The 72089-nt window shown below is 44.0% G+C and overlaps 2 protein-coding genes and 1 pseudogene across 4 annotated transcripts; 2 read left to right on the forward strand and 1 right to left on the reverse strand.

The window, feature by feature from the left end:
* Positions 1–817, forward strand: part of LOC136540465 (low affinity sulfate transporter 3-like) — a 4844-nt pseudogene extending 4027 nt beyond the window's left edge.
* Positions 818–26653: 25836 nt separating this feature from the next.
* LOC136535583 (uncharacterized) lies at positions 26654–34342 on the forward strand. Of its 3 annotated transcripts, XM_066527884.1 has the most exons (12): positions 26654–26722; positions 28776–28907; positions 29008–29096; positions 29348–29391; positions 29748–29797; positions 29886–29951; positions 30220–30260; positions 30406–30542; positions 33062–33152; positions 33273–33344; positions 33743–33849; positions 33924–34342. In XM_066527884.1, exons 1-12 carry the CDS (start codon positions 26669–26671, stop codon positions 34061–34063), a joined length of 1023 nt encoding a protein of 340 aa, XP_066383981.1. In that variant the 5' UTR covers positions 26654–26668; the 3' UTR covers positions 34064–34342. The 3 variants fall into 3 exon arrangements, with proteins under 3 accessions (XP_066383981.1, XP_066383980.1, XP_066383979.1); XM_066527883.1 differs by lacking the exon at positions 26654–26722 and having other exon boundaries at positions 28565–28907; positions 29016–29096; positions 33930–34342; XM_066527882.1 differs by lacking the exon at positions 26654–26722 and having other exon boundaries at positions 28593–28907; positions 29016–29096.
* A 160-nt stretch (positions 34343–34502) lies between these two features.
* LOC136535582 (aminotransferase ALD1 homolog) lies at positions 34503–38428 on the reverse strand. The gene is made up of 8 exons (XM_066527881.1): positions 38259–38428; positions 38060–38124; positions 37851–37918; positions 37653–37769; positions 36163–36225; positions 35883–35987; positions 35714–35764; positions 34503–35629 (listed from the first exon to the last, which is right to left on the reverse strand). Exons 1-8 carry the CDS (start codon positions 38279–38281, stop codon positions 34802–34804), a joined length of 1320 nt encoding a protein of 439 aa, XP_066383978.1. The 5' UTR covers positions 38282–38428; the 3' UTR covers positions 34503–34801.
* Positions 38429–72089: the final 33661 nt, after the last annotated feature.

Here is a 72089-nt window from a genome sequence, read left to right on the forward strand (position 1 = left end):
CAATTTTATAAAGGAGATGCTTGCTTTACTTTTTTCAGTTAATTCAATTTTACATTAGGTGGAATATACACCAATGTAGCTGTGAAACCCATGTTCAGTGCTAATCTGATACAAAAATATGTATGCCCATCTTCCTGTTTTTGCAGGTGTGGTAAACATCGACACTTCAGGTCTCACGGCACTGGAAGAAATACACAAGGAGTTGATGTCTCTTGGAATACAGGTGAAGTGCTGAATTGATCAGGGTACCTTTACGTTTGGGTAAAAAAAAAGACATATAATGCCAAATTGCCCGGTTATAATGCTGAAACAACTACCTGTAGATGGCTATAGCCAGTCCAGGATGGAAGGCGGTTCAGAAGATGAAAGTGTCGCGGGTGGTCGACAGAGTAGGAGAAGATTGGATCTTCATGACAGTAGGTGAAGCAGTGGAGGCCTGTCTAGCTGCTCATAAGGGCATAGCTCTCGAATGTTGAGCATGCGTTAATTAGTACTTATTATTAGTACCACTAAGGATATTCCCATAAGCGATGCAGCTTTGCATCCTAGTATGAAGGTGTTACCGCAAATTCTGACGAACAGAAACGCATGCTTGCACTTGATGGAGGCGAAGTACCTGTGATATGACTGATTGACTGAAGTGGTCGTGGCGGGAAACAATCCTCTATGGGAAGGACAATCCTTGAGCTTCACATGTTTGGTGCTATCTTCATGATGTGTACTTGTACTTAGTAATTAAACAAGTTTTTCTTTTACTGTTTCTTCCTAAACAAAGATGAAACCTTGACCTAATAAGAACTAAAGGAGATTAAAAAGATACAGTTGCGCGTTTTTGAAACCTAAGAAACAGAGAAGAAGAAAAGAGAGGACTGAGGAGGAGCGGGGCGTACAGGCATGCGGCCGGTCCGACGGCGGCGGCCTCAACGTCGGAGGAGGGCGCAAACTGAACCAATCGGCCGTTGCCCTCGGCTGTGCCGCCCGTGCGGGCCTTTTAGGTCATGAACGGCCCAACAATATATAATAGGCCAGCCTGGTGGGCTTTACCATTTTTGCCAGGCCGCTCAACCATTCACACAGGCCCACTTCTTGGCCGCACCCCTAGTCTCGTCGACGATGAGTGCCGTGCCGCGTGACCATTCGTGGTCTTCCCGTTTTCGGTCCCGGTCCCGGTCCCGGTCCCGGCCTAGAGCAGCCAGACACACGGCCGTCTAAGTGCTATGCGCGCCGCCCTTGCATGCCGGCACAGCCGCGAAGATGATGGCTTGTAGGGAGCGATGCGTCGGACGAGAAGGAGGAGCCAAGAGAAGGGGATGGATGGACGGTGAGGAAGGCAACGATGGAGCAAAATGCAACTCCCGAGAATAGGGGAGCGAGAGCCCGTGTCGGCCTTTGCTTTAGGTTCGTCCTCGATTTCCTGAGAAACTAGTACGAGCCGCGCGCCCCTACGCGCGAGTGCAGGCAACCACTGTTTGGTCTATGCAGGCAGGCGTTGTAGGTCACAGGCACTGGTGATGTTTATGGTCAGGATGCATCGATGCATATATATTTGCATGTTATATAGATACGGCGAGGGCAAGCAAAAGTTGCTAGGTCTGCAAAGATAGAATTCATACGGTAGAAGCAGTGGTGATGTACAGAGGTAGCGAATGACCACGACAGTGGATATGGACATATAGGATCCACATACTACCCATGGCTTCCTCCTCCATCAATGACCAATAGTTCATAGTTCATCAAGGTTTAGTTTTTCCTCATAAACCATATATTTCCAGCAGCATAATCCATAAACGACTTAATGAATTTATTTCCTTCTTCACCCAAGCAACAGATAATAATTTCTTGAATTTTTTTCGCGTGATGAGTTAAATGAGAACCCTTGTTTTTGCTAGTTTGGCGCAGCCATTTACCTCAAAGCGCATGAGGCTTGAGGTTTTACTCAAAAAGCAAAAAAACATACGCCCAGTACTTTAAATCCGAGCAAAATTTTGGGAAGCATCATGCATAAACAGTTCAACGAAGTTACCCTCTCTACTGGATCAGAGACAACAGATACAATTTAACCAGAATTCCAGAACAACTCCAAATCATATCTTACCATGAACCTTGACTGTGGCCATTAGTCGAAGAGAGTGCTGTGTTCAGGTGTCTGCCCTTCAAAACATTTTAAAGATAGCACTATTTCATCCCTGGATGGGAAGATGAGTTTTGCCAAGTGCATTAATTAAATAAGTCAAGAAATGAATTTTTAAGCAGAGTGAGCGAGGGGCTTGCCTGCAAGAGGGTGCCCAATGCATGGAAGGTGTATGCGTCTTTGGCGAGGTCGTCCTGGATGAACTTCAACCTACATCAATGAAGAAAAGGAAATACCAAATATCAAAATGCTCAAGGCAGCAAAAGAAAATGTGACAGTATACATAACCGCAACTGGAAAACAGATAATGCTATGCACATCAGTGAACATGTAAGAGCAGGAGTTAAAACATATATCTTGTTTACAGGCAATGCAGTCTACCTGGACCAGCGTGTGATTTCGGTGTGCAAGTCTGTCAAGAACGCACACTTTGCTCATTGCTGGCTTTCCTAAAAATCGATGGCAAAAGATAACATAATAAATAAAGAGAACCAATGATTAAAACGTACTCAATATGAATTATTTGCAAAAGGAAGGCTTGTGTGATGAGTGGAAGGATAGAGGAAGATGTAGTAATAGAATTATCCTTTGAGTAGAATTTAATCTGAGAGAGCACATGAATGAGCCCTGCAAAAAATTATCTTAGTGATATTGAAAGCTCTAGTTTGGTTTTGGCTAATTGATGAAACCTATTTGGACTAATCCTTGCATCGAAGTGTGTGACTAGATAGGATAGTCCAACCCAAGTAAAGGAGCTAGGTGACACTCATAGACGGAGATGGCCACATGAAATAAAATCTATGGTGGTGGTGTGGACATGTGATGATGATCAAGCTCTAGGACTTGGAACATAAGAAAGAGAAAAACAAAAAGGGCTCAAGGCAAAGGTGAAACATGATAGTAGCTTTTTGGTTTGGTGATTGAGACACTTAGCGAGTGTGATCATATTTAGGATAGATGGTCGTACTATTAAGAGGGGAGCTCTTATTGGACAACTCGATCATCTAGTGCCACTAGGTGTTGAAATACTTGCATTGTATTTTAGGCCTAGTGCACAATCGGTGACAAAGGTGAAGAAAAGGAGGCGAAACTCGGCTTGGGGTGCTACCACAGGGGCACCGCCACCCCTTGTCTAGTGCACCGCCACCCCTAGTGGCGGTGACCGACTGGGAGGCCAAGAACAGCGAGTTGCCCTGGGGGCACCGCCACTATGTGTCCGGTGGCACCAGCCACGTCTAGGGCGGTGCCCACCTAGACATGGCCGAGACTCAGGAGAAGTGAAGCGGGCACCTGGAGCGTCCGGTGTGCACCGCTCGGTCATGGCTGTGAGGAGGGCGGTGCCACCGCCATTTTCTTTCAGAAACTAGGTGAAATGGGGTTGGTCATCTCTGAAAGGTCCTAATGGCTAGAGAGGGGGTGAATAGCCTATTAAAAATTTCTACAACAATATTAAGACGATTGATTAGTCAATAAGATGGCGAAGCGAATTTTGCGCTAGCACTATACTTGGGGTTGAAAGCCACCTACCCAATTCTATTTTGTATAGTCTATATCCACACAATGGCTATGTTGCTACACTAAGTTAGTGTGCTCTCAAAGGCTAACTAAAGAGCCACACTAACCAAACTAACAAGCTCTCACGACTAGTTACACTAAAGAGCTTTACAACTAGTTTGCGGTAATGTAAAGAGATAGAGCAAGATGGATATACCGCTGAGTCGAGGAATGAACCAATCAATTATAAGGATGAATACCAATCACCTCGGAATCAAATGATGACACAATGATTTTTTACCGAGGTTCACTTGCTTGCCGGCAAGCTAGTCCTCGTTGTGGCAATTCACTCACTTGGAGGTTCATGCGCTAATTGGCATCACACGCCAAACCCTCAATAGGGTGCCGCGCAACCAACACAAGATGAGGATCACACAAGCCACGAACAATTTACTAGAGTACCTTTTGGCTCTCCATCGGGGAAAGGTCAAGAACCCCTCACAATCACCACGATCAGAGCCGGAGACAATCACCAACCTCCGCTCGATGATCCTCGCTGCTCCAAGCCATCTAGGTGGCGGCAACCACCAAGAGTAACAAGTGAATCACATAGCAAAACACAAACACCAAGTGCCTCTAGATGCAAACACTCAAGCAATACACTTGAATTCACTCCTAATCTCACAAAGATGATGAATCAATGATGAAGATGAGTGGGAGGGCTTTGGCTAAGCTCACAAGGTTGCTATATCAATGCAACTGGCCAAGAGTGTGAGCTTGAGCCGGCCATGGGGCTTAAATAGAGAGCCCCCATGAATAGAGCCGTTGGCTCCTCTAGTCCTCTGAAAAATTGGGGCGCACCGGTCGGTTTGAACGGACGTAGGACCCTAGCATCCGGTCCTTAGATTTTAGACACATGTCCCCTGACTTTAAATACTGATCGCCCTGATCTCAATGGTCATCAGCGCATTTAAGTTGTTATCGGACAGCGCTACTTGAAGTGACCAGACGCTCCAACACTGGAGTCTGGTCATTTCCAGTAAGGTTCCACTCGTGACCAGACGCGTCTGGTCGCGCCTGACCTAGACTCGCCTAGCGTTCGATCACTCACCTTCTTCACTATGTGCCACCACATCATCATCATCGAACGCTGAATAGTGTTCAGCCAGAGTCCGGTCACCTACATCCGGTCTCAGGCCAAGAGTACCATCCTTCTTTTATAATTGACCGAACGCTGCTCCCCCGAGTTCGGTCACCACATGACCAGCATCCGATACACTCTGTGAAACCCTGTCTTTTCTATACAGGGCGCCGGTGGCGCCAGTGAAGTTTCAAACCCTTGCTCCCAAGTGCTAAACACAATGTGTATCACCTTTGTGCATGTGTGTTAGCATATTTTCACAAATGTTTTAAGGGTGTTAGCACTCCACTAGATCCTAAATGCATATATAATGAGTTAGAGCATCTAGTGGCACTTTGATAACCGCATTTCAATACTAGTTTCACCCCTCTTAATAGTATGGCTATCAATCCTAAATGTGATCACACTCTCTAAGTATCTCGATCACTAAACTAAAAAGCTCCTAACAATTTTCACCTTTGCCTTGAGCTTTTTGTTTTTCTCTTTCTTCTTTTCCAAGTCCAAGCACTTGATCATCACCATGGCATCACCATTCGTCATGTCATGATCTTCATTTGCTTCACCACTTGGAGTAGTGCTACCTATCTCATAATTATATTGATAAACTAGGTTAGCACTTAGGGTTTTATCAATTCACCAAAACCAAACTAGAGCTTTCAACCGCCTCGGGCACCGCCGCCCTGAGGGTGGTGCACCACCATAAAAATCCAGAGAGGGGGTATTCAGGCAGATGGCTGGGTGGTCACTGCCACCCTAGGGGCAGTGCCACCGCCACCCTATCTGGTGCCCCAACCATTAGAACCTGACCATTGGGAGGGGCACCACTATGTCTGGTGCCAGGCACCGCCTGTGTCCAGTGCCCTTGCAAAAAGCTGCTCCAAAGGGGTAATGTCTCTATTTGCTTGTGGGCTTATAAATAGAGCTAGTGGTCGGCCTTGGCCACTCTTGGCACTTCTAACAGTTGCATACACCCTTTGAGAGTTGAGCACACCACTCCACTCACTTGCACACTTGATTTCATCATCTTGAGTGAGATTAGAGAGCATCTAGTGCATTGTTTAGTGTTCTAGCATCTTGTGGCACTAGTTGGGCGATTTGGGCTGGTGGAGTTCTTGTTACTCTTGGTATTTGCCTGACATCTAGATGGCCCGATGATTGGTGGATCGTTGAGCAGGCTACTGGTGGTTGTTGTAGTCTCTGCTCATCGACATTGTGAGGGGTTCTTATGCCTTCCCCGATAGAGCGCCAAAGGTAACTCTAGTGGATTTGCACGTGGTCACCATGATTTGAGGCTTAACAACCTTCGGTGTTAAAATGGCTCAAATCAACAACACCAAGAAGCCACCCCAATTTGATGGCATAAATTATCCATATTGGAAGTCAAAGATGACCACTCATATCAAGTCAATGTCAATCAATAGAAGAGTGTAGAAGGTGGTGGAGACCAAAATTAAGATAGCCGATCCAGAGAATCCCACCGCGACCGAAGAAGTGCTTCTCTAAAACAATGACATTGCTCCTAGTGCTATTCATGATGCTATTGATGAGAGAACATTTAAGCAAATCAAGAACATTGAGATGGCTCATGAAGCTTGAAAGAAGTTAAAAGAATCATTTGAGGGCACCAAGGCAATAAAGGGTGCAAAGGCATACATTCTCAAGGAGAAATTTGCTAGCTTCAAGATGAAGGAAGATGAGAGTGGGTCGAAGATGTTTCATTGGATAGAAGTGCTTGTTAATGATCTCAAAGCACTTGGTGAGAAGGTGGAGGACAAGGACTTCTTTATAAGTTCTTGAGATGCTTACCCACAAGATTTGGCATGTTGGTCACCTTTCTAGTGAGGACTGGTTTGGACACAATGACACCAAACCAAATCTTAGGGAGATATCATGACCGATGATGCTTATAGAGATGATGATGAGAAGGAAGAAAAGAATAAAGAGAAGAAGGATGAGAAGAAGAAGAGTGTGGCATTCAAAGCTAGTTCATCATCCAAGGGTAAGGCCAAGCAAGATACATTAAGTGAAGATGATGGTTCATGGGATGATGATGAGAAGATGGCTCTCTTTGTCAAGAGATTTGGTAAGTTCATGGTGAAGAAGGGCTACCGTGCTAGAAGGAAGAAGTCTTCATCCAAGAACCAGGAAGACTCAAGAAGGATCATCTTGTTTTTTTCAATGCCCATACAATAGGAACAATGAAGATGATGACAAGAAGGGCAAGAAGAAGAAAAAGAAGGAAAAGAAAGAAAAGAAGGACAAGATGACCTTCAAGAAGAAGAAGGGTGGTTCATATGTGGTCACTTGGGATAGTGATGCTTTCTCAAGTGATGATGATGAAAGTGATGATAACAAGACCACCAAAAAGAAGGCTCTTGCAAGCATTTCCATAAATGAGAAACCTTCTCTATTCGACACTCCATCATGCTTCATGGCTAAGGCCACTAAGGTACAAACTTATGATGATGGATGTGATGAGGAACATAATAATGAGGGTAAAAGTGAAAGTGACAATGATGATGAACCTACTAAGAATGAACTAATTGACATGCTAGAAGATGCTAAAGAATAATTTGACATTAAGAGAAGGGAATGCAAAGACTTATGAAAGGAGCTAAAAGCCCTGAAGCAAGCCTTTGATGAGCTCAATGCATCTCATGAGAGGCTAGAGGAAGCCCATGAGAAGCTTGGCAAGGCTCACACGAATATTGAAAAAGCTCATTCCTCTCTACTTAATGGGCAAAATGAGAAGGAGCATGTGTCACATGTGACAAAGGCTTAACTTGTGATATAATTGATGAATCATTCTATAAGCATATCATTGTTGCTCCCACTAACCCATTCTTGTAGCATATCCACTTCTAGCTCATCTAGTAGTGATGGTTTCACTTGTGATGCCTCACTAATGGTTGAAAATGAGACACTCAAGAAGGAGGTAAAAGAGCTCAATCACACCATGGCTAAGGCCTACGGTGGTGAGGATCGCTTGCTTATTTGCTTGGGTAGCCAAAGAGCTTCTCTCTACAAAGAGGAATTGGGCTATACCCTCAAGAAAAGCAAGGCGGCCTTTGCTCCTAAAAAGACTAGTTTTGTGAAGAATAATGGCCGATTTTGCACTAGTTGCAAGCAAGTTGGTCATGTAGAGCAAAAGTGCATGAAAAATAAGTCTCAAGCCAATGTATCCTTAATTAAGCTTGATTCTTTCTGAAAGCATCTAGGCCCCTAGTTGGATTTTGGTGATTAATGACAATACATAATTACTGTGACTAACGTGTGTTTTATAGAGACAATTAAGTTAGGTCACGGTAATGGAGATCGATTGGGCTATCATGGTGGTCATGCCCCTATGATGGAAATCGTTTCGATTTTCAAAGGATGGATGACAAGGTTAAGGATGGACTAGTTCTAAGTGTTGATTGGAGTTGAAGAGACACTTAGAGTAGTTTAGGACTTTGTTTTTCCTTTGACCATACTATTAAGGGGGGTATGGATGGGTAGCTTGACCTAGGTGAGTCTAGTGAGTTAGGTGTGGTGCACACTTGCTAAATCTAGCACTAGGTAGCTCCTAAAAAGCCCTTAGATCCATTGGAGCAAACTTCATTCACATATGATCGAGAGTTGAAAGTGAATGGAGGGTCAAATACTGACCGGACGCTGGCGTAGAGCCCGGTCAGTTCATTTGATCAAGGTGAAATAGTCTGGTGCGACCGGACGCTGAGAGGTGAAGTGACCGGACACTGAGTCCTAGCGTTTGGTCGACTCCAATAAGGTTCTAAAGAGGGAAAATCATGACTGGACACGTCTGGTCAGTGTTGACCGGACGTTGTCCAGCGTCCGATCATAACTTAAACACTAGAGTTTAGGGAGAACTGACCAGAGCATTCGGTCACCCCGCAGAGACACATAACGGTTTGTTTTTTAGCCATGGTTATAAATACTTCCTCCATTCATGTGTGGGGTAACTTTTGCTCATTCCAACAGCTGAGAAACACCTTTGAGAGTGCCAAGAAGAGCAAGGTCCTAGTGAGGTGATTGAGATTTGAGAATCCCAAAGAGAGCCCTCATTAGTGAAAGCAAGAGTAGCAAAGTGTGCGTCCACCCTTCTCATTAGGCTTGTCTTGGTCAAGTGAGAGTTTCATGCTTGTTACTCTTGGTGATCGCATCACCTAGATGGCTTGGTGGTGATTGGGAGCTTGGTGATCATTCGAGGGAGCTTGTGGATGACCCAACTCAAGTTGTAAGCGATTGTGGGTGATTCACCGTGACAGAGTGTCAAAGAATCAAACTGTAGAGAGCACTTGATCCTTCCGTGGATCAAGGGGGAGCTACACCCTTGCACGGGTGCTCCAACAAGGACTAGTGGGGAGTGACGACTCTCCGATACCTCAGCAAAATATCGCTGCGTTCCTCTTTCTCTCTTTACTTTATGCATTTACTTTGAGCAATTCAATTCTTGTCATTTACATTCATAGAATTGCCATGCTAGAGCAGGATTGGAACATAGGTTGCTAAACTTTTGTGCGGTAGATCAATAGAAACACTTTCTAGGCATAAGGGGTTAATTGGGCTAACCATAGGATTTAATTATTGCAAAGAAATTTTGAATTAGCCCAATTCACCCCCCCCCTCTTGGGCATCTTGATCCTTTCATTTGGTATCAGAGCCTCATGCTCACGTATTTAGGCTTAACCGTCTAGAGAAAGATGTCTCACGGGGATAGACGTCCTCCTATCTTTGAGGGGGATGATTTTCTATATTAGAAAATCCGCATGGAGGCGTATCTAGAAGCCCTAGATGTTGAAATACTTAGTCGCCTCACAAGGCTTCCCAAAACCTTAGGATGCTACACACCTACAAGGCGATGAGGTGAATTACAAAAAATGGAATGCAAAGGCTTGAAACACCATCTTTAGAGGCCTTTGCAAAGATGTGTTCAACTAGGTGAGGAACCACAAAGACATCCATGCACTATGGTCGGACGTTTGTGCGCTCCATGAGGGAACAAAGAATGAACGTGAGAAATGCTATCATCTTATCATGAAAAAGTTAAATTCTTTTGAGATGCTTTCTAAAGAATGTGCTAATGAAATGTACTCACGCTTAAATGTTCTTATAGAGGAAGTCAATGGGCTTGGACTCACTCAAATGCAACCATCCGATGTTGTAAGAAAGATCTTGAGTGTCCTCTCCCATTGACAAATATGGGCATATTGTGATCGTGCTTCATCAAGGTGATCTTTCCACCGCTACACTGACACAAATCTTAGGAAAGATCAATGCTCATGAGATGTACATGCACATCACACCTCAAGATGGCTCATCCTCTAACAAGAAGAAAGACAAGGACTTAGCATTCAAAGCTAGCCAAGAGAAGGGCAAAGCAAGGCTTGAGTATGAGAGCTCAAGTGATGATGAAGTTGATGATGCTAGTCTTGCTCTCATGGTGAAAAGAACCACCAAGATGCTAAATAAGCTCAACAAGAGTGGCATCAAGTTTGATGGCAAGAAGAAGAAGTTCTTCACAATCTCTAGAAGGAAGCCAATCTCGGAGATGGATTGCTACAATTGTGGAGAAACTTGGTCATCTAGAACATCAATGTACAAAGCCCAAGAAAGACAAGTACAAGAACAAGTACAAGGGCAAGAAAGATGACTCAAGCAATGAAGAAGAAGATGAGAAGAAGAAAAACAAGCCATATAAGAAGAGAGATGGCAAGAAGAAGGACTTCCACAAGAAGAAGAAAAGTGGAAAGGTGTACATCATCGGTGATTAGCTCACTGGACATTGATTCATCAAGTTGCTCATCTGATGATGATAGTGATAATGAGAAGGTGGCCGCTATTGTGATTGACTCCTCATCATCTTCACCAACACCACTGCTATCATTCTCTACACACCTATGCCTTATGGCCAAGGGTGAATGAAAGGTATCAAATAATGATGATAGTAGTAGTGATGATCATGCTAACAATGATGATTGTGATAGTGATAGTGATGATGATGAATTTGAATCACCTTCATATGATGAACTTGTCAAATTGCTAAACAAATATACTAGAATCATTAGAAAGACTAGAGCTAAGAATGACAAGCTAGAAGCTAAGAATGATTCTCTTTTAGCTAAATATGATGTAGCCGAAAAGGCTAGTGTTGAGCTTAGAGAAGCAAATGATGCTATATCATCCAAACTCAAGGAGCTCAAATCTTCTAAGAAAGAGCTTAAAGATAAACATGATAAACTTGAGAGGATACACAATGAGCTCATCACTAACCACAACAAGCTAAAAGAAGAATATACTACTCTTAAGATTAATCATGATAATCTTGTCATTGCTCAAGAATTTCTATCCAATGAGCCACATGATGCTACTAATAATATTATTAAGATTAATATAGCTACATCATGTGATGATTTGATCTTTGAGAGCATTGAGCAAAGTTCTAGTAGCAAGGGCAAGCAAGTGGTTGAGGCCGATGATTGTGATGAGTTTGTCAAGCTCAAGAATGACAATGAAAAGCTTAAGAAAGATCTTGAAGAGATCAAAAGCCACAACACTATTGTGCTAGAAACTCTTGATCATGATAGTGATTTGACTCTTGAGAATGAGAAGCTCAAAAAAGAGAACAAGAAGCTCAAGGAAGAGAAAAATAATGATGCTCTCAAGGAAGAGAACAAGAAGCTCAAGTTAGAGAAAGAGCATCTCAAGATTAGATTGAGCAAGTTCACAAGAGGCAAGCATCTTCAAAGTGAGCTACTAATGAACATTGTCATGAAGATGGATAGAAGTGGCATTAGGTACATGGCAAACAAAGAGAAGAAGGCTCAAGCTCAACAACAACAAAAGTCAAAGCCAAAGCCAAAGAGATGTTTTGTGTGTGGATAAGAAGGCCACTTTGCCTATGAGTGCCAAACTCTACCACCACAACCCTTGCCCAAGCATGCTAGACATTTTGCTTTCAATGCTCATTACATGCTTAGAAAGGATTCTAGTGGGAAGATAAAAGTCATGTTCTTAGGACCTCCCAATAAGAATAGGCCTAAGAAAATTTGGGTAGCAAAGTCACTTGTTGAGAAGGTGAAGGGCCCTCAACAAGTTTGGGTTCCTAAAGCTTGATCTCTTGTGTGTAGGTGAACTATAAGACCGGTGAAAGTCATTGGGTTATTGATAGTAGGTTGCACACAACATATGACCGGTGATCCTCATATGTTTACCTCACTAGATGAAGAAGTAGATAGACAAGAAAGAATCACATTTGGAGATAACTCAAAGGACATGGTGAAAGGATTGGGCAAAGTGGCAATATTAAATGATCATTCTATCTCAAATGTGCTATATGTTGCTTTATTGAGCTTCAACTTGCTATCCGTTGGACAATTGTGTGATCTTGGCTTCCAATGCTTATTTATCGAGAAGGAAGTTATTGTATCTAAGAAGGAATGATCAAGTGATATTCAAAGGATTTTGATACAACAACTTATATCTAGTGGACTTCACCTCCGAAAGAAGCTAACTTAAAGACATGTCCTATTCACCAAAATAATACTTGGGTGGCTATAACATAGAAGACTTGCTCATGTTGGGATGAGCTCACTCAAGAAGCTAATGAAGAATAATTTGGTGAGAGGGTTGAAGGATATGAAGTTTGAGAAGGACAAGCTTTGTAGTGCATGTCAAGCCGGCAAGCAAGTTGCAAATACTCATCCAACAAAAGTTTTTATGTCAACCACAAGAGTGCTAGAACTTCTTCATATGGACTTATTTGAACCAACAACATACAAAAGTTTGAGAGGAAATCTTTATTGTCTTGTGATTGCTGATGACTATTCAAGATACACATGGGTATTCTTCCTTCATGACAAATCCAAAGTTGCATCATGCTTCAAGAAGTTCGCCAAGAGAGCATAAAATGAATTTGAAGTTAAGCTCAAGAAGATTAGAAGTGACAACGGCAAAGAATTTGACAACACAAACATAGAAGCCTATTGTGATGAAGTTGGGATCAAGCATGAGGTCTCTGCAACTTATACTCCTCAACAAAATGGTATAGTTGAGAGAAAGAATCAAATATTGATCACTCTTGTAAGAACAATGCTTGATGAGTACAACACTCCTAAAGCTCTATGGGTGGAAGCTATCAACACCGCTTGCTATGCATCTAACCGCCTATTCCTTCAAAAGTTCCTTAGCAAGACACCTTATGAGTTGCTCAATGGGAAGAAGCCAGACGCCTCCTTCTTTAGGGTGTTTGGTTGCAAATGCTACATCTACAAGAAGCGGCAACACCTAGGGAAGTTTCAAAAACATTATGATATTGGTTTTCTTGTTGGTTACTCATCAAAGTCCAAAGCATATAGAGTATTTAATCATGCCATCGGCTTAGTTGAAGAAACATATGATGTAGAATTTGATAAATCTAATGGCTCCCAAGGAGCATATGAGAATCTTGATGATGTAGGTGATAAACCATTGAGGGAGGCTATGAAGAACATTCCAGTTGGAGACATCAAGCCTAAAGATGATGAAGATGATGTACAAGTGATTGATCCACCTTTTTCATCAAATGTGCCATAAGATGATGAAAAAGATAGGAGAGTAGAAAATGAAGACACTCATGTCTCTCATGAGCAAATGGTGACACAAGCATAAGATGTTGATGCTCCACAACCTCCTCCTCAAGTGGTCAATAGAAGAAACACACCTCTACTACAAGATCATCCACAAGATCTCATCATAGGGAGTCCATCAAAGGGTGTAATGACTCGCTCACAAAAACTTGCTGTATTTATAGCACATCACTCTTTTGTCTCTTGCTTTGAGCCTACTAAGGTAGAAGAAGCTCTTCAAGATCTAGATTGGATCAATGCCATACATGAAAAGTTGAACAACTTCACCCGCAATGAAGTTTGGACTCTTAAAGAGCGGCCAAAAGGTGTAAGAATTATTGGAACAAAGTGGGTGTTCCATAACAAGCAAGATGATCAAGGCATTGTTGTGAAGGAACAAGGTAAGACTAGTTGCAAAGGAGTTCTCTCAAGTTGAAGGTTTGGATTTTGGAGAGACCTTTGCACTGGTTGCAAGACTAGAAGCCATTCGTATCCTCCTTGCATATGCATCACATCATAACATGAAACTATATCAAATAGATATGAAAAGTGCATTTTTAAATGGCTTTATTAATGAACTAGTCTATGTTGATCAACCTCTCGGGTTTTAAGACCCTAGATATCCTAATCATGTTTATAGGTTGTTCAAGGTGTTATATGGGCTTAAGCAAACCCCAAGAGCTTGGTATAAGCGCCTTCGGGACTTCCTCATTGAGAAGGGCTTTACCATTAGGAAGGTCGACACCACACTATTCACCAAGAAGCTTGATGGACATATCTTTATTTGTCAAGTGTATGATGATGATATCATCTTTGGATCATCAAATGAAGATTCTTGCAAAGAATTTAGGTGAATTGATAGTCGAAGGAGTTTCGAGATGTCAATGAATTGGAGAGCTTACATTCTTTCTTGGTTTTCAAATCAAGCAAATGAGAGAAGGGATTTTCATCTCTCAAGAGAAATATACAAATGATCTTCTCAAAAGATTCAAGATGGATGAATGTAAGCCAATCAAGACCCAATGCCAACTAATGGACATCTCGACCTAGATGAGGGAGGTAACATGGTTGATCAAACTCTCTATCGCTCTATGATTGGTAGCTTGTTATATTTAACCGTATCTAGGCCCGACATCATGTTTAGTGTGTGTATGTGTGCTAGATTTCAAGCTAATCCTAAGGAAACTCATTTGATTGCCGTTAAAAGAATCCTTAGCTATCTTAAGCACACACCAAGCATTGGCCTTTGGTATCCCAAAGGAGCTATATTTGAATTAGTTGGCTATTCTGATTCGGACTATGCCGGTTGTAAAGTTGATAGAAAAAGTACATCCGAAGGGTGCCATTTGCTTGGTAGATCACTTGTGTCTTATCCTCCAAGAAACAAAATAGTGTGGCTTTGTCCACCGCCGAAGCGGAATACATTGACGCAGGTGCTTGTTGTGCACAAATTCTTTATATGAAACAAACTTTGCTAGACTATGGTATAGTTCTAGAAAAAAGTATCTCTTTTGTGCGACAATGAAAGTGCGGTAAAACTTGCTAATAATCCGATTCAACACTCTCACACCAAGCACATAGATATCTGCCATCATTTTCTTAGAGATCATGCTACAAAAAATGATATTTCATTAGAAGGTGTAAGGACCGAGGATCAATTGATGGATATCTTCACTAAACCGCTAGATGAGGCGACTTTTTGTCGATTATAGAATGAGCTCAATGTTCTTGATTTTAGTAACTTCACTAAAATTAGGCTTGTGTTGTCCCTTGCATTGCATTGTAATATACAACATGTTTAATCTTTGGTAATGCATATAGGGCTTGTCTAACATGGTTAAGATAACCTCCGTAAAGCGAGTGAAGAAGCTTAACCTTGGATCAAACTTGACAAGCAACTAGATTTACCTTCAAGTATTTCATTGCATATGCATGAATGTTGCTTTGTCATTTATCTTCAATTGCACTCTTATTGCCTATTTTCCTAAAAAGAATTATAGCCTAAGGCAAAATATTTTTTAAAAAAAATTGGAGGGTTTGAGAGAGATCACTCACATCAGTCCTAATTGGTGTTTATTTGGATCTTATTGAAGTTAGGACTTGATTAGGAACAGACGGCATGAAGGAACTTTGAAGATTTGCTGGAAAAAAGAGTGACCGAATGCTGGACCGGACTCTGAACTCCAGCATCTAGTCAGTTCATAGGAGATGAACCTGTTGTGATGATGTTCCTACATTTGGTCGATCGAAGACGAAGGAGACAGGTTACACCAGACTCTGGCTGCATCCGATCGGTATTCACCGGATGCGTCCGATCATGATTCTATGGGTTTTTGACCTCTCTAGAATCATCTGGACTCTAGGTGATAGCGTCTAGTCGTTGCCACCAGAGCGTCCGATCAGTAGAAATCATGTGGGCTCAAGACTTCTTCTCTGTTTCCTTTTCTGTCTCATTGGGGGACCCCTTATAACCACTGCCGTAACCTATCTCGGATCTCCACCCATGTCATCCACGCTCTAGCATCGCCACTCCTAGCTAGCGACCACCACGACTCCTCGTGCACGTGCGCCGCTAGCCCCACGCCGCCGTGCCAGAGCTGCTCCGCCCACCTGTGCCTCTGCTACACCCGCCCGTGCCTCTGCTCCGCGCACCCATGCCTTCATGCCATCGCACAGCCACCCTAGCGCCACCGCACCACTATCACCGGGTGCTCCCATGCCCTAGCACCGCCCATAGCCCTCACTAGCACCGCGCTATCACCAAGTGTTTATTGGATACACAGTGATTAGTCCACAGGTACATGTGTGTGAGCAACATATGCCATGAAGGTGAAAATGGCTTGGAGATGTTGCAAAGCTCACACATGTGATGATGAAGGAGCTTAAATGCACATGAGACATGACATTGAGTCATGTGATCAAGGTGGAGAAGATCAAGACAAGACTTGGCTTGATGGACCGGTTGCAAGCGTGAAGGGCAAGTCGAAGGCTTTGGAGTGATGGACCGCGTGGCGGTGAAGCTTGAGCAAGACTTGGCGCCGATGGACGATGGCAACGGTGAAGAGCAAGTAGAGTCAAGATCGATGAACCAATATGATCATGTGATGATATGAAGTGGATCATATCATTGTTGATCGTGTTGGTGCATGTGTTGCATCGACGTTAAAGGAGATGGAATGGAATGCGCAAGGCAAAGGTATAACCTAGGGCATTTCATTTCACCGGTCATAGGTGTGTAGAGAAGTTTATGACCGGGTTTAGGATAGATGGCCGTACTATCAAGAGGGGCAAACTTGTTTGCATATCGGTCATCTAGTGCCACTCGAGTGATCTAACTTTGCATTGTCGCTAGGATCGAGTGGCGTGGCAAGTTGAGTGGCTAACATCCTTTGGGAAATGATTGTGAAAATGCTAACACACATACACATGGTGGTGTACACTTGGTGGTGTTGGCACATTTACAAAGGAGGTGGTGTTTGTAGGGGTGAGATGGGTTTGGGTCCCTCTCTCCCTCCCGCCGAGCTTGTGAGGCGGGATTCAGCGCTTTCGGGAAAATGGAATGTCTATTTTCTATTGCGCCGGATACAAATTCTTGGTGGTTAGCACATTGGTGCAAGGGTGAAGAAGTTAGAAGTGAAAACGAGTTGGTCGCGAAGATGCCGGCGTCGGTCAACTGACCGGACGCTGGATCTGAATGCACCGGACGCTGGCAGGCTGCGTCCGGTCGCGCTGACGTACGGTGATGCAGTTGCTGGAGAGTGACCGGACGCTGGCTGCGTCCGATCGCGTTCGACCGGACGCGTCCGGTCATGCTCGGGAGCTTACTGGAAACGACCGGACACTGGGGGTTCAGCGTCCGGTCAGTTGAGTGCTGCTGCGTCCGGTCAGGTCAAGTGACCGTTGGAACCGGGACACGTGGTCGTCTGTGGGCGACCGGACGCTGAGGTCCAGCGTCCGGTCAACACGACCGGAGCGTCCGGTCGTCCCGACCGTTGCCCAGTGAAGGGGTAACGGCTAGTTTAGCCCTTGGGGCTATAAATAGAAGTGGCCCTCGGCCATGGCTGGTGTGGAGCACCTTGGGGGACTTTGTGTCCATGCTTGAGAGTGCTTAGGAGCCCTCCATCTCACACATACTTGATAGTGATCATTCGATTGTGTGAGTGAGCGATTCTAGTGCGATTGCATCGTGAGGTTGCATCGAGTGGCACTAGGTGATCGAGTTGCAAGCCGGTGGTGCTTGTTACTCTTGGAGGTTGCCACCTCCTAGACGGCTTGGTGGTGGTCTCCGTCGAAGCGCGCAAGAAGCTTGTGCGGCGCTCCGGAGAAGTGCTTGTGAGGGGCATTGTGCTCGCCCCGCGGGAGTCGTGAAGAGCAACTCTAGTAAAGCGTGTCATTGAGCTACCCTCACTCAAGGGGTAGGTTCTTGCGGCGCCCGACGTGCGGGCTTAGCGGGTGATGCTAATTAGCCGCCGAACCACCAAGTGAGCGGTCGACACAACGGGGACTAGCGTGTTGGCAAACACGTGAACCTCGGGAGAAAAATCATCGTGTCAACCTTGTTCTTCCCGTTGGTTTGCATCCCCATTACACAAGCGTGCAATTACTTTTATACATATTAAGCTTGTGTAGTTGCTCTTGTAATTAGATAGCTTGTGTAGCTTGCTAATTACCTTCTTGCTTGTGTAGCATAGAAGTAGCTCCCTTGCGTGGCTAATTTGGTTTTAGTAACCTTGTTAGTCACATTGCTTAGTTTGTGTAACTAAGTATTTGCGCTCTCTAATTAGGCATTGGTTGCCTTGTTATTGAGCATTGCTAGTGAGTTTGTTAGCTTGTGCTTTGCTTCCATGCTCCCCGCTTAAGTATATGGCAACCGCTCCTAACGTTTAGAGAGCCAGCTAGCCGGCACCTGTTAGCAAGGTGCCGCTGGCACGTGTTTTATCCGTATTCGTTCCACGCGAAAGAGGCTTTCACCCCACTGTCGCCATCTCGCCCTCACCGCCACTATCGTGCTCCACGCCGGAGACCCTACTGCACCGCCGTTGTCATGCTCCACGCCAGAGACCCTACTACCATCCTTGCGCTCGTGCCCTCATTGCATTACTCGACTACCGAACTTTGCCGCAACCCTAACCCTAGACGTCCAGTTGCCGACCCGGTGGTTCCCCGATTTGTTACTCTTCTCGTCAGTTCACCTGTTCGTAAGGTAGCAAGCCCTTGTTTCCAAATTCATATCTATTGCTTGCTTTCTTAGGGTTTCATATCTCTAGATATATTGTATTTATTTGTATATCCTATCTATTCTATCGTGTAGTGAGTTGGTGTCGTTGTGGTCCCATTAGCAGTTGTCAGTTAACTCGAGGTCAAACTCGTGAGTACGGATTGAGGCCAAGCCTCGAAAGTGATAGTTGGCAGTTGATCTTTGTCAGCGGCAGTTATTGTTTTCAGATCCATCAGATGGCTCGTGTCAAGAATGTCGAAGGAGGTCCCGATGATGAGGATCCGAGGCCCCTGCCTCACCAGCCTACAGATACAAAAGGCAAGGTGACGAAGAAGCTAGCAACGAGTAAGCGCAAGTACCCTAATGCAGATACAATGAGAGCAGCCATAGTTGTAGAGGCCGCAGAGCGCATAGAGAGAGGAGGTGCTTGGAGTGGTGTTGTTATTGCAGATCAGCTTTCTCTATCTACGAGGGCTGCACTTGAGCAGGTTGAGTGCCATCATGGTGGTCCAGCTGGGACTGTCATGGTTGGAGGACGACGTGTGGCTATTGATGAGAGTAAGTCTCAGGAGGAGTCACAACAGCAGTCACAGCCAACGAAGCAGACTCAGGAGGGAGAGCATGCCAAAGAGACAGAGTAGGCACCTCAGCCATAGCTTTGCCGCTCTAGTCATACCTGTGCTTTAGTCACACCGAGATCAGAGACACAGTGGAGGGGTTCTCATCCACCGCCTAGACTATAGGGTTAGCCTCCAGTACATCATCTAGATTTGAGGGCTGACACGGCCAAGTAGGTGCAGCAGCTCAGATTTGTGGAATTTGAGCAGTGGTTCTCACCGAGGAGGGATGACCGAGCTTTAGAGGGCTTCTACACACCACTGCAAAAAGATTTTTATAATGCATATCTTAACAGTGGGGTTGTATTCAGATCTCAGAGAGTATGCAACATTGAGTCCATTGTAGCAGCAGCTGGAGAGCATATTTGCCCTTACTTAGCTTACCTGCCAGGGCTAATAGATTTACTTATATGGGCATGCTTATATGTTCTATCTTGGGTTCATCAGTTCTATGCTACACTCTAGATTGACCCGCATCACAGATTCATTCACTTTACTTTTAGAGGCAGAGATTACAGACTGATGAGCTCTAGGGTCAGAGAGATACTTAGGCTTCAAGAGCAGCTCATCCGACTTTATGAGGTTTGTTATGGACAGATAGCGCCTCCTAGACGCCCTCACGATGGTCTTGTGCCTCCTACAGATCTAGTCTGCCATTGCTTCACAGAGCCTTTTGGTGAGGGGTCGAGTAGGACACCCAGTGATCTCACTCCTACTGCTAGAGTGTTTGATGCTACTATGAGGAGGACACTACTTTTGAGGATGGGGTATCGTGAGGGCTTGACTCACATACAGCTATGGCTACTGAACTCTCTGATACAGCAGACTATGTTTGACATTTGGGATCTTCTTCTATCAGAGATGGAGGATACTATTATAGAGGGGTTCAGGGGTCATAGGCAGCTGCCATATGCTCACTGGATTACATTCTTGATCCACCGGGCAGTTACTATGAGGCCACCTGAGATGCTAGCAGAGTATAGTGGTGCTACTATAGAGTTCCCTGCATACAACATGACTCAGATGATTCGTCATAGTGCAGTGAGGACTCCTAGCTAGCCACGCCATCGTCCAGAGGTGCCCGAGATTGCAGCCTAGTAGGATGAGACTATCAGGGGCATAGCAGCTATTGAGGAGGAGTAGTTAGATGCTCAGTAGGAGAGGATGGTCAAGAGCGACCCCAGTGATAGCTTAGATGAGGACTATCACGATATCCCTCAGATGCCTCCATGATGACATGACAATGAGGCTGGTAGCTTTAGTTCAGCTCCACCTGCATCACAGACAAACCCCGCTCTACTTGCCATACTTGAGCGGATGAGGTAGGATCAGGACTCGCCAGGCTCAGGAGACCGCTGCTACTTTCGCATAGTTCTAGACTAGGCATGATGAGTTCCAGCGACAGCAGCAGGCGATCCAGCAGTAGTAGCAGGCTATACAGCAGCAGTAGCAGGCCATGCATCAGCAGCAGCTTCTCATGCAGTAGTGGTTATTTGGGTTTATGCAGCATGTTGTGACAACTATTGGGGCTCCACCACCACAGCTTTCGCCCCAGCTTGGTTAGCCTACCACCACTTCTATGACTCTAGTTTTACAGCCTAGTGGGCTTTAGAGTCAGGGACCGCCAGTGCCACAGTTTCCTTCACCTACAGAGCAGGTGTCCTAGTGGTTTGCTTCGCTAGTGCTAGCCCCGCAGTTCACTCCTCTTCATACGGGCTTTACTTCTCCTCAAAGTTTGTCAGTGCTCACCCTAGTTTCCAAGAGCCTTGGTGCTTTATTTAGTGAGTTGACATAGTAGCCTACTCCACCAAAGCTACATGTCCTAGGTCCTTCCATAGTTGCACCTATTACTGGGACTACAGAGACGCTCCCTTCGTCTATTGCATCATCAGAGAAGGCAACGCTAGTTATAGATCTGACCTAGACTGCTTCAGCATCGCTTCTAGCTACAGAGGGTCAGACTACTCAGAGCTCTAGATCAGATGATAATGGCACATAGCTCCAGCTCGCTCCTCGTACCTCAGTGCCCAACTCATCCACTATAGCCCCACCGACCGACCCTTAGGTTTTGGTGTTTGACGTCAAAGGGGAGAGGGATCGAGTATGTTAGACTTAGAGGGAGCTTAGTATTCTATTTGGTTTTTATATATGATACACTATTATGCATTCGTGTGTTTACTTTTACACATCAAACTATATTTATGTGATAGTGATATCTACGTGATCGTGATATTTGATATGTGTGCTCTCTACTTTGAATCTTGTATATGTCATATCACTTGTGTTATGCTCATTTGCTTTGCTTCTATGTTTAACTTCGATGCAAATGAGCTTTATTACTTGTACTCATGCTTATTTCATACCTTTGGGGTACATTATATTGGCTTGGGTCATATAAGCTTGCCTAACTCTTTTGTTCTTATTGACAAAAGCTTATGTGATCCAAGCATGTTAAAAACCTCAACTCTTTCATATACTCGAGGTGGTATTGTCATTAATCACCAAAAATGGGGAGATTGAAAGCATCTAGGCCCCTAGATGGGTTTCGGTGATTAATACCAATACGTGATTATTGTGACTAACGTGTGTTTTATAGAGGCAATTAAGTTAGGTCACGGTAATGGAGATCAATTAGGCTATCATGGTGGTCATGCCCCTATGATGGAAATCGTTTCGGTTTTCAAAGGATGGATGACAAGGTTAAGGATGGACTAGTTCTAGGTGTCAATTGGAGTTGAGGAGACACTTAGAGTAGTTTAGGACTTTGTTTTTCCTTTGGCCATACTATTAAGGGGGGTAGGGACGGGTAGCTTGACCTAGGTGAGTCTAGTGAGTTAGGTGTGGTGCACACTTGCTAAATCTAGCACTAGGTAGCTCCTAAAAATCCCTTAGATCTATTGGAGCAAACTTCATTCACATATGATCGAGAGTTGAAAGTGAATGGAGGGTCAAATACTGATCGAACACTGGCTCTGGGGTGACCGAACGCTAGCGCAGAGTCCGATCAGTTCATTTAATCAAGGTGAAATAGTCTGGTGTGACCGAACGCTGAGAGGATGAAGTGACCGGACACTGAGTCCTAGCATTCGGTCGACTCTAGTAAGGTTCCAGAGAGGGAAAATCATGATCGGACACGTCTGATCAATTTTGACCGAATGCTAGACAGCGTCTGGTCACAACTTAAACACTGGAGTTCAGGAGAGAACTGATCGGAGCGTTCCGGTCAACATAACCAGAGCGTCCTAGTCACCCAGCAGCTAGTGTTTACTAAGGGTACTAATGGTGTGAAGGCTAAGTTCATTAGTGCACCATGGATGGCTCAAAGAAGAAAGCCATTTGGGTGCCAAAGAGCTTAGTAACTAAGCTTCAAGGACCCAAGCAAGTTTGGGTACCTAAAAAGAATTGATCTTCTTTTGTAGGTCAATTACAAAGCCGAAGGAAGATATTGGGTTCTTGATAATGGATGCGCTCAACACATGACCGATGATGCAAGAATGTTCAACTCAATCAATACCAATGGCAATGATAGTATCACATTTGGTGACAATGGCAAAAGCAAGGTCAAAGGGCTCGGTAAGATTGCAATATCTAATGATATGAGCATTTCAAATGTGTTGCTAGTTAAGAGCTTGAACTTCAATTTGCTATCCATGGCTCAATTATGTGATCTTGGATTCAAATGTATATTTGGAGTAGATGATGTAGAGATCATAAGTGTAGATGGCTCTAACTTGATCTTCAAAGGCTTTAGATATGAGAATCTATACTTGGTTGATTTCAATGCTAGTGAAGCTTAATTATCTACATACTTGTTCACTAAGTCTAGTATAGGTTGGTTATGGCATGGAAGGCTTGGTCATGTTGGAATGAAACAATTGAATAGATTTGTTAAGCATGACTTGGTTAGAGGCTTGAAAGATATTGTGTTTGAGAAGGATAAGCTTTGTAGCTCTTGTCAAGCCGACAAACAAGATGGAAACACTCATCCTAAGAAAAGCATAATGAGCACTAGCAAGGCATTTGAGTTATTACAAATGAATTTATTTGGGCCAACACAATACACTAGCATCAGTGAAAACAAATATGACTTTGTGATAGTGGATGACTATACAAGATACACCGGGTATTCTTTCTAGTGGACAAGAGTGATGTGTTTGTAATATTCAAATCATTTGTCAAGGGAATACATAATGAGTTTAAAACAACCATCAAGAGAGTTAGAAGTGATAATGGTAGTGAGTTCAAGAACACAAGAATTTATGAGTTATGTGATGATTTTAGAATTAGACATCAATTCTTGACCAAGTACACTCAACAATCAAATGGCCTTGTTGAGAGGAAAAATAGAACCTTGATTAACATGGCAAGATTAATGTTGAGTGAGTACAATGTGAGTCAATCCTTTTGGACCAAAGCTATCAACATGACTTGCTATTGTAGCAACCTGCCTCTATTGTCATCCCTTGAAAGAGAAGACACCATATGAGCTCTTGAATGGTAGAAAACCAAACATTATATATTTTTGGGTCTTTGGTTGCAAATGCTATATCTTGAAGAAAGACACTAGATTATGCAAGTTTGAGAAGAAGTGTAATGAAGGATTCCTACTTGGATACTCTACTACAAGCAAAGCATATAGAGTTTGGAATTTGGCAAGTGGTACTCTTGAAGAGGTGCATGATGTTGAATTTGATGAAACCAATGGTTCCCAAGATGAAAATGAGAACTTAGAAGATGTTAGAGGCATTCAACTTTCAAATGCCATGAAGAACATGAATGTTGGTGAATTGAGGCCTAGACAAGCGAATGATGATGAAGATGATCAAGTGCAAGTGCTCTCTAACTCAAATGTGCAAGATGACACTAATCAAGCAAGTACAAGTGGCTCTTGTGACAATATGCAAGATCAAGTGGCTAGTACATTATCTCAATCAAATGACCAAGCAAGTGCAAGCAATGTTCCAATACTCCAACCAACTAATATTGTAAGAGATCATCCATTGGATACTATAATTGGAGATATTTCTAGAGGTGTACAAACAAGGTCAAGATTAGCATCATTTTATGAGCACTTCTCATTTATGTCATCTATTGAACTAAAAAAGATAGATGAAGCATTGAAGGATGTTGATTAGGTGAATGCTATGCATGAAGAATTGAACTACTTCATAAGAAATCAAGTATGAGAATTAGTAAAAAGACCAAAGGGACACAGTGTGATTGGAACCAAATGGATCTATAAAAACAAGCAAGATCAAGATGGGATAGCAGTAAGGAATAAAACAAGATTAGTAGCACAAGGATATACATAAGTTGAAGGTCTTGACTTTGGAAGAAATATATGCCTCTATTGCTAGATTGGAAGCAATTAGAATCTTGCTAGCCTATGCTTGTGCCCACAACATTCAAGCTCTATCAAATATATGTTAAGAGTGCATTTCTCAATGGCTACATCAATGAAGAAGTTTATGTTGAGCAACCTCCCGGTTTTGAAGATGACAAGAAGCCCTGACCATATGTATAAGTTGAAGAAGGCATTGTATGGATTGAAACAATCACCTAGAGCATGGTATGAGAGGTTGATGGACTTTCTCCTCTCTAAAGGATTCATGATGGACAAGGTGGACACCACTCTTTTCACCAAGAAGATTAGAAAGGACTTGTTTGTATTGCAAATCTATGTTGATGACATCATATTTGAATTAACCAATCAAGATTTTTATGAAGAGTTTGGCAAGATGATGGCTAATGAGTTTGAGATGTCCATGATTAGAGAGTTGAGCTACTTCCTTAGGACTTCAAATCAAGCAATTGAAGAATGGTGCATTTATGAGTCAAGGCAAGTATATCAAAGACAGTGCTCTAGAAGTTTGGCATGGATGAGAGCAAAGCCATAAGTACACCAATGGGAACAAATGGCAATTTGGATACTGATATAAGTGGCAACATGGTGGATCAAAAGTTATATCAGTCTATGATTGGAAGCCTACTCTATATGACCACATCAAGACTGGATGTCATATTTAGTGTTTGCATGTGTGCAAGATTTTAAGCCTCACCAAGAGAAAGTCATTAGAAGGCTACAAAGAGAATATTGAGGTACTTGAAGCATACACAAAATGTTGGTTTAAGGTATCCTAAAGGAGCAAAGTTTGAGCTAGTTGGTTACTCTAACTCGGATTATGCGGGATACAAGGTTGAAAGAAAGAGCACCTCGGTCACATCAATTATTGGGAAGATTACTTTGTTTTATGGTCATCAAAGAAGTAAAATAGTGTTGCATTATCAACCGTTAAAGCCGAATACATATCCGCCAATAGTTGTTGTGCATAAATACTTTGGATGAAGCCCACCTTGAATGACTTTAGAATCAAGTTCAAGAAAGTGCCATTACTTTGTGACAATGAGAGTTCAATCAAGCTCACCTATAATCTGGTTCAACATGCAAGAACAAAGCATATTGATGTACGTCATCATTTGATTAGATATCACCAATAAAAAGGGGACATTTGCATTGAGAGTGTAGACACCGAAGATCAACTTGCCGATATATTCACCAAGCCATTGGATGAAAAAAGGTTTTGCAAGCTAAGGAATGAGTTGAACATATTGGATTTCTCAAATATGTGTTGATGCACCCCCACTTATATGGCATGCCTCTTCTTTCGAGCAATCCAAGATAAAAGTTGATTGGCATGCATACATCCTTTGCTAAGAACTTGTCTAGTGCATCTAGTCATTCCTCATGCCTTTTAGGCTCATTTATGAAAATCAAATGAATTTGATGCTTGTATGGTACCACTATTGCTTCGATGATTAACTTAATCTATTGGTAGCATATGACATGTTTATGGGCTTGTGAACCTAGTGTTTGATCTAGAAAATGAGGTACAAGTGTTTAACTCAACATGGTACAAGATAACCCTTATTTGGAGGTGTGAAGAAGCTTGCCCTTGGATCAAACCGAGTTAAATATCTTTGGCAAGTGTTTTAGATTGGATTAATTTTGGGAAAATGATCCTTACCCCATTGATTGACATTGATAATATTAACCTATCTAAAATTGAACCTTTATGGTCATTGATGACAAAGGGGGATAAATTGCACAAAGATAATGTTAAATGACAAAGGGGGAGAACTTTGACTATAGGGGGAGAGATATGAGAAAGTAAGGGGACCAATTAAAATTTTGAACACACAAGTAGAGGGGAGCAAGCTCATAAATTTGATTGTTGTATTTGTATGTGCATTTCATATGTTTGCTTGCATGGCACAAGCTTTAAATTTAAAAATTCCATGCTTGTGTGGTAGATGCTAGTTGTAGGTTTGATTGATGAAATGAAAAAACTAGCATGCATAGGTTGAGTAACTAGACTTGTGTTTATATTGTGAAAACTAGACCCTTGCTTCTAATATTGATCTCACTGGGGTATTCTAGTTTTTGTGTATGTCTAGTTACTAATGGTGCTAAGGATGATATATTTGGTGCACTCTGATTGGTATCACGCTTCAAAGGTCTATCTCTTATACTTAGCATCATTTGGTAGACATTACTCTCTCACAACTCAAATCCATGCATATGTGCAAGCTTTTAATTCAAACTCTTAGCATATATGTAGGGGAAGCAAATGCTACCAATGGGGTTCATGAAACTTGTCTAAATCCTTTACACATGGTAAAAATGCTTAGGCAAGCAACATGGATTCAAATTTAAATTTATTTTCTATTTTTGTGGAGGCAAGTCCAACACCGGTTGAGATGGTTTGGACATGTCCAACAGAGACCTCCAGAGGCACCGGTGCATAGTGAAATCCTAAGTCAGGATAGTAACGTGAAGAGAGGCAGAGGAAAACCGAAGTTGACTTGGGTAGAGGCAATAAAAGAAGACTTGAAATGATGAAATATACCCAAAGACTTAGCCTTAGATAGGAGTGCTTAGAAAATAGCTATTCATGTGCCTAAACCTTGATTGCTTCTGCTAGGTTTCAACTCTAGCCTACCCCAACTTATTTGGGATTTAAAGGCTTTGTTGTTGTTGTTGTGGAGGTTGTCATCAATTACCAAAAAGAAGGAGATTGAAAGCCCTATTTTGATTTTGGCTAATTGATGAAACCTATTTAAACTAATCCTTACATCTAAGTGTGTGACTAGATAGGATGGTCCAACCCAAGTAAAATAGCTAGGTGGCACTCATGGATAGAGATGGCCACATGAAATGAAGTCCATGGTGGTGGTGTAGACATGTGATGATGATCAAGCTCCGGGACTTAGAAAAGAAGAAAGAGAAAAACAAAAAGGGCTCAAGACAAAGGTGAAACTTGATAGGAGCTTTTTGGTTTCGTGATTGAGACACTTAGCGAGTGTGATCACATTTAGGATAGATGGTCATCCTATTAAGATGGAAGCTCTTATCGGACGACTCGATCATCTAGTGCCACTAGGTGTTGAAATACTTGCATTGCATTTTAGGCCTAGTACACAATCGATGAGAAGTGATTAACCTTTGAAAATTAATTGTGAAAATGCTAACACACTTGCACGTGATGATGAAACACTTGGAGTGTTAGCACATTTGCAAAGGTGGTGAGAAAGGTGAAGAAAAGGAGGCGAAACTCTGCTTGGGATGCTGCCATAGGGGCACCGCTACCCCTTGGCCAGTGCACCGCCAACCCTATGGCGGCGACTGGCTGGGAGGCCGAGAACAGTGAGTTGTCCTATGGGCACCGCCACTGTGTGCCCGTTGGCACCGTCACCCCTAGGATGGTGCCCACCTAGACATGGCCGAGACTCAGGAGAAGTGAAGCGGACACCGATGCGTCCGGTGTGCACCGCCGCCCTAAGGGCGGTGCACCGCTCGATCACTACCGTGAGGAGGGCGGTACCACCGCCATTTTCTTCTAGAGACTGATGAAATGGGGTTGGTCACCGTCTCGGGCACCGCCGCCCTAAGGGCGGTGCACCGCCATAAAAATCCAGAGAGGAGTATTCGGGCAGATGGCCAGGTGGTCACCGCCACCCTGTCTGGTGCCCCCAATGACTAGTTTTTAGCGGTTGGAACGTGATCGTTGGGAGGGGCACCGCTATGTCCGATGCTAGGCATCACCGTGTCCGGTGCCCTCGCAGAAAGCTGCTCTAAAGGAGTAACGACTCTATTTGCTTGTGGACTTATAAATAGAGCTAGTGACCGGCCTTGCCACTCTTGACAGTTTCTAACAGCTGAATACACTATTTGAGAGTTAAGCACACCACTCTCCTCACTTCCACACTTGATTTCATCATCTTGAGTGATATTGGAGAGCATCTAGTGTATTGCTTAGTGTTTTAGCATCTTGTGGCATTAGTTGGACGATTTAGGCTGGTGGAGTTCCTGTTACGTGATGGTGATTCGCACGGAGAGGATAAATATAAATCAGGGAATAATAAAAAGTAAAAAATAAAAAAAATGAAAGAAAGTAGAGAAAAAAAAACTGCAAAAGAAATGCATGAAACAGTAGATGCCCGTGCGGGTGGGCTCCCTGGGCCGAACAATTCCGCTGACTGGGCTACCGCCTACCGCCGTCCGCCGCAGGCAGCCACCTTCGACCCGCGTGCTTCTCTCTCTCTCTCTCTCTCTCTTTCTCCCTGGGCTACCGCCGCCGCCGCCCTACGCCAGGTGCCGAGGTCTTCGTCGATCTCTTCGCCGGCGACGAGCACACACAAGGTATTCCCACCCCTTCCCTTCCCTTCCTGATGTGAGAAACCGAGCACCCAACATAACTTAAGCTATTTCGCTATTTGATTGATGCCTACTTACTTCGAAGCCGTCCAGGATGGGATACAACCGCCACAGGCGCGGCCGGGGACCCTCCTCCTCATCGTCTTCGCGCCATACCAAGCAAGAAGCCTCGTGGTAATTAGCCCTGTTTCAACTCTAAATTATATTTACCTCGGTGTTTAGGCTTTGATTGGAAATTTTTATATAGAGGCCGAGTCGGTTTTTGTTAATTTTTTCATTTTCTGTTGCGGTATTACAGTTGGCACCCTGTTGAGCTTGCTTTACCTTCCAGACAGAGGATATTGTGTGCTTCAATTTAAATTGCTATTTTGGATTATAAAAATAGCCAACAGATGGTTGTTAAAATCACCCTTTTTATTTTTCAGTTTCAGTGATGACGGCCCTGGCACATCACTTCCAAGGCAAGAAGGTACACATTTTCTTGTATTTATGGATGTTCTGTGAATTAAATGTGTACGGTTAAGTTACTGTATAATTTTGTGATAAGTTTTCATGAAAAATATACTGATTGTCTCAACTGTCAATTATGATTTTTGCATTTTTGTCTGGGACGTGAGCTAAAATGATAAACTGGACTAGGCTAGTTGATTACAACTACAGGGAGCGAGCATACCAACTATCCTTTCTTAATTATATTGTATCAGTTATTGGCAAATCCATTTAAGGGTTCAGTGTTCGTCAGCTTCATGAAATCAGTTTACATCATTCCTCAGGTTTCAAGACTCAGTGTGTATTAACAATAAAATAATTTTGTTTTTAACCCAGAGGACACAGAAGACGAATTTAAAGGTTCAAGAATTCAGCTTGCAATGTGGGTAGGTGCAATGTTTTACATATAATCATTAAATGATATCATTCTTATTCCACACCGTGTGTAAGCTCTTCTGTTTGTTTGCTGTATAGGACTTCGGCCAGTGTGATGTCAAAAGATGCACTGGTCGTAAGCTTTCAAGATTTGGGCTTTTGAAGGTAAGGCACCTCTTGCTTCACAATATCTAAACATTTTTATGTTCTTGAGACCAATCTACATGCTAATGCTAAAACTGAAAAAATACATGAATAATTCAAATGTGGCACAGTCATGGACATAAGGACTGTAGACATCTGAATATGATGTTTTGAAGCTTATTTTCTTCAAACCTTTAGTATATTTTTTTTCTCTTATAAGCAGAATTTTGTCAAACATTAGCACTAAGAACCACAAACTGTTCTTGACAAATTGTTATTTGTCTAACAGGAGTTGAGAGTGACCAATCGTTTTGGTGGTGTTGTTCTCAGGTAAAATAAGCTATGGGGCTAAACATTTTCATAGTTAGTTTAACTTGTATATGAGTTTGTAAAAGACAATAGTTAATCGCTCAAGTAAAACTGATCTTTGAGATGTTAGTTCTACTACTTCATTGTTTAATTTTCTTTCTTTCAGCCCTGTTGGAACACAATGTGTATCCAAGGAAGATCATCCTATTGTGCAAAGAAAAGGATTGGCTGTGGTTGACTGTTCCTGGGCACGTTTAAGTGATGTCCCTTTTGTGAAACTACGTTGTGGCGCTCCTCGTCTCTGTAAGATCATCATATCTTAATAATTTGAGTGAAATGCACTAGGGATCCTTAAACATTTCCTGAACTGTGGACCCAGATTCTCACTTGGAGTGAACCACTTAAAAACTTGACCCAGATCCTCAGAGTTTAGGGACCTAGTTGAGAATTCAGGATAAATTTAAGGATGCCCAGTGCATTTCACTGTAATTTTAATAAGTGATTCATATGTTCATTATTCATTTTGATTTTTGTATGTAGTCTTTGGGATTACTCTGTCCTACCTGTTCTGCATGAATTCTAGCAGCATATTAGGTTGTTTTTTGGTTGCCCGCATTAGACTGTATCAAGGCTTTTTGAATGCAGGACACCCATGTTTGGATGTCTGCATAATCCCTTATGCAGGTTTCACAGTCCTTGGAGCACACTTTAGCCTGCATTGCGCAATTTGGTCATTTTGGGTGTAGTAGCTAATGCAGGCTTGGGCAGTGCAGCTGTTGGGATCACCTCTCTTCGCCACACCTACACGGCAGCAACACCACCGTCCCCATCAGTGTGAGCACATCTCTTATGCTTGCTCCAGTCATAGCACAGCCCCACCTCGTCTGCCGGCTCCCCTGCATCACCCTCGCCGCCTAGTGAGCGCCCCTCGAGGTATCATCGGCCTGTCCCACCCGGTGCTGGTGGCGAGATGCAAACATGCCACACCCTGCACACGAGATCAGCTGGATTTGCAGGCCAGCTAGACATTGTCAGTGAGGAGCTCAGCCACACATCCCTGCCCCTCTCCGCCATTAAGATGCTGGTGAAGCATGGCCACGAAGCAGCAATGCGCAGCGGCTCCTCGGTGCGTGTAGCCATATTCCTGTGCAGCCTGATGGAGCAGCTCAACGATGGGTTTCCAGCCAAGCAGCTCGGCATCGATGATGAACTGCTCTGTCTCCTCCCCATCCGCGCCCACCTTGGCATTGGTGATGCTCGCTTGGGGTCATGGGTGAGTCCAAGTCTGACGAGCATGAAAACGTAGCCGCGCCAGAGTCCAGTGATTCAAGGCTGCTCCCGTCATCTTCCGGTATGCCGCCTTCCCCGGCATTCCCTGCGTCGGCCTCCTCATGCAGCCTGTTCACCTGCATCTCCACCTCGTCTATGCCCCCAGAGGCAATGTCAACTTCTTGGCTTAGATTTTGGGTGGGAGGAGTTCAATTTAGAATGGATGATGTATTGATGTCGATTCGATGGGGACAAACTTCGATCGAGTGGAGCAAAGGTTGATTTGAGAGGCTGTGAGCCTGCAGTGGCGGCCGCCCATCATTGGCCTTCCTGTCTAGCAGAATGGTGCACCAGCAGCTTAAGGAAGGAGAAGGATAGGAGGAGGGGAGGTGATAAGATTTTAATCTTACCGCAGCACAATGAGAGGCAGGTTACCATATGCAATCAACTAAATACGGTCTTGTGAAATGCAACCTGGCTATGCAGAGCAACCAAACACCAGCTAATTGCATAGGATTGTCCTGGCTTGGGTTTGGCCTTCATAAGCCCTTATGCAGGCTTTGGTTTATCCAAGCAACCAATCACACCCCTTAGCTACTATTGTAGAATGATTTTGTATATAATGCAAAACTTATTTGTTTGAGTCCCCGCTTAAAAGGGATCATAAAAAGGTTTAGGCCCTGCTATTCCAATTCAGACTGTGCTTTTGGCTTGTTTTGTTATAAAGAGAATTTTTCATGTTTTCCTTCTTGTACCAAATATGTACGCTCACTATGTGCCCTATTGCCCTACAAGGGAGAACCTATATAATGAAGTAGGTCCTCTTTTATGGCTTTTTTCTCGAAAAACGCAGGAGAGCTGCGCATCATTATATTAAGAAGTGAAAAAAGGGAAAGAATCAAAGAACCCATACAACACACCCCAGGCTAGCCAAAAGGCATGCCCACACACTCACACCAACTCACGCCAACTCACACAAAACTCCCCCAAACTCTCTGATCCTTAGCATATAAGCGCACTAGGATCTTAACTTTCTGAGTGGGGGGCAGTCAGGAGAGAAATTCCTCAAGCCCCAGCCAACGACCATAGTTTTCGCTCCTCTCCAGCAACGATCAGAGTTCTTGCAATATCAGGGGCTGCTCCATAAAAAAAACTCGACCAGGGGGGTTAAGACTGCCCCCGCAGCATTACAAATAAGAAGAAGGACCTTCTCACCAGGCCGAGAAAACCCCCGAACCCCCGCCCCCACCCTTACACGGTGGCTTTCCGTCGCCCAAGTGAGAATTGGGCCGGTGCCCCCCCCCCCCCCCCCCCCCCAGTGCTTTGGTTATGGGGACGGACGAGGGGATTTTTTTAACCTCAGCTTGAAATTCGCTCCCACAGGGAGTCGAACCCAGGACCTGAGGAGTGCCGCTGGGCCACCTAACCGTTTGAGCTAGGCGCCCTTTGGCCAGGGGCTGCTCCATCAAAAACACACCTCTTTTATGGCTTCATATATGTAAACTGGAATTGGATTTGTTAAAGATATTTGTGCTTTATTTAAATAATTGCAGTACCATGGTTGGTAGCGGCAAATCCTGTGAACTATGGTCGCCCATGTGAACTTTCTTGTGTGGAAGCTTTATCAGCAGCCCTCATAATATGGTAAATTTTTTAAGCATTGCTTAACAATATTGTTTGGAATATGTAGCTCATATAATCCTGTAGCTTGATTTATAATTAGATGCTTTCAGGCATCAGCTAATGTTGTGTACATATTTGCAGTGGGGAGGAAGATACAGCACATTTGCTGCTTGGGAAATTCAAGTGGGGTCACGCATTCTTGTCTCTAAACAGGTCAGTTCAGTGGAAATTTTTGTGTAGTCATATCTAGACTGACGGTGAATCTTACTGAAGCGGTTATACACCAATGAACTAAATTATCGTGATGAAATTCAAGGATGGTGTGAGGGCAAACCACTCTGCCCTATTTGCCCGATTATACCATAGTACCATACTATTACCATTGTTCAACAAATGTTACAAGAAAGTTTGTATGTACTCATTATCCAGCAATGCTATGGATAGAGACATTCAGTTATCCATGAATATAATATTCTAGTTTATTACTCATGTTTATCCTTAGCAGTAAATGCAGTTAAATGTCGAGCCTGTATCCATCCTACTTGATATGCCCTGTTCACATTATGTATTTAGGTCAGGTTTTCATACCTTTCCATTGTAACAATATGCAGAGATCTCCTGAAAGCATACTCCCAATGTGAAAATGGATCTGAGATTATCAATGTGCAGAACTCATGGTTATCAAGTAACTCAAGTGTTCCAAAGCCACCTGTAAACGGTAATGTGGTTTCACAAGTTATCCGTCTGTAGAGTATAAAACTTATTAGTGAGGTATTGATGCTAGATTGACAGGGACAGAGGAAGCACGGCAAAGCACGGAGGAGGGATCTGAAGGTGATTCAGACGATGACTTGCCCCCTCTCGAGAAGAATCTGAACCACCTGAACCTCGACGAAGACGAAGAAAGCGAGGAAGAGAGTGAAAGCGAGTAAACTTATGGGCTGAAAGTGCTGCCATGGTAACTTTACGGCAGTTTTACTAGTGAATTTGAGCTGCCTGCTGCGGAGCAACTGCTGTAGGGGTCCTTTACTGTCTAATCAGAATAAACTTCAGTGGTATTTTCGTCCTGATGTTGTTGTATGCATCGTTCGAAAAGAATCCTTGTATTGTTGTATGCATCGTTCGAAAAGAATCCTTCTACACCTGTAATAGTGTGTACCTATTGTACAGGCTTTGAAGATAAATGATGAGTTGAACACCATTTGGGATCATTTTTTTTTTCTCTGGGAGAACACATATCACTAGCTGGCTGGGTCATGAATTGGGCGGGTGTGTTCCTGTACTTGTTGGGTTTTTTTTTTTCATGGATCGGTCAATGCAATGTATGGTTTTTTATTTTTGGAGAAACACCAATCATCAAAAAATACAAATAGAGAAATGGATGAGCCGATACTGTAGAAGGGGAAGTCTTGATGATAATCATCGAAATTAAACAATGAACATGCATACATAGGTATATATATGTGTGCCATGTCTGGTACGCGTGCTTTGTTGTGGACTGATCAGTGCCCAGCACAACTAGCAAGCGTCTCAGAGCATGGCACTGTTATTAGCCATGTAACCCGTGTACGTTATCAGTACCAGGTCCGTACGTATATCATCAGCAGTGCAGGTGCAGGATCTGTGGAGCTTTAGAGCGGAACAGTGCTGCGGCGTACGCCGGTGCTCGATCAGGCCAGGAACTTCTTGAGCCTAGCTGCGGCCTCCAGCACCTTGTCCCTGCTGTTGAACGCGCTGACACGGATGAAGCCCTCGCCGCCGGGGCCGAAGCCGCTGCCCGGCACGGTGACGACGTGCGTCTTTTCGAGGATCTCGGCGAACACGTCCCAGGAGCGGCGGCCCGGGAAGCGCACCCAGACGTAGGGCGAGTCGGTGCCGCCGTATACCTCCTTGCCGAGGGACGCGAAGGTGTCCACCAGCACCCGCGCGTTGTCCTTGTAGACGCCTACGACGCGGCGCACGGCGTCCCGGCCTTCCTCCGTGGAAAAGCAGGCGAGGCCGCCGGCCTGCGCGACGCTGGAGGCGCCGTTGAAGCAGGTGCAGACGATGCGGTCGAAGTCGCGCGCGACGGTGGAGCCGTCGGCGTACCGCAGCTCGTCGGGCACCACCGCCCAGCCGAGGCGGACGCCCGTGAAGCCGACGAACTTGGAGAAGGAGGAGATCTCGATGGCCACCTCCCGTGCGCCGGGCACCTCGTAGATGGACCGCGGCTTGCCCTGCCCCTCCGACACGTACCACGCGTACGCCGTGTCGAACACGATGATGGAGCCGTTGCGGCGCGCGAAGTCCACCAGCTCGCGCAGCTGCGCCGCCGACGCCGCGTGCCCCGTCGGGTTGTTGGGCGAGCAGAAGAAGATGACGTCGGTGCGCGGCGCGCGGGAGAGGTCCGGGAAGAAGTGGTTCTCCGGCGCGCACCGCATGTAGGAGATGCCGGCGTACTTGCCGGCCTCGTCCGCGCTGCCGGTCTGCCCCACGATCACGCCGTTGTCCACGTAACCCTGCACACGTAAGCGCGCGCATGCATGTGAGCTAGCCGATCGAGCAACTGCTGCAGAACCGGACCTGAGCGAGACGGCACGTACCGGGAAGGTGGGATCTTGGACGGCTATGGTCACGTTGGGCCCGAACAGCGTCTGCGTGCAGAGGGCCGGGAGGAAGATGAGATTCTTAGCAAGCAAACTAGAATTGAACACGCGTGTGTGGACTACTCCTAGATAGATGGCCGTGTATGTGTAGCATGATGTTACGTACCTGGAGGCGAGCAATGTCACACTGCGCTCCGTCCGAGATGAACACCTCGGACTCTTTAATCCCCATGGCTGGGTACACTTTCTCAGCTATGACCTTCCGCAGATTCTGCACATGTTCGCGAAGCAAAGCAGGTTCAGTGAATTGAAAGTGAGTGTGTTAATAATCTAGCTCCTTTTTTTTCCATAGTAATGAATCAATAAGGTGCATGATATCCCTAGCTTCAGATTAACTACAGTTTAGAGTTCAGTGTAGAGGCCGGTTTCGGCAGGATCTGCATTACCATTTGGCCCTGCTCCGGTCCATAACCCTGGTATCCTTCTGGAGTGGATAACGCAAGTACATACTGCAAAAACAGGACAAGTAATTTGGTAATGTATCTAAACAAATCCACAAATAAAATTACTCTTCTAGTATAACATAATCTTGGCCAAAACAAAAAGGAAATTGATTGGGCTGGGCGTGGCTGCAGACGTGCATGAACCCGCACCAAATTCAGCAAGCAGGCTTTCTGCAGATTTGTTCAAGGGTCGCTCTCATCGAATCTTTTTTTGTCCTCTGCAGTCAATATACGGCATGTCGATTCCTCAAAAAAAAGTATACGACTTGTCATGATCTGAAGACATCCCGTTGACCGAACACCGAAGAATGCTACGGAGTATATTTGTAAATGCTCTCTTGGAGTCTTGGGTCGGTGTATTTTTTTTTTTAAGGATCGGCCAGCTGTAACTGTACGTAAGTTTTTTTAGAAACAAACGTGGTGGCTCTACGTGTGGAAAATGGCGAGAATAAGGAGGGTCATGATGTGGCAGCAGTGACGTACGCTAATATAAGAGTGACAGACGAGAGGAAAACCTTGACAGACGAGAAGGAACTTTCTCGGTAGAAAAAGTGAAGCATGTAAAACAAAATGACATTATTCCTACTGTAGATTCAGAACCTGACGGGACGGGTGCATGCATTTAGCTATTTTCCCGACTGATGGTGGGGCAGAGGCCGGGACTGATATTGGCACTTACCGAATACTACAACGTGTTCTTCTCCGTCTAGACGAAACTTTTTTTATGTAAGCGAAACGTGTGAGAATCTGGTAGTACGACGTGGTATATAACGTGAACAAATAATTCGGTGTTGATATATACTTCTCCATCCCAAAAAGACTGTTGTTCTAGAATTATCAGCCATGGCTATATTGTCACTCCCAAATTAGTTTCCTTGGCAAAATTAGAAAGCTCACCTGACTGTCACCACATCTGAACCGTTAATATCCAGCAAATTTTTATCGGTATATATAGTGTAGGTGTGGTCCTTGCAGGGTCCAATGTAATTAAAGTTTGAATCGTCACGGCTAGACCCTCCAGTGTCTTGCTCAATATATTTTATAGCATTCATCTTTGAGATAACATCTCATTAATATATAATGTTATGGTAAGATCTTATTTATCAAATTAACTTTTTTTTTGCTAGCTGATCAGAATACTGATCGACCAGCCACGCATGCATTTTCCAGTATACTTCGGTGATCGTTCCGTACCCCTGCATGGAAGGTTCTGCCTTACGTGCATGTAAACCACTTCTGTTGTTTATATATATGATGAAAAATACCAGAAGTACATATTTTGCTTTAAAAAAAACGTATTGACACTATTTTTGCTTAAACACCGCCTCATGTAGCTTTACATTGACTCAAACTTTCTCATGCATGCATGCTGTTCATGTTCAACAGAAAAGGAGGCAAGAAGAGTGATGAGAAGTTCACAGAAGAAAGAATACCTCGGCCATAGCTGATGTTATGACGCTTGGAATGGGTTCAGTTGTGTCGCCGATGCCCAAGCTGATGACCTTGGCATCAGGGTACTTCTTCAGCTGAGCTTCATGCTTCATGCTAATCTGATATTTAAGGAGGATCAAACACGTTAGGAAGGAAGGACATGGTGAGTTACGCTTGTCAAAGGTCAAGTCGATCGGCACCTCCGGGAACAGGTAGCCCTTCTGAAGCTTCTCCATGTTCGGATTGCGCAGCACGCTGGTCCGAGGAGCTGAATTGTAGTGTTAGTAACATGTGGAAGTCGTAAATTAAACCCGATGAACCGCGAAGAATGCAACGAGGAACAAAGAAACAGAGCCATGCCATGATCTTTAATTCATATATATTTGTACACGTATGTATACGTATGTACCTCCTCCAGTAGTCTTCACATGGATGGGTGCAGCATCCAGCGGAAGGACAGACTTCTCAAGGAACCTAGATGGAGGATCATCAGACAAAAGGGAGAGACTTACTGTTAAATTGATTTGAAATCCTTAACTATAAATATGCATGTATCATATATATCTTGCGTAACTAAACTAGCTGAAAACTAAGTAGAGACGCAGTACTTGGAGATCATGTTTGCCGGCATGAATGGAGCTTGGACTAGGTAAACTATTAGCAAGAGCCCGGGGCCTGGGGGACTAGGCTAGAATGTGAGTTTTGCTTGCACTTGGAGGCAAAAGGATGAGCTCCTAATGAACGTGTTTACAGTGTTTCAATACAAGGCTATCATCCAAAGGTGGCAAGAGCAGAATGTGAGCAATGCTGGATTTATAGAATCCAGAGAGAGCCTGTGGCCTCGCTCTATATCGGCCAGCTGGGTCGAAAAGCTAAGCGTTGAAAAGTAGCCCGGTCCTTTTCTTTTAAAGAAAGTTAGCATATACTCCGCAAAAGAATAAAAGGAAATTAAGGGCAGACTACTCTGGTCTGGTGCCCCGAATGGTCCACCTTGAAAATGTTTTCCATGGTCTTGAGTTTCAAACAGCCGACTCCTCTTGCTGTCGAGGCGGCAGTCTTGAGTTAGCTAGGAAAGGTTGGTCCATTTTCACAAGCTAGCCAGTGCCACGCCTTGGTCTATCATGTTCACACTGTGCCTCTGCATGCTGCCACATACACAGTCCAAATGTCCTATGTGACTATGTCTATGCATGTAACCGGAAGTGACCAACCTTTGTTCCTCATCACCGGCATTCCCATAGCCACTAATAAACAGGATGTGAACTCGATGATATAACTACCCTCACAGCTAGCTCACATGAATGCATGGATCGATCGATGTTGAAATCTTCTGATCGATATGCAGTTATGCATACGCAAACGCATGCATCGTTACCTGAATATTTACTTGCATTGGCCATATGGAACCGTGTAAAATCGAGTTGAACCAACAGCGAAGACTAGCATCCAAAAATATTGTTCGCCTATCAGTTGGCGTGTGGCCTCGAGTGTACATCTGCGTACCCTACATGCGATGAAGAACCATATGCAAGAAACTCGACAATCCGCTGCTCCAGTACGTCCAGGGCAATGGATAATTCGGACCTCCCTGCACAGAAGAGACATGCATGCTAATGCGCAACTTTCCAGACAACTGTTCTAACTTGGATTTTCCATTGCATTCCGCAATCCTCATGTGGCCTGGTTTCTGTTTGTACTGTGCTGGATCATCGATTTTGCATATGTTTTGCCGGATCATTTCCCCGTGCAGTTCCCGGAGGAATTTTCAACGCCGGACTCCGACTCCGAGAGAGACCCTGACCAGCCGGGATAGATTGTCTACAGCGCCTAGACTCAGTAGCATGCAAGGGATAGATTGTCTACAGCTAGCTGCTTTTTTTTTCTTTCTTTTCTCTATTTGTACGTAAAACTAAAGTTACTGAACCATTATGAGTAGTCAGTCAATTATTACTCCATATGTATGTTTCAATAAGACTATTCGCATTGCATTATATCATGTCACTGTTTCGGTGTTTCCAATATTGTCATGACACTTATGATATAACTCACCCAATGCATAATATCATGGTATTATTTCTTAGGGGCATCTAAATAGTTAATTATCGTATATTTTCTCGCTACTGGAAACACCATTATTCCTGTGTGCCATGTAATTTATTTATCGGGCGTAAAACTACTCATAGAAAAATTCTATTTAACCTGTCGGTTCTCTCGGCGCACAGAAAAATATGAATAAAACTGTTGGTTTTTATGGAACACACAGAAAAAAATTGGCTCACAAGGTAATTAAATTAATATCCTTGTGTGCTTTATATTTTTCTGTCGGATGACACACATGTTAATTGACTTGTCCTTCGACGCCACGAAAGTTAGCTGCCCGGGCGTTTTGGCACCGAAAAATTCATTGGCGCGTGTTTTGCCGCGAGTATTGGCGCTGCACTTTGGAAACCAAATAAAAAACCCCTTACATTATCCTCGTGACCTCCCCTTCTCCCACACGCGCAGTTCAGCTTCCTCCACGCGCCTCTAATTCTCTCATAAAAAAATGTGTCCCAATTGTGAGCCCACCGCCACCCCCTTCTCAACCGCCGCCGCCCCAGCCCCAGCCTCTCTGCTGCCGCCGTCGCCCCCCACGCTCTCAGCTGCCGCCGGCCGCCTGTAGATGGAGTCGGAGGCCCCACGCCGGCGGCTTCTCCGTGCTCTGACCGACGGCTTATATGGCCGGTAGATGTGGGGCGCCGCCCACCTCCCCCTCCTGACCTCCCCATGCCATCAGTAACCCACCGGTATCCTGTGTCTCCTTCGTCGAGCCTGACCCCTCCCTCTCCCCTGAAGATCCATCTTGCTAGGGAGGACGAGATTCACAGTTGAGACAACCTCAATCCAAGTTGTGAAAGGCATTTGCTAGATCTACAGGTAGTTGATCTGTTTTTTTTTTTTGTTTCATTCATAGCACACATGATTAATGCAGGAAGTAACTTAGTGGTTCTTGGAGGAAAGGGATAGCAATGGTTCTGGAAGGGTAGAGAGAGCAGTGGTGCCATCTCGGGGCTTGTTTTATTGGTAGATTAGGGGGTTTATAGTTTGATTCATTCATACATTGGGCTGGTTTTATGTGGATGTATGTTAAGCGGCAAATTGAAGGCATCTAACAAATACACTACTAATTTGGCATATAGCTAAATAGCTGTTATTAGAATTGGTGCTTCACTGTTGTCTTGATTAAGATAAGTGTTACTTTATTTTTTTTATCAATAACATGATAAACATTATGAATAGAAATCCTAAAAATCAGTTGTTTCTACTATATGGTTAATGCTCATGGAGTAACTTTGGTGTTTCAGTATTAACTAGGGATGTTTTATGCACACAATAAATCTGTTTTATATTGATTAAAGAAAGCACACTCCTAGTAGTTTATTTTTGAACTGCTATACGTGTTTGGATGTAGGATCTTTGTTGCAAATTGGATAAGGAGGTTCCAGAAAATCATAAAAGGCGCCTTGCAGCTCTACAAGCAAATATAAGTACATTAACTTGATACTATACCTATGAAATCGGTATTAATTATGACAAAAAAAAAATCAGTTGGTCTAAACGTAGACAGCTGATATGTTTTGATGTCAGAATGATAACACGCAGTGCAGTAGTGAGGGAGTGGCCTCATGTTGATGGTTACTGTAGTTTCCAACTTTCCATCTTAGTTTTAACCTCATGGTAAGTTGTACTTCTAGCTATACTGAAACTTGCCACCTCCACTAAGGAATTTATAATTTAGTTCCACGAGGATATGAAGGTTTGACAAAGCTAGTAGATGATGAAATAGACTTTGAAATCTTGTGCATGTCTAAATAATTCTTTCAGATCTAGAATTTCATGGAATGCCAATTTATTTTATTTCTCGTCAGGGCCACTATTCACTTATATATGCTTCATGTATGGTGCTGGTGTAAAATAAAATCATGTATAAGACAATTAATTAATGTTTATCAGCCCTAAAATCCAATTGATATTTACATGGTATTATTATTTTGCAGCTGTCCACTAGTTCATCCCATGTTGGTGAGGACTTGGATGGTGAGGACATGGATGGAGAGGACGAAGAGGACATGGATGACAGCTACATGGAAGGAGAGGATACGGAGGAGGACATGAATGAAGAGGACATGTATGAAGAGGACGAATGGGGCAAAGAGGACGAAGAGGACAGTGATGAAGAGGACATTGACGACAACGATGGGGGCAGCAATGCTGGATCATACATCAATGACTTCTGTGATTTGGGATATATATGGTAAGGTTGCTATTGGCAGAAATAGCACATGGGTTGTTAAAGTGACTTTTGTCCATTGAACAACATAAGCTGGTGACTGTCTTTTGTCTTTTGAACATGTATGGCCATGGATGGTTAACTTAGTAGTAATTGAATGTTAGATGAACTTGGCTAAAACTAGGATGTCATGGTAGGTGACATGGTTGTACATGTATAAATTAGAAGCAACATATGGTGCTAGTAGTAGAATTTTAGATGTAATTTGTGAGGGCAGAACCTTTGGTATGTTGGCCCGTATTGAATGCTTTGTAAGCTTTTATGGAACTTCTAATATATATGCTTGATTATTGTGCTATGCATATAATGTGTTGTTTGGTGCATCTGGAACATAACATGTAATTGTGATATTTTTCTATCATCTACTAATTTCTCTGGTGGTGAATTGAGAAAAAAAATTGCCCTGAGAGTTGACTGACAGAAAAATTACTAAAACCCACAAAGAAATTAGCAATATCCCTGACAGTAAGCCTACAGGGAAATAAATTAACCTGACGGTTGCTGACAACATACTGGACCTACTAACGTTAAATTTTTTTTGTCACGCATCCGTCAAAGAAATATCGTCTGGAAAATATTTCTGTCGGGAGGCTCACAGATAAATTCTATTTTTTTGTCAACCTATACTGGGATATGCCTGACGGAACTAATTTTTCTGACAGTTTTTTGGCACATAGGAAAAATGGTGTTTCCAGTAGCGTCTATCCATGACAATGGGCCCAAAGAATTGTACACAGTTTTCTAACCTTGGATATATTGTGCGCAAGCTGTATCTCCATGACGATACAACTTATCATGATCTTCATTAATTCCATGCCACGTCTTTTAGAACCTTGGATATAGGTCATGTTCGCTTTGCTGAAAAGTTATGACTGAAAGTATTGTTCACTGATTTGTTGTGAGAGAAAAATATTGTGCGTTCACTGAAATAGTACGGCTCATAAGACAAGCGAACAGGGCCTTACCCAAGTATTTTTATTACTTGTAGGCAATAAATATGAACTTTTAATGCTTGTGTCTCAGAAAATTGTAGCCCATGTGAGATCATAGGTCGTTGATGTCCTAGTTTTTCTTTTCTTTTAGAACGATGAGGAAGAGCTAGCTCCATTTGCCCTCTAGGACACCAAGTCGGAATGATAATTCAATGGTTGGACGATTGCTAATTAATCATAGATATGTATACTGCTAGGTCATGACCTAACGTTGAAAACAAGAATATCTCTAACGTGTAAATTAATAGACCAGCTGACGACTTGACCCCAAATTCCCGTTATTGTTTTCAGGTTGACTTCTCAATATCTAGATGAGTCAAGTCACAATGCAAGATCGAGTTTCAGCTCCTCCGCAGGGTCAAAACTACTTTAGTGGTAGTAGCTATGAGTTGTTGACAAGTGCACGCAGGCTCCTTGTCCTTGTTCAGCTTTTCTACAGATTTTCTATGTGTGCTTGTCTGGTGACGGTAGCTAGCATATGTGTGTCTGATCATTTTCTATCTGGATCTTCTCTAAATTTGTCCAAGCAGGAATATCTTATCGGAGGCGTCCAAACCTAAAAAGAAACATGCCTCATGCATGTGTCGTCAAAGAACCCATATATATGCGAGAAGCATGCATTTGCACATTACATTTGCATGGGAAAAGTAAAGTTATATTTTTTTTGTAAGAAAGTACGAAGTTGCAAGCTAGTAGTACTTTTTATCTGTAGTTCATATATACTGCTTCAAAAGTGGCGATGCTTTTGATTTGGATCGGAGTATACATACTGTGACCAGGATGGAACAATCAACAAAGATAATTAACAGTCCGGCCGTCACTAACAATACTGATGGTCAAATGGTCGTATTGTACCATCATACACATTAAACGAGCACTACTGCGTTGCGTGTGATTTATCGATGATGTTGGCACAGATATAAAATATATATTCGTAGAGGTAGAGCTAGCTGCTTGGCCCTTGGGCATGTGTTTTGCATGCTGCGACGTGTGCCTAATAGGGTGCTTATGTGATGTCCCGAAGTCCGTGAGGTTCATGCACGGTAGTGCACGCATGGCGTGAGATGTATGCACGTTGGAGGGCCCACACGGCCAGTATGGATACGTTTGCATTGGTGCTGTGTGCAGCAGGACTAAAAACGGAGTCTGGCTTGGGAATAGATCGACGCACCTCGCTGGCGACGAAAACATTGCCTACCACTAAAAGCCGTGGGACTAAAATTAAGTCACTCCCATGAAAGTTGAACCTAGGACGTGAGGTCCTACCACTAGGCTACAGATCCTTTCGCACGTGGTCAAAATTAGCTAATTGATGAGTTGACAATATTTCCAATTAGACCACAGCACTACTGGATTCAGGTTCTTTGCCGAGTGCCTAAAGCCTTTGCCGAGTACGGCACTCGGTAAACAATTGATCGGCAAAGCCCTCTTTGCCGAGAGTCCCGGGGGCACTCGGCAAAGAAAAGCGACCGTCATGGCGTCGGCCCCGTTGACGGTCGCTTTGCTGAGTGCCAACCCTACAGGCACTCGGCAAAGATTTTTTTAAAAAAAAAATTATTTGTCGAGTGCCCTCTATCCGGCCCTTGGCAAAGATGTTTTTTTTTCTAAAAATTCTTTGTCGAGTGCCCCCTGGCCGGCGTTCGGCAAAGTTTGATTTTTTTTTTTAAAAAAATTCTTTGCCGAGTACCATGGTCATGGCACTCGGCAAAGCTGAAAAAAATGTTTTTTCGAGCGCCTATTTTTCCAGCTTTGCCGAGTGCTGTGACCATGGCACTCGGCAACGGGGTCCTTTGCCGAGTGCAACACTCGGCAAAGTGACCCAAAACGGCAATTTTTTTTACATTCCATCATGACAAATAAATTCATACAGACATATATCATATATATATATATATATATATATATATATATATATATATATATATATATATATATATATATATATATATATATATATATCATCCATCACATATATCTCATCCATCCACACATCCATCCGCACATATAACATCCATCACAATATATATCACATATATAATAATAAGTGCTCAAGTCTATCCAAATAAATCTACAAGTCCATCAAAGTCCACAAGTGCATCACAAGTATATCACAAGTCCATCACCAAGTGAACAACAAATGAAAAAATACAACATGCACTCATCTCGGCCACTGCGACTGTGGTGAAGGCCTAGCTCCATCATTCGGAGGTGCATGAGGTGGATTATTCGAACCACCGTTAGATGGAGACTGCACAAAGGAGAAAAGATTGCATGTGAGACAAGATTATTTGGATAGCTAATCTAGGAAGGTAGAGGCCATACAAGCAAAGCACAAGCGAAAGTAAAAAAACTTTCATACTCATAGGAATAGCTGCAGCTGCAGGACGTGGAGGCGGAGATGGAACCAACAACCCAGCTGGCAGAGAGAAGCCCACGCGTTGCTCAAGCCCTTGTAGGAAGTCCGTAATGTTCGTCAGCCTCTGCGCCTGGGCCTGCCGCTCGGCCCGCTCGGCCTCCAGCTAGGCCGCCATCCTCTGCTGCCCGGCCTCTAGCTCCTGACGTTGCCTCATTTCTTGTTCCAACCGGGCCTGTAATATTTTACTCCAATGTTTCAGTAATACAAAGCTAATTAAGGTGTGTAAAGATCAATGTATGACGAGTAAAATAGGAATAACCTCGAGTGTGTCGACCCGGTGCTGTGCAGCGGTCGCCCATGTGCGAATGGCCGGGCTCTCGCTCGTGCTCCGTGCTCGGATCTGAGAGAGAGAGAGGGAGTAGAGGCCATGTCGATGACGCCGTCGCCAAGCTAGAACCGCCCATGCTTCTTGCCTTGCCCACCCTCATGACGGCCTCTCCATCGAAGTCTTGGGTGCTCGGATCATGGTCTGGCCCATGGAGTGACCTCGCCACCTCAGTGTACTCATTGATGCGGGAGTGGATGCTCAGGTTCGTGTATGTCTCGGGCAGGTCCTCCAGGTTGAAGGAGACGTCGGTCGTCGCCTTGCCCTTGTGGGCCATACACCATGCCTGGAAGTCCGAGCAAGCTTGGCCACTATGTGACGTCGACTGCGAGAAAGACAGCACGATGATTAGAAATCAGGCAGAACTGAGCGTTACAATAGATAAATAAATTCGCGTATCCATGCTTGTTTGTATCCGGCGAGACTGCGGCTGCCTTGATGGTGTGCTGGACCTTACATCTGCAAACGATGGTCCTAGGCATCTAAAAGGACCTAGGATGCCGCCTAGAGGGGGGTGAATAGGCGTTTCTGAAAATTAACACCTTTAAAAGCGGAAACGATTAGTAAAGTGAGTTTCCAAAAATGGAAACTCCAAATAAAGAGTATCACCCCTCACAAGTTAGCCACAGAGTATATAAAAGATACTAAATGAATCTAGGAGCCAAACGCCTACAATCAAAGAGTTAGAACACAATTCAATTTAGTTTGGCGCAGGGGTTAATACCGGACGTGTCCGGTAGGTATACCGGACGTGTCCGATATCCACGACTTCAGTGGAACCGCCCCTAACTTGCTCCTTTTGATTTCTATCTTCAATCCAAACTGCAGGAGACTATTAGAGATAGTCAAATACACAGAGAACCTACAGAATAACTAAAGCAACACAAATATCAAATGAAATGCGAATTAAGACACGATATTTGTTTTACCGAAGTTTGAACTCGTTTGAGTCCTACTCTCCATTGAGGGGGCTGCGGGCGACCCAGCAAAGGTCAGCCCTAGAGGGTACCACGAAGGTCACTCTAGTCGGAGTCTTTTCCAACTCCTTTTCCTCCTTCCACTAGATGATTCCGAGGCGGCGGAATCGACCGTTACAAACTTTCCGAAGCAACCACAATCTCTCGGTTGCTCTCCGGTGACGCCTAGCCGTCTAGGACCGAAGAGTCCAAGAGTAACAAATGCGAATCACAAGATTAACAATATGCACAAGTGCTCAAGTGGTGGCTTGCTCTCTTTTTCAAATTCTCTCTTAACCCACAAATTGATTTTGCAATTTGGATCACACACTCACTAAGAGAGGGTTTAGGAGAGTTGGCAAGGCTCAAAAACGTGTGTCTATCTCAGCAGAATCAGTAGCCTCCAAAGGTGGAGGCTTGGGGGTATTTATAGCCCCCTTGGAAAACTAGCCATTTTATAGCCGTTGCAATACCGGCCACGTCCGGTATGACTCACACTACGCCAATGGTAACTAAGTTACAGTGATGTTGTGAGGCGTCGGAACTCCCGAAGAATGTCGGGACTTCCGACCGTCGGAACTCCCAACTCAAGTCGGAACCCCCGACCCTCAGCAATTTTGAAAAACATGTAACTGAGTTAAAGTTAGTGAGGTGTCGGAACTCCCGACGCATGTTGGAACTCCCGACCATCGAAACTCTCGACTCACGTCGGAACTCCCGACCCTCAAGGTTTTTGAAAACTAGCCATTGGCTTCTGGTCATCCATACCGGACACGTCCGGTATGACCAAGACAGTGAACCCTCTAAGTCAGTTGAAGTGGAGACGTCGGAACTCCCGACCCATGCTAGGACTCCCGACCGTCGGAACTCCCGACCAACGTCGGAACTCCCGACAAACCAACCCGAGAGCAACAATTTTACAGCTGCTGGACAAATACCGAACACGTTCGGTGTGAATACCGGACACGTCCGGTATTGCCAGACCAGCAACAAATCAGTTAGCTCTTTTGTCGCTCAAATACTCAAAACTCACCTGGGTTGGCTTGAGCACTGATGAAACATTATCTATCAATATGATGCATCCCTCTTAATAGTACGGCATACCTATTAAACTCAAGATCAAAGGAAAAATGAATTTATACCACTTGAGTTGATTTCTTTTGAATTAATGCCGTCCCTTCCAATCTTCATCAAGTAAGGGTGCTAACAAGTTGATGTTGATCTTTTCACTTGAGCATAGCCATCTTGAGCATGTGACTTGATTCCATTCATCAAATTTGAATAATCCCAAATGTATCAAGTCACTTCCATCAAATACTTCATTATAGATTTGATTCTTCATATCAATATGACCATCTTTAGCTTGATTAGTACCTCAACTAAATGCAAGTACTTTCTTCTTCGCCCTAGCTAGGTTCTTCGGCCGCCAAGCCGTCGCTTGCCCTTCACCCTTGCTTAGTACCTCGAAGCCTTTCCTTGCTATCTTCACCATCTCAAGCCATCAAGTCACATCTTATTGTTGAATCATCCATTCATATGTATTGTTATCTTTTTCATTTTAATTTAGCAAGCTTTAAATATGAGACCATTCCATATGCAATCCCTCATGTCTCATTAACTAATAATCATGAGCTTGCTTTCACATAATACATAGAAATCCCACAATAAATAAGCCTTCACATGAATTCCATTTGCATTGTTGTCTTATGCTTGAACTAGATTATTTATACAACAACACATCATTTTGGCTTTCACTAAGTACCTGTGAGATAACCTATTACCTGTCCACACTTAGCAAACGGGTTAGTCCTTCAATCACGTTGTCATACAATCATCCAAAATCCACTAAAGGGCTAGATGCACTTTCAATCTCCCCCTTTTTGGTGATTGATGACAACTTAATTAAAGCTTATAAAATGATATAAACATTTAAATTTTTGGGTTTAATGATTTATGAGAGGCTCCCCCTTAATATGTGCTTATGATTAGAATTCATAAACTGACCTCAAATGTCAATTGCACATACTAAAACAAATAGGAGACTCCCCCTAAATCATTGCAACATGGGGTGCATGTGTGTGTGACAAAGAGAAACCGTGATGCATATGACAAGATATATCATACAAGAATAAATATAAAGGCATCACATCAAATATTTTCATTCTAGCATGCATAGTCCTTATGAAAATAAATATGACACATGTAATTCACACATAGCACTCATTACAAATTTTTTCAAGTCCAGAAACCACTGATATATAGATAAAGATCATGTCTCAAGAGATACATAGATAAAGCATAAGTCTCATCTCTCACAAGATATAATCAATGAAGCTCAAAAACAAACTACAGCCTGCAGTACATATCTTCAGATACAAAGATAAGCAAATAAAACTATCCTGAAGCTTTAATCAGTCTCTCTCCCCTTTTGTCATCTATCACCACAAAGGTCCAACAATGACATACTAAGGACAAAGGGGCTACAAGCTGTCACTAATCTCTTGCATCACTCATCATCATCATCGTCTCTCCCAGCATCTTCGTCATTAGAGCGGGTAACACCAGCTGGACGAGAACCACCGGCACCAGATGGGTCGTAGCCACCATAGCCGTAGTAGCCGCCACCACCTATCAAGTCACTCCACCAATCTGTAGCATAGTCGTCAGCAGTGCTGGGACGTGGCTGAGAGTGAGTAGGCACACGAGCCTGAAGTGGTAGAGTGTCAGGGTGCTCAGGTGCCTGCTGCTGCTGCTATTGCTGTATGAACTCAACATACTCTCTGTCATATCTGGCCTGCTGCTGCTCCTCAGTCTCCTGCTCACTAGCTGCCTCATCTGATAGAGGAGACCTAGGAGGATCAAGCTCAAGCCTAGAAGCAATTTGCTTCAAGGTTCGAGTATCCTTTCTCCTAGCCTCCCTCTCCTTCTGCTGCCTAGTCTGGATGTCACGGCACATCCCAAATATGGAGCTGAAAAGCCTGCGGATAGGCGAGGGAGGACTGCCACGGTGTGAAGTAGAATGTGAAGGAGCACGTGGTGAAGGTAAAGCTCATGCTGGTGCACCACTCCTAGGTGCATCTGCCTCTGGTGCTGCTGCTCCTCCTCCTGGTCCTGCTGGAGGTAACCCTGTCTCAGGCAGATCTGCAATAATCTTCAGGGCCTTGTGAATCTTATCATACTCGAATGTGTGCCCTGTCACCTGCTCAATCATATGCATGATATAAGGAGCAAAACCATAGCCCTTGAGGGGCCTTTCTCCCACACTCCTGATCTCAGACCCAATAAAGTCAAACACGCTGAAAGGCCAAACATCAGGTGCCATCCTATGGAGTAGGTTTCTGGAATAATCTACAATGTTGCCCTTGTCTCCACCCTTGCAGTCAATAGTCTTCCTGAACATCTTGTCCAGGTATCTGTAGGTAGGGTGAAGACCTAGAACCTTCCCCACAGCTCCTCTCTCACCACTAGGAGGATACATATATGCGAGCTGCTCAGGGGGTAACACCTGCTCGGTGTGGATCCTATCCCTTTGGAGATCATCCTCTGAGAAGCCAAGCTGGGCGGCAAATACATCATAGTCAACACTGTACCACTGGCCCTCAAGCATCCAGTGCATCCGCCTCTCATCCTCCTCAACGAATAGAGTAGCATAGAACTGAGCTACTACCTCTGTGTTCTAGTCATGCTGGAACTCCATGATCTCATAAACTCTTATGCTCTGGCAGATGGCAATGGCATGATCAACTGAGGCCTTCTGCAACTCTCTAATATATTGCCAGTCAATCCACTAAGACCTAGCAATCACTAGGTTCCTAGTGAGAATCACACTAGAGTAGAAATCTAGGTGAAAGGCTGTCTGGAAGCGGTGATCGTACTGAACCTTAGGTAAGCCTCTTGGATCAACCCTTCGCTCATCTCTAGCTCTCCTGGTCATACCCTTTCCCCTGTAGTCAACCCTGGGAACATAGGAGGGCACATTGGGCAGACGTGTCTCAAGAAGACCATAATGCATCCCCTGACCAGGCTGGTGCTGAGCTGGAGGAACTAACTCCTCCTCAATCTCTTGCTCCTCATTTGAGCTGTCACCATCTGATCCTCTGTCAGTGCTCTTCCTCTTTCTTTCTTCTCTAGACTCCACTCTGAACTCATTAGTGTCTATGTCAGAAGAAGAGCTCCTAAACCCCTCTGCATACTGAGCTACTGCACTAGATGCAGCCCTAGTAGACCTCCTACTGGTTGGCTTGAATCCAGGATGCATATCCTATCTCGCCTTCTTATACTTCTCAAGTGCTGGATCATGCCTGTGCTTGGACCTCGGCTCCTGTCGTCCACTCATGGCTGCTGTCCTATATCCAAAGATTTTCATAGAATTTTAGATACATGCCCATAGCTTATTTTTGAATTGTAATTAGACATAGATTCTTTTATCCAAGGTTTTACAATCACCTCGACACACCATTGTCACAAGGTTTGCAAAACATAGATACAGAAGAAATTGTGCCTAATATACAATTCTAGGATAGGATTAAATCAAAGGAAGCAGAGATCCTGCTCTGCTGGGCCATACCGGACATCCGGTATGGGCGACCAGCAACCCTAACCAGGGTTCCTTGATTCAAATCAACATGGATTAATACCAAACTTTGGGCATTACTTCTACATCACCAATGCAGCATATTGACCGAAGGAATTTTCAAATCATGTATTTACCAAGTAGATCGGACGAGGTCCGTGATTAGGGTACCTTGAGAGGAGAGAAGAGAGAGCGATGTGAAATCCAAATCCACGGGCCTTCAATCCTTGATCCAAGCCTTCTCCAATGCAATCTCTCTCTCTCTCTTTTCCTTGGTGAAATCCTCAGTCGCCCTAGGTTGGGAAGAAGGGCGTCGGCTGGTTGGTTGGAAGGAGACAGACAAGTCTGGGCCGAAGGGGTACTTCTGTTTTTATAGTCCCGCTCATACCGGACATGTCCGGTATCATACCGGACACGTCCGGTATACATGGGCTGGCCCAAATTATTCCAAAATGTGTTTTCTCTCTTCCAATCCCCTTTTCTGTTATTTCTTAGTCCAAAAAGGTATACAATGTTGATCCAATCCGAGTATCATCACTTTCCTTATCCAATGCCGTAAAATGATTTTCTCTTTTCCAAATATTTGGCATATACAAGATTTCGCTTGCTTGAGAGAGATAGAGAGAGACAGAGTAAATTGTGGACTTTAGAAAGCCATATCATGTGTGATTAGTCAATCAAACAGTCAAGGGGAGCTATAATCATCACATGACAAGGCTAGGTCACAAAGACCAAGATTCAAATAATTTTTCAAATTCACACTTCCTACTCATGCTAGTTAGTGGTTTTGAAAAACATCTCTCCTATGTCACACAAATGTACATTCTAACATACAAAGGGCCTTAAACGCACTTACAATATATGTATGTAAACACATACCTTTGCCTTGAGCCCACAAGAATACCACTAAGAGGATAAATAGCATGATGATCTTTATGTTGACCTCAATTGCCAAATAATCATGCTAGATACATTTTCATCCAAAGAACTACAGAGAATGCTAGATAAATTTGTTAGTTCACAATGGTGCAAAAATAGAAATTTAGCTCCCCCTAAATAAGTGCTTCAAGTAATTTGAATGACTTTCAACAAGCACTTTATTCTTTTAAGAATTTGGGAGTCAATTTTCTATTTTGACCATAAACTAAATAAAATTGCCATATTTAAAATTAAGTTCGGGAGATGCTCACAATCCACTTAGATTTAATAAATCACAAGCCTCTTAGTGAATTAGTGATATATGAAAATATATGAATCAAAAACTCAGTTGAAATCCAATTAGTGTTCTGGTTCCTGTAATACCGGACACGTCCGGTAGTATACCGAACACGTCCGGAATACACAGAATAGAAACACTGACTTTCTATAACTGGCCATACCGGACATGTCCGATAGTAATACCGGACACGTCCGATAGGTTTAGGACAGAACCAATTAATTCACTGCTTGTAATTTTAGCTCTAGTATTTATTGTAAACTTGCATCTCAATAAATGAATTGCTTTACTAGAGAGCCGTTAAAAGCATCATATGGCAAAGTAGAATTCATGTTAATTGAATCTTATTAGCCACTTTCATTATTTCACAAATGTACCTATTTGTGAACTATAGAACACGAAACGAACAAAGTGGCTGTCCTACAAGGTTTAGGTACTTGTTACCAATAGTGAGGATGAAATATATGATATGTTTATTGAATTATCTTCGGGTCAACCATATAAGGAATTATGATAAGAATTGGTTGATAGATTAAGTGAATATTATCAAGTTGCTTGCTCAACCACTCCGAAACCTTCATCTCATCACCAAGTACCTACATTATCAACCTAAGCACATTTTGGTACCCAACTCTTGTTGGGTCCTTTTGGGTTAGTCAACAAGTGCTTAGGCACCCAAATGGCCTTAGTACTAGTTTGTGGTGAACACATCACCTTGCTAGTGCTAATTCCATTTGTGGTCTTCCTAAGCATATTATCACAAACAAATGTGTTCGGTTTAGGGATGTTACCATTTGGGCAATCATAGCTTAGATGCCCCTTTCTTCCACAAGCATAGCATATGTGACCTTTGTTTGCTCTATGCTTGTTTTGCTTGTATGGACATCCATCTACCTTGTGGCCCATCTCATTGCATCCATAGCATCTTCTTGTTGCAACTTGGGCTTCCTTTCTTGCCTCCTTGTACATTGGGCATTTCTTGGTTGGATGCCCCAACTTCTTGCACATGAGATAAGTGCTTTGTCCATCACTTTTCCTTTGGTTGGCCAACTTGGTAGAAGCCTTTTGATTGGCGGCTTCAACCTTGTTGGCCCAACTCTTGTGTGGACACATAGCCCACTCATGTCCATACAATCCACAACCATAGCACATCATTTTTCCATGTTTCTTGCTCTTGGTTGTGTTGGCCTTGCTTGAGATGTGATTCTTTTGTTGGGCTTTGGAGGAAGCAAGGTTTGAACCCTTCTCAAGCTTCTTCACCATGTTATCATGGTTATCTTGAGAAGGTTGTGCTTTCTCCTTACCCTTCAACCGAATCACATCTTTCTTTAATCTTTGCACTTCTTCTTTGAGCTCTATGTTTTCTATAAGATTTAGCTCAATCGAAGATTGGCTTGCTTGAGGAGCACATTCATTAGTACAAAAAATATTTAATTGAGATGGTGTACTAGTGAGCGGATGTGTGAGAGGTTGAGAAAATTTTACCGATGTAATCACAACCTCATGAGCCACCTCAAGCATGATGTTTGATTCTACTACTTCCTCATGAGAGCACTTTAGATGAACATAATTTGCTTGCAGCATATCATACTTGCTTGATAGTTCATCTAGCCTTGTCTTGAGCTCGAAGTTTTCCTTCTCTAGTTGTGAAACACTCTCATTTATTGCCTTTAGCTCTTGCAATTTGGAGATGAGAAACTTTTCTTGATTTTGAAGCGATTGCTCTTGCTTCTCTATCTCTTCTTTAAGCTCATCATTCTTTTCAACTATCTTCATGATGATGAACTTGTCTTTATGGTTGAGATGATCAAGGTTGTAGTTGTGTTCAACTTCAACATCACTCTCTTCTTGATCATCCACTTGCGCCTTCTCCTTTTCTTGATCTTTCTTGTTACTCTTCTTCTTGCTTTTCTTGGCCATGAGACACAAGTGATGAGTATCATGAGATACTAAGATTGACTCATCACTTGGTTGCCACCGAGCTTGAGCATCATTGCAAACAGCTGCTTGCTGGTCTGCTGCCTCGGCCATACCAGACACGTCCGGTACATGCAGGTAGACAGCAAGTCATGCGCTGCTTGCACTTCTTGCTCCGGCTCGGCACTCTTGAGGTCTTGTGAGGCTTCTTCGCTGCATGAAGATACAATGGACATACTTTCCATTGACTCGATCTCAAATGCATCATCACATTTGGATTTTCCATATAAATCAAAAAGTCTAGTCCAAATGAGATGAGCACTCTCCGGAGGTGGTTGTCCATTGAAGATTGCCTCATCTTGAACCTCTACACTCAATGTACTCAAAATAATATTAATAGCTTGAGCATTGAGTTGCACGCATATCTCTTCCTCTTTTGACAAATTTTTGTAGTTGCTCCAATCAACTATAGAAAGAGGTATGCTTGCATCCACAATATGCTCAACAAGAGGACTAATTTCTCTAAAAGCATTGAGTACATATATTGACCAAGTTAAAAAGTTTGAACCATCATTTTGGAGGAGCACCGGCTCCATCTCGATAGGCGTCGACATCCTTTTCTCATAGCGGTGAAGCTTTAGGTGAGAACCTCGCTCTGATACCAATTGAAAGGACCTAGGATGCCACCTAGAAGGGGGTGAATAGGCGTTTCTGAAAATTAACACCTTTAAAAGCAGAAACGATTAGTAAAGTGAGTTTTCAAAAATGGAAACTCCAAATAAAGAGTATCACCCCTCACAAGTTAGCCACAGAGTATATAAAAGATACTAAATGAATCTAGGAGCCAAATGCCTGCAACCAAAGAGTTAGAACACAATTCAATTCAGTTTGGCGCAGGGGTTAATACCGGACGTGTCCGATAGGTATACCGGACATGTCCGGTATCCACGACTTCAGTGGAACCGCCCCTAACTTGCTCCTTTTGATTTCTATCTTCAATCCAAACTATAGGAGACTATTAGAGATAGTAAAATACACAGAGAACCTGCAGAATAACTAAAGCAACACAAATATCAAATGAAATGCGAATTAAGACACGATATTTGTTTTACCGAAGTTCGGACTCGTTTGAGTCCTACTCTCCGTTGAGGGGGCTACGGGCGACCCTGCAAAGGTCAGCCCTAGAGGGTACCACGAAGGTCACTCTAGCCGGAGTCTTTTCCAACTCCTTTTCCTCCTTCCACTAGATGATTCTGAGGCAGCGGAATCGACCGTTACAAACTTTCCGAAGCAACCACAATCTCTCGGTTGCTCTCCGGTGACGCCTAGCCATCTAGGACCAAAGAGTCCAAGAGTAACAAATGCGAATCACGAGATTGACAATATGCACAAGTGCTCAAGTGGTGGCTTGCTCTCTTTTTCAAATTCTCTCTTAACCCACAAATTGATTTTGCAATTTGGATCACACACTCACTAAGAGAGGGTTTAGGAGAGTTGGCAAGGCTCAAAAACGTGTGTCTATCTCAGCAGAATCAGTAGCCTCCAAAGGTGGAGGCTTGGGGGTATTTATAGCCCCCTTGGAAAACTAGCCGTTTTATAGCTGTTGCAATACCGGATACGTCCGGTATGCATACCGGACACGTCCGGTATGACTCACACTACGCCAACGGTAACTAAGTTACAGTGATGTTGTGAGGCGTCGGAACTCTCGACTCAAGTCGGAACCCCCGACCCTCAGCAATTTTGAAAAACATGTAACTGAGTTAAAGTTAGTGAGGTGTCGGAACTCCCGACCATCGGAACTCCCGACTCACGTCGGAACTCCTGACCCTCAAGGTTTTTGAAAACTAGCCGTTGGCTTCTGGTCATCCATACCGGACACGTCCGGTATGAATACCGGACACGTCCGGTATGACCAGGACAGTGAACCCTCTAAGTCAGTTGAAGTGGAGACGTCGGAACTCCCGACCCATGCCGGGACTCCTGACCGTCGAAACTCCCGACCAACGTCGGAACTCCCGATGAACCAACCTGAGAGCAACAATTTTACAGCTGCTGGACAAATACCGGACACGTCTAGTGTGAATACCGGACACATCCGGTATTGCCAGACCAGCAACAAATCAGTTAGCTCTTTTGTCGCTCAAATACTCAAAACTCACCTGGGTTGGCTTGAGCACTTATGAAACATTATTTATCAATATGATGCATCCCTCTTAATAGTACGGCATACCTATTAAACTCAAGATCAAAGGAAAATGAATTTATACCACTTGAGTTGATTTCTTTTGAATTGATGCCGTCCCTTCCAATCTTCATCAAGTAAGGGTGCTAACAACTTGATGTTGATCTTTTCACTTGAGCATAGCCATCTTGAGCATGTGACTTGATTCCATTCATCAAATTTGAATAATCCCAAATGTATCAAGTCACTTCCATCAAATACTTCATTATAGATTTGATTCTTCACATCAATATGACCATCTTTAGCTTGATTAGTACCTCAACTAAATGCAAGTACTTTCTTCTTCGCCCTAGCTAGGTTCTTCGGCCGCCAAGCCGTCGCTTGCCCTTCACCCTTGCTTAGTACCTCGAAGCCTTTCCTTGCTATCTTCACCATCTCAAGCCATCAAGTCACATCTTGTTGTTGAATCATCCATTCATATGTATTGTTATCTTTTTCATTTTAATTTAGCAAGCTTTAAATATGAGACCATTCCATATGCAATCCCTCATGTCTCATTAACTAATAATCATGAGCTTGCTTTCACATAATACATGGAAATCCCACAATAAATAAGCCTTCACATGAATTCCATTTGCATTGTTGTCTTGTGCTTGAACTAGATTGTTTATACAACAACACATCATTTTGGCTTTCACTAAGTACCTGTAAGATAACCTATTACCTGTCCACACTTAGCAAACGGGTTAGTCCTTTAATCACGTTGTCATACAATCATCCAAAACCCACTAAAGGGCTAGATGCACTTTCAGCATCCCTATGCACTTGAGGTACTCCTCCATGAACCACCTCTCCACCATCATTGCCCAACACTCGGGATATGCTTGGCACCACCAGGGAATCATCTACACGTCATCAAGTATTAGACATATAAGAAGATCAAATTAAACCAACTTAATCTCAAAACGAATCAATATTGATGTTCTTCATTTACCTCAAGGTACTGCTCCTGGGTCAGCTGCATCTCTCTTGCATCTTTCTTGGTTTTCCTCTCTCCAAGCTTTGACCCATAGTAGATTACGATGGCCTGGATGCGCACCTCGTGATGCATGTCGGTGACGAGTTTTTTATAGGCTTTGGTAGTCACCTGCTCCGCCCTGGCCTCAAATCCCTCCTCGCGTCTGTAATAAGTCTGCATACAAAAGCGATGTATCCATTCATTATTTTAAGAAAAGTCCAATAAATGTGACGTATTTAGCAATGTTGTGCGAGGGAGATTTACCCAAAACTCTGCCTTCACCCGTGCCACCTTGTTGGGGTACTCCGCATCGAGGGCGACGACGTAGTGGTCAAACGAGTAGTCGGCTCCGTCTTCGATGCGTACGTGACAATGCCAGGGAAGTGTTGCCTGCACAGAAGACCCAGGATGCCGTTGACTAGCCGTGCGCTGCCACCCAACACAATCACCCAGTTCCTGCACAAGTGATTAACAAAAATTATTAGTTTTTTTCATCATATCATATGAAGTAGTGGTGATAACATATAAAGTTACTTACTTTTGCCCTTTGGGGCGAATCACTGGGCGTTGGTGAGGAAGCGGAACCTGTGAAAGGCTCGCGGGACCTCGCAAGTAGACACTCGAAGAGGAGTCGGAGGAAGTGGAACCCTCCTGGGGCACCTGCTCCTCCTCCTCCTCCTCCTCCTCCTCCTCCTCATCCTCCTGCGCCTCCTCGTCCTCCTCCTGGGGCACCTGCTCCTCCTCCTTCTCCTCACGCAATGGGGCGACAGGCGATGGCTCCCTCCTGCGGCTGCTCCTCCTCCTTCTCCCACCGCCCACCATCTTTTTGTAGTGTGCAAATGCTGAGATTCATGGGAATAATTCCTGAGTTGATCCACAGTATTTCGATAGATAGCAGTTTTGACTAGAATTTATATATGCAGCATTCGTATCACTCCATAGATCAAAATCTAACTACAACGTACCGAATCTAGTACTGAACGCGACTGAATCTAATATGCATATTTTCTAGCATGATGACTGGTGATGATAACATTGTATATTCTGTTCCATGCACACGCATGTGCGGAGGGAACTAGCTGTAGATGACAGCCATGGCTCATGGACGTGTCATCACAGACCCGGCTTTGATGCGATGCCATTGGAAGATCGGTTCTTCTGCTTGCAGTGACGACGATGGTGACACACGTGAGAGCACTCCAAGGCCACCATGGATAATTGTTTACTAATTCATTTCCTTCCATTTCCATTCCCTTCTGCATACACATCCATTCTAAATTCCACGACATAAGTCCAAATTTGTAAAAAGGTATTGTTAATAGGTAGAGCATAAACCGGTGAAAATAGAAGAATTCATCTCATATCATTTCTAGGAACATTTGACAACAAGTACCATGGACTAAGACGTATGAGTATATGATAGAATCAAACTGGGGAAACACCGCATTCTGAAGGCAACATGAATGTACAGTTGTGCACATAGCAAACAAGTTCATAACGAGTCCATAGACAGAATCAAACGTTTATTGAGCAATATTTAGTTACAGGTAGCAACTGGAGATCATACTCACAATGAGCATAGGCTATTACTGTAAATTCTAGGTTTCATCAAGCACAACATAGCAATTATAACCAACTGAACATCGCACATCAAAGTCAATAGGAAATTTAGGGGGGTGAGGCGCGTCCGGCTCACCTCGGCGACCTCAACGACGCCGGCCTGGTAGAAGAGCTGCGTGAGTCCCTCACTGTCGATGTCGTAGGGGAGGTTCCCAACGTAGACCTTGGCCTCCTCAGGCGGCTCGACCGCGGCGTACTCCCCCTCACCCTCGTCGCCTGAGGCTAGCACCTCCTCCTCAACCTTCCCAGCCTCCTCGTCGAAGGCCTCTCCGGCCTCTTCCTCCTCCTCCTTGTCAACCCACTCGACGACGTTGGAGGAGGCCACGAGGGGCGCGAGCGGCAGGCAGCGGCTGGCACAGAGGAGGAGCGGCGCGGCGTGGGTGGAGGAGAGGAGCGGGAGGGAGACCGTGGGGAGGAGCTTGTGGGCGGGCGGCGTTGGCGTGGGCGTGGGCGCGGGCGGCGGCGGCGGCGGGTGCGCGTGTGTGGTGTGTGTGGGCTGGCTGGGCCAGGAGGTTAAATCCTCCCTTTGCCGAGTGCCCCCGATCTGACACTCAGCAAAGTTTTTTTATTTTTTAATTCTTTGCCGAGTGCCACCTGGCCTGGCACTCGGCAAACAGGGTTTTTTTTTTAAAAATCTTTGCCGAGTCCCCCCGGACTGGCACTCGGCAAAGAGGGGTTTTTAAATTTTTTTAAAAAAATTCTTTGCTGAGTGCCATATGTCCTGACACTCGGCAAAGTGGTTATTTGTCGAGTGTCATTTTTTGACACTCGACAAACTATTTTTTTTCACTTTTGACTTCCAAACTTTTTCTGCAGTTCTCATACAATACCTGGTACTCCATGTTCTAATGTGGCACATTTCTTGGACTTTTTCTATATTTCTTTAATTTATTTTATTTAATTGAATTTTCTTGGATAATTCAAATTATAACCGCTAGTCATTCGAATAATGAAAAAAAAATTAATGAAAAAATGATATTCATGTTATTTAGTATAATATGAGGTCGTATCCAGAACCAGACCACTAATTTCGAACATCTTGTTCACGAAACATGACCATGAACTTGCGGTCGAGTTGTTTTTAAATTCTATAAAAAGCAAACGAAGTCTGAAAATCATGAAACTTGTCAAGATGTCATGATATCATATGTGGAGGCTGTGATAAAAATTTGAGAAGGTTTTGCGCAAGTTGTCATGTACGATGCTTACCACCTTATCGGCCTCTTCATGAAATCATGAAACTTCTTCGGGGATTCTTCGATTTGCAAGCATCGTACATGATAACTTGCACGAAATCTTCTGAAATTTTTATCATAGCCTCCACATACGATATCACGACATCTCAACAAGTTTCATTATTTCCGGACTTCATTTGCTTTTTATAGAATTTAAAAACACTTCGCACGTAAGTTCGTGGTCATGTTTCGTGAACAAGATGTCCGAAATTTCGGGTCCGTTCCTGGATACGGCCTCACACTACACTCAGTAACATGACTATCATTTTTTGAATCATTAAATTCTATTATTCATACCACGTGCAGTTCAAATTTATATTTTTCAAAAAAATTCAAGTAAACGAAATAAAGTAACTAAATATATCAAAAAGCCACAAAAATCCCTAAATTCTAACAAGAAGTTCCTGGTACTTTAAAAGGGCTGCACAAAAAATTTGAAGGCCAAAAACAAAAAAAACTTTGCCGAGCGCCGAGGCATGGCACTCGGCAAAGGGGGTCTTTGCCGAGTGCCAAGAATAAGGCGCTCGACAAAGAGGATTTTTGAATTTTTTTTAGAAATTTCCTCTTTGGCGAGTGCCTTCATAGGGGCACTCGGCAAAGGTATTTAAAAAAATATAATTTTTTAATTCCTCCCTTTGCCGAGTGTCGAAGCTGTTAGACACTCGGCAAAGACATTTCAAAAAAAATATTGAATCTTTGCCGAGCGCCGTGTCAGGGGCACTCGGCAAAGTATTTTTCAAAAAAAATCTTTGCCGAGTGCCTAACAGCAGGCACTCGGCAAAGAAGAACGTGGCCGAACACCGTTACGTGGGGCAGCCTATGCCGAGTGCCGCGCTTTTGCCAAGAGCCTGGCACTCGGCAAAGAAGTCCTTTGCCGAGTGCCCTTTTTTGTCGAGTGCAATTCTTTGCCGAGTGTGGCACTCGGCAAAGTAGGTCTTTGTCGAGTGCCCGATTTTTGACACTCGGCAAAGGCCCTGTTTTCAGTAGTGCAGGTATATCATCGCGGTCTCACGCGCGGAAGCCAAAACTAACCTCAGGACATGGGTGGGCTATGCCAATTAGCTAGAGCAGATCCTACCATGAGGCTTCTCATTTACTTGATATGCAAGATATAGATAAATATGCATGTAAACAGACTTAATCAAACCCTATAGCCAAATAGGAAAGCTATATATGTGAACCGATCAGAGTAGGGATTCTGTAACCCTGTCCCCGCGCTATATAAGTCAAGGTAGGAAACCTCTAATCAGCAGGCCACAACTGCAGGCAACCCTAGCGCATACCAGCATATGGCGCATAGCACAAAGCAATACAATACCGTAATACACTGGCCTTAGGGTACACCAGTATAAATAAATATGTGTCTCGTGTGCCGTTAATTGTACTACATCATGTGAAGTTTATATATAAGATATACCAAAACATGGCAACTACTTAGCAGTTAGGGCTTATAGTTTTCTAAAGTTGGTATGGTAACGCTTGGTTGACTAAGTGCAGTGGTTATCAGTCACATGCTCACATTTGTAGTGACCATTTCCTACAAACGAAATGTTCATTAGCCGTGTTCTAGCTAAGACAAGGACAAAAATAACCATTAGTAATAGATGTCGTCATACTACATTATTATCCATTTTCTTTAATTAGAATGCATTTTTGTTTCTTTTCAATTGCAATAAACATTTGCACTAATTTTCTATATATGTCTAAAATCTGAACAGATCGAGTCTGATCAAAACAAAGCAAGAGTTATCTTAGATAGGTTTGAAATTGGTCAGATTCTAGCGAGGGGAAAGAAAAATAAAAGGCGGAGAAAGAGACAACAAACGCAACCTGTATGGCCATAGATTTATTGGGTAGGTATGATTTTCGCAAAAATAAAAGTATATCTGGCTGCATGCATGTTCTTGGAAATGTGTATGAATATCCATGCTCCGTACACAGTAGCTTCCTGGCAATGGGCGGCAAAACTAACTGCATAACACGCGTGTGGCAGCAAATGGAGTCGTGGTCCAAGATATATGAAGCATCATATACTTCAGAGATGCATGATGCATGCATGTTCAGTTCTTGTCTGGGCATGCGTAGTGCCTGAGTTGCGCTGCTGGCGCTGTCCATCTATATCCGTGAAGTCAAAACGATAATACCAATATGTCGATTCTGTGCAAACGAAGGTGCAGGTGTGTTTTCTGATGGACTGCTTTGCTTCCTGTTTGTGGTGTTCAATCCAGCTAGCTATATCGTCATATGTTCAGCCGGCCGGAATACAGGTGAGATAGATCTCGGTTCTCAGAAGAATTTTCCACATGTTCCGTTCACGTGAAGAAGGTACCATGGATACACAAATAGCGTGTTTGGTTGCCTACACTGAGAGGAGCCTCGGAACCAGAGATGCAAAACAATCTTTGTTTGATTGATTGAATCCAGAAAACCAGGCTGAGGAGAGCGCTTGCTTGGTTGCCTGCGCTAGAATATGCTACGTTGAATTGAAATAAAAAATAAGTATTAGGATAGTATTTATTTCGCTTGAATTGGTTGTGTAGCATTTATCTTTATCTCGATCACAAAACCTTAATTTACTTTAAAATATATTAGCATGTCTTAAATTATGCTAACCATAAGCTTATACCATCGTTAATCCATTAATATTCTGCATCCTGCGAGCCTCTCTGAAGAGACGGATTTCATCCATATTTCTCGTGAGCCATGCTCGCTGGGCACTTTTCATCCACGGGGTCAGGCTCAAGCTGTCAATCAAGCAACCAAACATGCAAGACTTTATCCCTAGAGCGTGGCCGGGAACTATAGAGACTGACTGCCTAATCGAGGTGGTTGTAACTGATGGATTCAACTGCCATGTGCGACTGTGTGCAGGGCCTCGTTACTACGTTGGCTGGACACCTCAGCGAATGCAAGTTGCAAGTTCATTTTGGGAGCTGCAGACTGCCAGTGCCCTAGCCCCTATATATGATTATGTCTGCCTGTGCAATGTAATACTGAGAGACCAGTGGGTTGAATTTTTTCTGTAACTAGAACAATTCAAAAAAACACCGTAACGTCCCATTTTAGCACGCAGTACCCCCTCTTATTTTTACCGAGAAAGAATGAAAGATCCCGCGCCATTCCTTTTTTATTACAAAAAATGTAATGCCCCCACCTTTTTTTTTCTTTTTTACCAAGACTAAAGTTGGAAAAGGTAGAGCTGGCGGCTAGCTAGGATTCCACAGATCTTCCAAAGGTAACTGTGCTAGCTACAGACAGACACAGCAGCGAGTGCAACAGAGGCGTAACTGTGCTAGCTAGTAGCTACAGACGACAGCAGCGAGTGCAACGGAGGCGGATAACGAGGTACTCAGTGTGATATATCATCGACGGCGACGGTGAAGAGAAGCAAGTTCGGCGAGAGGGTTTCGATCGCGCGCGGCGTGTCTGCGTCGTCCGTTGTTACAGTTACAGTACAGGACGCTACTACATACAGGGTACAGCCTCCTAAGTTATTCGGCTGCATCTGCTGCCTGCTAGTGCTCGCACACCCGCGGACGGCGACGACGCCACTAGCTGGCGAGATACCTGCTTGACCAGCGAGCCGTGGCGAAAGTTTCCTAGCGCATTTCCTCCGAATTTCCAGGCCGTCCCTTTCGTTCTAGCTCGACCCATCTATCGACGATCGACCGTCCGGCTGGGTCTCCTCTCCGATCCATGCATTGCATGAACAATAATTCCCATGCCCGAGTACGTGCACGCATCGGACCAAGACAGGAGAGACCGGCCGATCGAGAGGCCGGGTCGCCGTACGTCCAAAGCGAGCGCCGAGCGGTGGCCCGCAGGCGCGACCGGCTGGCCGGGGCATCATGCATGCATGCATGCATATGTCTCCCTCCACAAACACAACACAATTAGAACGGGCGGCAGTGAAACCACGTGCTCCGCCCGGTGACGCGAAATCGATCGCTACGTCTACGTACGTGATCGATCTTGGGTGTGCCCCGGCCTGACACCCGTGGCAGAATTGGAATCCAGAAATCTCGCTCCCTCGCTTTGTCCCTCCATCCCGTCCGTCCTCATCTAGTCATCTGGATTCTCTAGAATGAAGCAGCAGCCTTAATTTGACGGCACGGTCCTCCTAGAGACTCCTACCCGACCGTTCATCTCTTTAGTGAGTGGGACCAGCACGCGCAGGTAGAGGTAGCAGCAGCATCGATCGGACCTGCCGAAATGGACCGCGCGTGATATGGATCCAATGCAATGCGTGTAGCTATGTCGAACCAACGAGTGGCATGCGGCAGTTCTTGTTCGGAGAAGTGAACGAGAAAACCGTCTGAAGTTTCTCGCGTCGACGATGGACTTGAATTTTGAACCTGCGTGCGTGCTACTTCTTCCGGTTGGAATTCATCATCTACTGCCGTCTTCAGGGGAGTTAGCTGAATTTTGACCAGGTCCATTTTTAAACCTTCGTCATGCTCATGCATACGGGTTCAGAGCGTGGTTAGTACGGAGTAGTTAAACCAGACGACACGACTCACACAGTGAGTCAGTGGGTTGCCCCTCGTGTCGTCAGTCGTCACCTCATCCGAGGCGCTGACGTTGTCAAATCTGATTGATTTCTCCAGTTCTGAAAGGCGAACTCCTTCCGGTAAGGTGCTTTTCTTCATCATCAAATAATAAGGCCCTTTATTCTTGGATGGAGACGGCCCAGCCAGTGTCTTGTAGCACATGCACAGCCCGTTTGGTGCCGTCGCTAGCAGACCCGCACGCCTCCTCCGGTGGTGCCGCTAGCAGGCCCGTGTCTGAGAACCAATATGCCCCTAGGCCCGTGTAGCACTTTAGCCCAATCTCCGCAGCATAACTGGTCCTTGTGCCGCGGACAACCAGTTCCGGTCCGGTCCGTGCTCGGTCACGTGTACCCTTCCGTGCGTCCGTTTTTCATGCCTCTAGCGGCACCGCATGCACAGCCCCATAAAAGCCGCCTCTCGCAGCCGCCCGCAAACCCTCGTTTTTAACCCTCGTTTTTTCTATCTCCTGCGCTACGCCATCTCTCACCTCTGCCGCGGCGCCGCCGAATCAGAGTCTCCCCGTCCTGATCCGCTCTCCTCTCCGTCGCGTCAGATGGTCGCCTCCTCCAAGGCCTTGATTAGTTCGCGAAATTTAGATTTTGGGGTTACTGTAGCACATTCGTTTTTATTTGACAAATAGTGTCCAAACATTGACTAATTAGGCTTAAAACGTTCGTCTCGCAATTTCCCACCAAACTGTGCAATTAGTTTTTCTTTTCGTCTATATTTAATGCTCCATGCACGGGCCGCAAACATTCGATGTGACAGGTACTGTAGCAACTTTTTAGATTTTGAGGTTCAACTAAACAAGGGCCAACTTGATGTACAGCTTTCCCTTTTGTCTGATACGTGTGTGTATATATATACAACAACAATAGCAACAAAGCTTTAAGTCCCAAACAAGTTGGGGTATGCTAGAGTTGAAACCCAACAGAAGCATATATGTGTGTGTGATACATATTTACGATAGTTGGGTTACTATAACTCATGAGGATATTTACCATAACATTATAGTAAACCACTTAGTAAGGAGTTACTATAATCTCATAAATTAACATAGTAATTATCGTAACTCAAAGTGGCTACAGTGTCAGGGGCACTCGGCGAAGCCTAAACACTCTGCAAATCCTGTATCGGCAAACGCTAGTTTGCCAAGTGCTTTTTGTCGGGCACTCGGCAAAGACGTTGCCGAGTGCCCAAAAAACACTCGGCAAACTTTTTTTCAAAAAAAAAGACACGCCCGCACCACCAGCACCGCCGCCTGGGGTGCGTCGGATCTAGAGCTCAAGGTGGCGGAGCTCGCCGAATCCGCCACCCGCCCGTCGGATCTGGAGTTCGAGGTAGTGGAGCTCGCCGGATCCACACTACCAGGCCGGAGAGAGCTCGTCGGAGGGAGAGAGGAGAGAGGGCGCGCCGGAGATGACGTAGAGCTGAGGTGGAGGAGGAGCGCCGCATCGTCGGCCCGACGCCGGTGGAGGAGCGCCGCCACCTCGCTCGCGCCTGTCGGATCCGGGCTGCTCCACACCGGATCCGGTTGCTCCTCGCTGGGGCGCGTCAGATCCACCGTCGAGCAGACCTCCCCCACCGGGAGACGCGCCACCGGAGCAGACCTCTGCCTCGTTCGCCGGCTGTAGCCTCCATCTCGAGATAGAGAGGAGAGAGGGCGCGGGCGCAGCGACGCCGGAGATCCGCCGGGAGGGAGGAAGAGAGAGAGGGGGCGGGTGTATCTGGGGAGGGAGGAGGAGAGAGAGGGCGCGGGCGGATCTGGGGAGGGAGGAGGAGAGAGGGCGCGGGCGCAGCGACGCCGGAGATCCGCCCGGGAGGGAGGGGGAGAGAGAGGGTGCGGGCGGATTTGGGGAGGGAGGAGGAGAGAAGGCGCGGGCGTGGTGGCGCCGGAGATCTGCCGAGAGGGAGGAGGAGAGAGGGGGGGCGGGCGGTTCTAGGGAGGGAGGAGGAGAGAGAGGGCGCGGGCGGTTCTGGAGAGGGAGGAGGAGAGAGGGCGCAGATGCGGCATTAATTAAGTTAGTTTTTTTATTCGCCGAGTGTCCTAGATCTGGGCACTCGGTAAGTTTTTTTAAATTTTTTTCTTCTCCTTCTTTCTCAGAAAAAAAGGGTTTTATTTCTTTGCCGAGTGTAAAAAATAAAACACTCGTAAACTCTCTCTTTGTCGAGTGTTTTTTTGACACTCGGCAAACCTCCTCTTTGTCGAGTGTTTTTTTTTGCCGAGTGTTTTTAGCGCAGCACTCGGCAAAGAACTTGTTCGTCGAGTGCCCGAGGAAAAACCCTCGGCAAATTTGACGTTTTTGGTAGTGTGTATAACGTTATAGTAAACCACTTAGTAATGAGTTACTATAATCTCGTAAATTAATATAGTAATTATCGTAACTCAAAATGGCTACAGAATAAGTTATTTTGTAGCCAGCTACATGATAGTAGTTATATATACACGGTAAGGCTATTCTACAGCTGGCCACAGAATGACTTATTCCAAGGCTATTTCTAATGCTTTCAAGCAGGGAGATTTGCAATTGCTTCAGCTAGCAAGGAAGGTTCACAAGGGATTTGCAATGGCAGCCTATCTTCCCTCTCTAGTCTTTGTTTGTTCAAGTGAGGAATCTTTATATTGTTGCAACCTTTAATCTTCATCGCTTCCTTCAAAACAGTTTGTAGTGTTACAAATATCCTGTTTGCTCTCCATGGACTGTACTCCAAGAATGCCTGCAAGAAATGTGTGCAAGAAATTAGATCTTTCATTGTCTTAGAATCTTTATTGTATTGAAACAAACAAATGGATGATCATTTACCTGCTGCACTACCGGAATTAGATCTTTCATTGTCTTAGCATTTTTGCTGTATTGAATAGCTTGGATAGCTCGAAAGAAACCCAAATCTAGAATATTAAAATCTGGAGAATTGGGTGGTTGACATATAAGCCGAATGTCAAACCCATCTTGCTTAGCAATCTCACAAAATTGAGGATCATCCACTTTTAAATGAGAAGGAGCATTGTCTTGTTGTATGAAAATTGGCTTGTGAACATCTTCTCTTGGCCACTTGGCTCTAATTGCAGGCAACACTCTATTTATCATGAAATCTCTTATCACCTCCCTTGTGATTGATTGAATTGGTTTGATTACTTGCTCTCCACGTAGACGATTGTGACTTCGTCTAATAGCTTGTTCAAAAGTGACTAGTGGAAAGCAACCTATTTTGCCATCAAACACACATTCTCCATCTCTAAATCTTGGCCGAGCAACTACACACAAGAACATGATCCTAGGGATGTAGTTCTTGTTTTTGCAAGTGCGATGTGGTTCATCTTCCTCGGGTAGCAAGTAGTACCTCTCCGATTTTTGATGGAGATAGAACCACTTCTCATCAATAAACACAAAGTCAAACAAATCCTTGAACTTTGGATCATCAAGCAAACCTTGGTCAATCATGTCAATGCACCACTTCAACCTAGTCTTCTTGTTAGCATCAGTGAGATAAGGTTTAATGCTACTAGAGTGGCGCCTAAGCAAACCCTTTTTCAAATACCTTTGAATCCTAGCTTTGCTAATACCAAGTCTACTAGACAAATCTTGTATGGTCATTCTTTGTTGGAGAGGAATGGCCCTCAACCTTTCCAAATCAAGAGGGATTGCTTTACGGCCACATCTACCTTTCTTTAGATTAGGAACCTTGACCGGAATGTTTTGACGAAGTTGGTTTTTACCTTGCTTCCATATGCGCTGAACTATTCGAATATGTACTCCAAATTGATCACCAACAATTCTTGTATCGTGCTTGCCTAGTTTCCCATTCTTGCTTCTCATCAATAGTGCTTGGTACACTTGTTGTCTTGTATGATCAGAATAGTCATGCTTCGGTTGGTTTACTTGTTCTAGCAATAGGAAAAAAACAAGCATTTTAATAGTCACGGCATGATCTAAATATAGGGGGGAAAACAAGCATTCTAATAGTAATATATTATCACTGCACGATCTAAATATAGGGGGAAAACAAGCATTCTAATAGTAATAAGTTATCACTGCATGATCTAAATATAGGGGGGAAAAACAAGCATTCTAATAGTAATATATTATCACTGCACGATCTAAATATAGGGGGAAAACAAGCATTCTAATAGTAATAAGTTATCACTGCATGATCTAAATATAGGGGGGAAAAACAAGCATTCCAAGAGTAATAAGTTATCACGGCATGATCTAAATATAGGGGAAAAAAACAAGCATTCTAATAGTAATAAGTAGTCACGGCATAATCTAAATATAGGGGGGGGGGGAAGAAGCATTGTAATAGTAATAAGTAGTCACGGCATAATCTAAATATAGGGAAAATAATAAAATATAGCCATGCTTACCAGCGGGGTTATGTAAATAATCAAAATCTACAGCTCCAAATTCATCTAGTGGCAAGTTCAAGTCAATTCATGTCCAAAAGTAAAAGAAAATGCTAAGAATGGACATAACGTTGCCATGCTCCAACGGAGGCTCCACCGGAAACAATTCATGTCCAAAAAGAAAAGAACATACCGTTGCCATGCTCCAACGGAGGCTCGTTGAGATCAAAAAAAAGCGTCACCGTCATCATCTTCATGCTCTGCGAGATGAAACTCAGTGTTGCCGTCGTCATCTTCATGCTCTGCGAGATGAAACTCAGTGTTGCCGTCGTCATCTTCAAGCTCTGTGACATGAAACCGTTGCTGTCGTTGAGATCCCACGGCAGGTTGCCATCGTGCACAAAGCAACAACAAAGCAAAATGGAACTAATAATAGATGGTTACCGTTGTCGTCGTTGAGATCCCACGGCAGGTTGCCGTTCTCTTCATCTTCTACACGAATGTTGAGATCGAAGCCAGAGAAGTAATCAGCCATCCTCTTCTGCAGACAGACGTGGAAGGAGAACAGCTAGTCCATGGCGGCGTAGTAGCAGCAAGCAAGGTAGGGAAGCAAGGCAGGGAAAGCAATGGAGTACTAGTAGCTGCCTGGTTAAATAGGAAGGGGTATATGAACAGACGCACGATGCCAGCAACGAAAAAAAAAGTGCCAAATTGAAAGCTTTAGCGCGCATGGCCAAAACGAGGGCGCGCACGGCCAAACCCGCTGAACGCACGGCCAAAATCGACCGCTAGCAAGCGCCATGCAATGGAACAGTGCCATGCAAAATGGCTTGGCAATCAAAAAAAAAAGAGTGACTGCAGGAATCGAACCGGAGATCACACCACTCGGGCCGCGGAGATCACACCACTCGGGCTACACCAGGCTGTTGTCAAGGAAACAACCGCAGTGCTATTTAATAGGGGCAAAGCAGGAAAACTAACCCCTACTTAATGACTTCTTGGTTACCGTAATCCTGTCCCAAACGTCAGCTAATTCGAGTACGGAGGGAGTATATATATATATATATATATATATATATATATATATATATATATATATATATATATATATATATATATATATGTATATATATATATATGTGTGTGTGCGCGCGCGCGCGCTTTCTTACGTTGGATTTTGATTGATTACATGTAATTAAATACAACGGGTTTCCGTTGCTAATTGCTAATATGCAAATTTGCTAGTTTCTGTCATAAGACTATGCTAGGCAGCTCTTTGTAGCGCTTGGAGCTCTATATTTGGTCCTGTGGTAGGCTGTAGCGATGTATGCTGTACTTGAGCATTGAACTCTATATTTGGTCCCGTAGTGATGTGTGCTGAGTGCGATTTTTTTTTAATTTTAATATTTTTTGATAACTAATTTTAAATCTAATACTACAAGTTTTTTTTTTAAAAACTAACATTTTTGTCCACGCCTATTGCCCTGGCGCGGTCTAATGCCTGTGCTGCACCATGCATGGTAGCGCGGCACAGGTCTAACGTGGCGGCGACCGGTTTCGGTGATCGGTGACGTGGCAGCTCTCGCCGCGCCTTGATCCATGGCGCGGCAGAGCCAAATAAATACCGTCCGCCCGCCCGCCCGCACGCACCTGCTCGCCCACCGCCAGCGCCTGCAGTCGCCTGTCAGCCGCCAGCGCCGCCAGCCGCCACGCAGAGCCCTCCCGACCACGCCGTGCCCGGGCCTGCCGCGCCACGAACGCCGGCGTGTCAAGGCCGCCCGCTCCTAAGGTACCTCCTCTCGATTTCATATTTTTTTTGCTTATTATTGATTTAGGATAATTAGTGATTTAGGATAGTTAGTAATTTAGGATAGTTAGGGTTGATTTCATATTTTTTTATGATTATTGATTTAGGATAGTTAGTGATTTAGGATAGTTAGTAATTTAGGATAGTTAGGGTTGATTTCATATTTTTTTATTATTATTGATTTATGATAGTTAGTGATTTAGGATAGTTAGGGTTTTATGATTGGTATTGATTTATGATAGTTAGTGATTTAGGATAGTTAGGTTAGTGAATTTGTTTGTGATTTACGTAGGTTTGAGGTTGTGTGTTCTAATTTAGTTATGATTTTGGGTTTAGGGATTGTTTATGTATTTATTATTTAGTTTATAGTTAGTTGTTTAGTTAGGAATTTTTGGTATAGATACTAGTTTACTCTAAACCCAAAAGAGTTTAGGTATTTTAGGGATTGATTATGTATTTATTATCTAGTATAGTTAGGATTTTGGGTTTAGGGATTTAGGATAGTTAGGTTAGTGATTTGTTTATGAACTTACTAATGTTAATTTAAATTTCGTTAATTTGAATACTCTAACGCTTTGTTTATCAATTCGTAACAGGATGGCTCCTCCCACGCAGCACTCATTGTACCCCATTCTTGAGGTGGAGTACGACGACCAGCACCGAACACACATCTTGAGTGACAATGACGTAGAGGTGTCGTTGCCTCCTTTGAGGCTCCACACGCACACCAGGGCGTACCAGTGGGACGAGCGTTATGCGCCGTATATATGGCGTGCCGGCTTCCTCGAGCTTGTCCGTGTTGTCAACCACGGTCTTTCACCCTTTGACCCAGCACTACTTACTGCAGCTGTAGACAGGTGCGAGTGCATTCTTTGTACGTAAACTTTCTTCTTAGAAATTTGAGGCAACTAACAGCCGTTCTATTCTTATAACAGGTGGAGGCCTGAGACCCAC

Source organism: Miscanthus floridulus, chromosome 2 (genome assembly GCF_019320115.1).
Source record: "Miscanthus floridulus cultivar M001 chromosome 2, ASM1932011v1, whole genome shotgun sequence".
Classification (NCBI taxonomy): Eukaryota; Viridiplantae; Streptophyta; class Magnoliopsida; order Poales; family Poaceae; genus Miscanthus; species Miscanthus floridulus.

Bases quoted from the DNA above. Each gene is read 5' to 3' on its own strand.
- LOC136535583 (XM_066527882.1), top strand. From the start codon at position 28,702: ATGCCCGTGCGGGTGGGCTCCCTGGGCCGAACAATTCCGCTGACTGGG. The intron at 30,543-33,061 runs GTAAGATCATCA...AAATAATTGCAG, and splicing joins TTGTGGCGCTCCTCGTCTCT to TACCATGGTTGGTAGCGGCA. The intron at 33,153-33,272 runs GTAAATTTTTTA...ACATATTTGCAG, and splicing joins TCAGCAGCCCTCATAATATG to TGGGGAGGAAGATACAGCAC.
- LOC136535582 (XM_066527881.1), bottom strand. From the start codon at position 38,281: ATGCCGGCAAACATGATCTCCAA. The intron at 36,226-37,652 runs GTATTCTTTCTT...CTGTTTTTGCAG, and splicing joins TAACATCAGCTATGGCCGAG to TATGTACTTGCGTTATCCAC. The intron at 35,630-35,713 runs GTACGTGCCGTC...TTACGTGTGCAG, and splicing joins TCCAAGATCCCACCTTCCCG to GGTTACGTGGACAACGGCGT.